This window comes from Homarus americanus, unplaced genomic scaffold (assembly GCF_018991925.1).
Source record: "Homarus americanus isolate GMGI-L3 unplaced genomic scaffold, GMGI_Hamer_2.0 scaffold23598, whole genome shotgun sequence".
NCBI lineage: Eukaryota > Metazoa > Arthropoda > Malacostraca > Decapoda > Nephropidae > Homarus > Homarus americanus.
Window position 1 is genome coordinate 3,311,861 of NW_024731054.1, and position 69,657 is coordinate 3,381,517.

Consider the following 69,657-nt stretch of genomic DNA (forward strand, 5'->3'; position numbering starts at 1 on the left):
CTTCACTCTTGTTGTCACTCCCTCACTGCTGTCACTCCTTCCACTGTTGTCACTTCTCACTGCTGTCACTCCCTCACTGCTGTCACTCCACTTTGCTGTCACTCCCTCACTGCTGTCACTCCTTCACTGTTGTCACTCCTTCACTCTTTCTGCTGTCACCCTTCCACTGCTGTCATCCTTCACTCTTGTTGTCACCCCTCACTGCTGTCACTCCTCACTGCTGTCACCCTTCACTGCTGTCACCTCTCTTCCCACTGCTGTCATCTTCACTCTTGTTGTCACCCTTCCGTCATCCTTCACTGCTGTCATTCTTCCACTCTTTGTTGTCACCTTGTCCTTCACTCTTGTTGTCACCCCTCACTGCTGTCACTCCTCACTGCTGTCATTCTTCCACTGCTGTCACTCCTTCACCTTGTTGTCACCCCACTGCTGTCACTCCTTCACTGCTGTCACCTTCACTCTTGTTGTCACCCCTCACTGCTGTCACTCCCTCACTGCTGTCATCCCCTCACTGCTGTCACCTCTCACTCTTGCTGTCACCCCCTCACTGCTGTCACCCTTCACTGCTGTCACTCCTTCACTCTTGTTGTCACTCCTCACTGCTGTCACTCTTCCACTGTCACCTTCACTCTTGTTGTCACTCCCTCACTGCTGTCACTCCTTCACTGCTGTCACCCTCTCACTGCTGTCACTCCTTCACCTTGCTGTCACCCCTCACTGCTGTCACTTCTCACTGCTGTCACCCTTCTCATTGCTGTCACTCCCCTCACTGCTGTCACTCTTCACTGCTGTCACCCTTCACTCTTGTTGTCACTCCCTCACTGCTGTCACTCCCCTTCCACTGCTGTCACTCCTTCCACTCTTGTTGTCACTCCTTCACTGCTGTCACTCCTTCACTGCTGTCACTCTTCACTCTTGTTGTCACTTCACTGCTGTCACTCCTTCACTGTCACCCTTCACTCTTGTTGTCACTCCTCACTGCTTCCTCACTGCTGTCAATTCTTCACTCTTGTTGTCACCCCCTTCCTGCTGTCACTCCTCACTGCTGTCACTCTTCCACTGCTGTCACTCCTTCACTCTTGTTGTCACCCTCACTGCTGTCACCTTCACTGCTGTCACCCCTCACTGCTGTCACCTCTACTTGTTGTCACCCTTCCACTGCTGTCACTCCTTCACCTTTGTTGTCACTCCTCACTGCTGTCACTCCTCTCACTGCTGTCACTCCTTCACTCTTGTTGTCACCCTTCACTTGCTGTCACCCCTTCTCTTGTTGTCACTCCCTCACTGCTGTCATCCTCACTGCTGTCACTCCTTCACTCTGTTGTCACTCCCTCACTGCTGTCACTCCTTCACTCTTGTTGTCACTCCTTCCACTGCTGTCACTCCTTCACTGCTGTCACTCCTTCACTGCTGTCATCTCCTTCACTCTTGTTGTCACCCCCTCCTGCTGTCACTCTCACTGCTGTCACTCCTTCACTCTTGTTGTCACCCCTCACTCTGTCACTCCTTCCTGCTGTCACTCCTTCCTCTTGTTGTACCCCTCCTCTTCATCCTGCTGTCACTCCTTCACTCTTGTTGTCTCCTCCTCCTGCTGTCACTCCTTGCTGCTCCTCCTTCACCCTCCTTCCTGCTGTACTCCTTCACTCTTGTTGTCACCCCCTCCTGCTGTCACTCCTTCACTGCTGTCCTCCTTCACTCTTGTCACCCCCCTCTGCTGTCCTCCTTCTGTTGTTTCTCCTCACTGCTGTCCTCCTTCACCTTGTCTCCTTCACTGCTGTCCCCTCACTGCTGTCCTCCTTCACTCTTGTTGTCACCTCCTCTGTCACTCTCCTTCACTCTTGTTGTCACTCCCTCCTGCTGTCCTCCTTCACTGCATTTCTTGTTGTCCCCCTTTCTGTCACTCCTTCCTGCTGTCACTCCTTCACTCTTGTTTCCCCTCTGCTGTCTCCTTCCTGCTGTCCTCCTTCACTCTGTCCTCCTGCTGTCACTCCTTCACTCTTGTTTGTTCCTGCTGTCCTCCTTCACTCTTGTTGTCCCTCCTGCTGTCACTCCTTCACTGCTGTCTCCTTCTCTTGTTGTCACCCCTCCTGCTGTCACTCCTTCTCTCTTCTGTTGTCACCCCCTCCTGTCACTCCTTCACTGCTGTCACTCCTCACTGCTGTCCTCCTTCACTCTTGTTGTCACCTTCTGTCCTCCTTCACTCCTGTCACTCCTTCACTCTTGTTGTCACTCCTCCTGCTGTCACTCCTTCACTGCTGTCACTCCTTCACTCTTGTTGTCCTCCTTCACTCTCACTCCTTCTACTCCCTCCTGCTGTCACTCCTTCACTGTTGTCACCCTCCTGCTGTCCTCCTTCCTGCTGTCACTCCTTCACTCTTGTTGTCACCCCCTCCTGCTGTCACTCCTCACTGCTGTCCTCCTTCCTCTTGTTGTCACTCCCCTCTTCTGTCACTCCTTCACTGCTGTCACTCCTTCCTGCTGTCACTCCTTCACTCTTGTTGTCACCCTCCCTCCTTCACTGCTGTCACTCCTTCATTCTGTCCTCCTTCACTGCTGTCACTCCTTCACTTTGTCACCTCCTGCTGTCCCTCCTTCACTGCTGTCCTCCTTCACTCTTGTTGTCACCCCCTCCTGCTGTCCTCCTTCACTGCTGTCACCCCTCACTGCTGTCACTCCTTCACCTGCTGTCACTCCTTCACTGCTGTCACTCCTTCACTCTTGTTGTCACCCCCTCACTGCTGTCCTCCTTCGTTCACTCCTCACTGCTGTCCTCCTTCACTCTTGTTGTCACTCCTCACTGCTGTCACTCCTTCCTGCTGTCCTCCTTCACTCTTGTTGTCCCCCTCCTGCTGTCCTCCTCACTGCTGTCCTCCTTCCTCTTGTTGTCACTCCCTCCTGCTGTCCTCCTTCACTGCTGTCCTCCTTCCTTCTGTCCTCCTTCTCTTGTTGTCCCCCCTCACTGCTGTCCTCCTTCCTGCTGTCTCTTCACTCCCTTCACTGCTGTCACTCCTTCACTCTTGTTGTCACCCCCTCACTGCTGTCACTCTACTGCTGTCCTCCTTCACTCTTGTTGTCACCCCTTCCTGCTGTCACTCCTTCACTCTGTCACTCCCTCACTGCTGTCTCCTTCACTGCTGTCACTCCTTCCTCTTGTGTCACCCCTCACTGCTGCTGTCCTTCCTCTTGTTGTCACCCTCACGTTCCTTCACTGCTGTCACTCCTTCACTCTTGTTGTCACTCCCTCCTGCTGTCACTCCTTCACTGCTGTCCTCCTTCCTGCTGTCCTCCTTCACTCTTGTTGTCACTCCTCTGTCCTCCTTCACTGCTGTCACTCCTTCACTGTTGTCACTCCTACACACACACACACACACACACACACACACACACACACACACACACACACACACACACACACACACACACACACACACACACACACACACACACACACACACACACACACACACACACACACACACACACACACACACACACTACAGTTGAAGGTTCTTATTAAAAAACCTGATTATAAAGTTATTTCATCTACATTGTCTTTGTTGTGGTAGATAATTTAATAGACAGGATAGGTTAGGTTAGGTTAGGTTAGGTTAGGTTAGGTTAGGTTAGGTTAGGTTAGGTTAGGTTAGGTTAGGTTAAAAGACCTTGGGTTAGTATAGGGTAGGGTAGTCTAGGTATGGTTAGGTTAGGTTAAGTTTGGCTAGAGGTTGGGATAGGTTTGGGTAGGTTAACTCAAGTTAGATTAGGATAGGGTAGTGACACCGGCCGAGGTGGGAGGAAGAGGAGGAGGTAGGGAGGAAGAGGAGGAGGTAGGGAGGAAAAAAGGAGAGATAGGGAGGAAGAGGAGGAGGAGTAGGGAGGAAGAAGAGGAGAGATGGGAGGAAGGAGGAGTAGGGAGGAAAAGAGGAGGAGGAGGGGGGTAGGGAGGAAGAAGAGGAGGAGGAGGGGGTAGGGAGGAAGAGGTGGAGGAGGTGCTTGTTGTTGATGTGGAGGAGTAACGGGGTCACCTGAGCTAACACCTGGTAGGAAATGGTCTCACACCTGGCCACTTGGCAAGCCCTCACCACACCTGGGTAGCCCTCACACCCTCACCACACCTGCCCAGCCCTCATCACACCTGGTAGGTTAGGGTGTTTAATCATCAGGTAAAACAAGCTGGAGGTGGAGGAGGGGGGGGGCTAATCTTCACGTGATCCGTAGACTGAACCGTGTGGTAACTGTGGCTGACCAGCATGTACCCTCACCTGTTGACGTGTATACACCTGAGAGATGGCATTTCTCTTGGTAATTAAGACGGTAATTAATTCTCTCTTACCTGTCATCAACTTAAATACTTTCGTCAGATTATATTCGGTTAGGTTAGGAAAAGAATTAAACAATAGAGAGAGAGAGAGAGAGAGAGAGAGAGAGAGAGAGAGAGAGAGAGAGAGAGAGTAAACTAGATACAAAAAAGAGAAAGAAAGAAAACCAACGTAAAAGGCAGATTGAAAGAAAACAAACAAACAAGAGAGAGAGAGAGAGAGAGAGAGAGATTGTTTACCCTGGCTCCCCTTTGTCTGAACTCTCTTGTTTACATTAGATCAGTTCGGTCGGGTAGGAAGCAAACACTCCTTAGCGTATCATTGTTTACAGGGTGTGTTTGTTGCTCCGTTTTCAATTAAATTTTTTTCTACATCTTATTACGTTCAATTATTTTTTTTTATCCCTTTCTCTTATTAATTAATTTATCTCTCCTGTTGTCTCTGTTTTTAGTTAGGTTAGGGTTAGGTTAGGTTAGGTCTGGTAAGGTTAGGGTTAGGTTAGGTTGGGTCTGGTAGGTTAGGGTTAGGTTAGGTTGGGTCTGGTAAGGTTAGGGTTAGGTTAGGTTGGGTCTGTGGGTTAGGGTTAAGGTTAGGTTAGGTCTGGTAAGGTTAGGGTTAGGTTAGGTTGGGTCTGGTAAGGTTAGGGTTAGGTTAGGTTGGGTCTGGTAAGGTTAGGGTTAGGTTAGGTTAGGTCTGGTAAGGTTAGGGTTAGGTTAGGTTAGGTTAGGTCTGGTAAGGTTGGTTAGGTATATAGTTTACGTTTTTCTACAGTTACTTTTAATTTTATACACCATAATATTTTTCTTCACGTCCGAAAGCATTCCTCTTCCCGTTTGTTTACTTTCCGCGTTTGTTTGTTTGTTGTTTGTTTGTTTGTTTAACCATCCTGTCTGCCGCTTGCTCACTCATTAACTATCTCGTTGATTGAAGGGACTGGAGTGGATGGATGAAAGAGAAGTAGTAGTAGTAGTGGTGGTAGATTGTGGTAGAAGATGGTAGTGGTGGTAGATTGTGGTAGAAGATGGTAGTGGTGGTACATTGTGGTAGAAGATGGTAGTGGTGGTAGATTGTGGTTGAAGATGGTGGTGGTGGTAGATTGTGGTAGAAGATGGTAGATTGTGGTAGAAGATGGTAGATTGTGGTAGAAGATGGTAGTGTGGTAGATTGTGGTTGAAGATGGTAGTGGTGGTAGATTGTGGTAGAAGATGGTAGTGGTGGTAGAAGATGGTAGTGGTGGTACATTGTGGTAGAAGATGGTAGTGGTGGTTTTGGTGATGGTAGTGGTGGTAGATTGTGGTAGAAGATGGTAATGTGGTAGATTGTGGTAGTGGTAGATGAGGAGGATGGTATGATGATTTATGGTGGTAGTAGGTAGCATGGTGATATAGAGTAGTAGTGGTGATAGTGGTGGTAGATTGTAGTGATGGTGATTGATGGTGGTGGATTGTAGTGATGGTGATTGATGGTGGTGATGGGATTGAGTGGGTCCGTGGTGTATAATGTAGCAGGTATAGTGTTGATGTTTGCTGTCTGCTACAACATTCTGTGACGAGCGAGGTAAACATGTGTCTAATGTGACGGATTAACACACCTGCTAACACCTGTGGATCCGTGTGAGATGCGCCCGTACACACACACACACACACTACTACTGTGTGATTGAGATTGTCTGAATTGTTATCATCGCCCCCCTCTGAAAATCCTTTCCTAGATCCCCCCTCGTCAAAGCTTCCCAGAATAATCCCTCGTACGTCCTCCCCACCTCCCCCATCTCCCCACCTCCCTCGTCACCTGGACCTCGTAATCCCCCTAGCACAGTACATCCTCCATGGCGTCATCCACACTAAGCGACGGCTTGTACTACCTCCCCTTCAGGATAAACAGACGACCTCACACACACACACACACACCCGCTAAGTAGTCCACCACTCATACCTCCCTTGTCTCCTGCGTCGTCACGCCCACCACCTTACGCCCGTTCCTTTCTCCCGACCTCACGGCCTCCTCACCCACCTTACGCACCCTTCACCCACCTTACGGCCCCCTTCACCCACCGTACGCCTCTCACCCACCTTACGCCCTTTGGCCCACCTCACGCCCCTTCGGTGGTGAAGATTTCAATTCAATTTGCCCCCCCCGCAGCGCCGGGTGGGTGGGGTGCAGTCTCTGGGGGTCAAGACTGTTGGGGGGGGGGAGACGAGCACTGACACTGAGTCCTTGTAAGTCTTTATCTGCTCCAGGATGACCCCAGGTCCTTGACGTAGTAGCAGAGGGGTCAAGTAGGTCGTTATAGACTATTGGCTGTAGTTAATAATGGCAAAGAGGGAGAGTGAGTGAGAGTCTGTACCAACACTAAGGTGAGAGGTGAGCGTCGGTCATTGTGTGAGTGAGTGTGTGTGTGTGTAGAGGTACTGGTGCTTCTGTGGTTCCTCGTTCACTCGGTGGGTTAATTCATACCTGGTGGAAGGGATCAAGTTGACTCACCAAACAGCCACTTTACCTTAGATTATAACTGGCCTTTCACCGCTGCTAACGTCCACCACTTGACGCTAAGAAGAGGCATCCAATACGCTTCTCTTGTTCACCCATTATAATAAGAGTTGTATTAGTTACCCCTTAAACGTAATTACTTTTAGATATTTTCACTACATTAATAAAATCCAAACACAACTTTAGACCATTCTTATTATTTATAAAACATTACCATAAACCATTAGTCTCATATAGTAACCATTACCATTGTTACCATTACCCTACCATTGATTGCCCCGTCGTTACTCAGGTAATTGCCATAGATACCTAATTAGTGGTATCCAGGTGGGTGCTGGCGAGGAGGGAGAGAGGGGTGAAGGGGGAGGATGGGGTTAGGGTGAGGGGAGTTCTTGCACTTTCACTACGTTTCACTCCTACTGCCCTTCCCCTCACCCCACCGCACCAACACCCATACTGTCACACACCAACCACTATTTGCCCAACTGCGACCTCCTGCCACCACCCAGCACCACCACCACCCACCTGTTTTACTACTACCACCACCACTACCATCTACCATCGTCGTCTTTGCTACCACAATCCATCTACTAACATCGCTTGTATCATCCACCTATAACCACCACAACCCCCTTTACCAACATTCTTTTTTCTCCTACACCACAACCACCATCCACAATCATCCACACCCTCTCCCTTACACCACACTACCCACTTACCACACAATCACCAGACTCATCCACTCACCCTCCCTTACACCACACTAAGTCGCTTTATCACACAAACACCTGCTATTTACTTCCCATAAATAGCACATAACAATAACCTTCCCCGTCCATTATCAGCATCACAGGAATCACACACACTGACCCACAATTTGAAAGTGTAATAAAACGAAGGAGAGACGAAGATGGTGAGATAGTAGATGGATGCTGACGGAGGGGGGTGAGAGGTGGGGGAAGGAGGAGAGAGAGTGGGAGTGTCTGTGTGTGTAAGAGAGAGAGAGAGAGGGAGACAAAGAGAGTTAGAGAGAGGGAGACAAAGAGAGAGGAAGAGAGAGATTCGCCATATCATTATATTTTCTTCCTCCTCTCCTTTCTCCTCTTCTTTTAACCCTCCTTCTCCTTTCCCTTCCTCTCCTCTCCTCCTCCTCCTCTCCCCCTTCCCACCCCCCCTTCCTCCTATACCAGCAGGTCCCTTAGCAGTTGATGCAGTGGAAAATTTATTAACACGCTTTAAGACACCAGTGATAATCCCCAGGTAAAGTGTGCGTGTGTGTGTGTGTGTGTGTGTGTGTGTGTGTGTGTGTGTGTGTGTGTGTGTGTGTGTGTGCTCTCGCTACAGTCACCATCACCGCCATTTATCACCTGGATTTAAGAAAAAATTTGGGGGGCCAAATTAACTTACGGTATAGATTAACTTTGCTGTTTCTGAAGATTATTTGTGATTTTTATTGTTTTTGTTGTTTGAAAAAAATAGAGACGACGGTTTTGGAATTACCTATCTATCAATTCTATCGATCTATCTATGTAGAGAAATGTTACGCTATTGTGTTGAAAATAAACATTACTATTAGCCCAACACATAGAAAAACATCAATACAAACACACAGGTGCATTAATAAGTTACTAATCTTCGTACCTGTCGCTTGAACACCTGTGGCCTGAACACCTGTGGCCTGAACACCTGTGGCCTGAACACCTGTCCTGAACACCTGTGGCCTGAACACCTGTGGCCTGAACACCTGTGGCCTGAACACCTGTCGCTTGAACACCTGTGGCCTGAACACCTGTGGCCTGAACACCTGTGGCCTGAACACCTGGCCTGAACACCTGTGACTGTCGCCTGGCTGAACACCTGCCTGAACACCTGGCTGAACACCTGTCCTTGACACTGTGGCTACACTGTGGCTGACCTGTGGCCTGAACACCTGTGGCTGAACCTGTCGCTGAACACCTGTGGCCTGACACCTGTGGCCTGAACACCTGTGGCCTGAACACCTGTCTGACACCTGTGGCCTGAACACCTGTGGCCTGAACATTTGTCAAGATAGTGTACGGCCTCCTCAGCAGGTGTTTTCTGGCCGGAGGATAGCTTTTGGGTAATTAAAGTAGCGGACAGGTGAGACACACGACAGAGGACTTGCCCAGGTGTTACGATTACGACAGGTAAGCGATGCCAGCCAGCCAGGTGGTCATTACTCTCTCTCTCACGTGCCTCCATTAAGGTCGCTTCTTGTAGGTAATTAAGGCAAGATTCTCACCACCTCAGGCTCAGTTGTGGGGTTTGGCACTATTTTGACCTGGCTCTAGCGAAAGGGCTTAAAAGACGTTCACCTTTCAATTGTTTTTTCTGAGATTGTGTAAAGCATTTCCGTACCGAGAGAAGAATATAGCGATTGTCTTTTGTTTATATATAAGGACTTGAACATCGTGTTGAAGAAGGTGTTTCGATCCTCTCTTTCCTTATTTAAAACACGCTTGGATTCTTAAAGACATTCCAACAGTTAGCATAGTAATTCATAAACTCATAAATATTCCATTAAAAATACTTTAAATGCTCCATATATAATTTCTAATTTTTGTTTCATGTATAAGAACTTTGAAATCGTATTGAAAGCGACTCGATCCTTTTTGGTTTCCTTATTTAAAACACCGTTAGATCCCATAAAAGGTATTCGAGCCACATTATAATTCCGATAAAGAGATTCACATATATTTTTTTACCGACTACAAATTGGCTTCGTTAAAGATTCCGGAGTTGATAAAAGACCTCGACGCAGTTTGCTGTAAAGTAGTGTGTGTGTGTGTGTGTGTGTGTGTGTGTGTGTGTGTGTGTGTGTGTGTGTGTGTGTGTGTGTGTGTGTGTGTGTGTGTGTGTGTGTGTGTGTGTGTGTGTGTGTGTGTGTGTGTGTGTGTGTGTGTGTGTGTGTGTGTGTGTGTGTGTGTGTGTGTGTGTGTGTGATAATAATTAACGGTTTATTGAAAGAGCTTGGCAGCCAGAAGGCTGAAATATACAGTTACATATTTGGGGAATGGGTTACGAATTACAAATAATATACAAGTAACATAAGTGACACAAATAAGACATATAATAACTAGATGGGGAAAAGCTCAAACTACAGTTCATTTCAACATAGTGACAGTGCAAGGAGTAGTGTTTACTGGGAGTGAATACACTGATTTATTACAAGTTATTGATATTTTACAATGGTTGGGACTGGGCTGTTCTTATAGCGATCAGTTCGTGCACGTATGGGCTGGATGCGGTTGTGGTGTCGAAAAGCAATTCTCGGACTAGGGATCTCAGGTGGTAGTAGGAGCCGGTGTCGGGGATGGTGTAGAAGCTTCTTACCAAATTGCAGATGAGGTCGTGGTGATGGTCAGTGAGTGGAAGGGTCAGTGTGTTGAGCGCTTCTTGATATGTGGAGTAGGAAGGGGAGAGAATAATCTTGCATGCCCTCTTTTGCACTTTTTCTAGGTGTTTACGTTGTGTGGCATTTAGGGAGGAAGACCAGGTGGGGGAGGCATAGGTGAGCTTGGGAAGTATGAATGTTGTGTGTGTTGTGTGTGTGTGTGTGTGTGTTTTAAGTTAGGTCAGGTCATTAAGCAAGGTTAGGTTACGTTTTGGTTAATTTAGTTTGAGTTGGATTAGGTCAGGTCAGTTCAAGTCAGGTTCAAGTTAATCAAGGTTAAATCAGGTTGGGTTAGATTAAGTTATCTTCTACTAAAAGCATTAAATAATAAACACAAAACCTCACTCCCCTGCAACTTTCAACACCTCATTTGCATACAGGACAAACTTGACCAATTTTTTTTTCATTATAAAATATTGAGAATAAACTGGTTATTTGTGTTTTTCAGGGGAGTTTACCTGAAGGCGGGTAGCAACACACACACACACACACACAGACAGCCTTAAATTAACACGGTACACTAACCTTGGTGTGATGGGGGGAGGGAGGTAGGGAAAAGGTGGGAGGACTTGATGTTTTCATTAATCATACCTGGGTAGAAGCTCTCTCTCTCTCTCTCTCTCTCTCTCTCTCTCTCTCTCTCTCTCTCTCTCTCCTTGTGATGTTGGTAGTGCTATGCTGGCTCACTCGCCATTGGCTGGTAGTGTCATGACGTCACTTCCTGTTATGGCACTGAATTGACTTTTCCAGCTATAGAAATGTGCTGCCAGTGCCTCGTTGTGTTTTAGATATTGCTGTGAACTCACTCACTCTCTCACTCTTGCTCACTCACTCTCTCTCGCTCACTCACTCTCTCTCACCACTCACTCACTCTTGCTCACCCTCTCTCACTCACTCACTCCTCCTCTCTTGCTCACTCTCTCTCACTCTCTCACTCACTCCTCTTGCTCACTCACTCCTCCTCACTCACTCACTCTTGCTCACTCACTCACTCCTCTCACTCACTCACTCCACATACATATACGGCTGCAACCTTGTGTGTGTGTGTGTGTGTGTGTGTGTGTGTGTGTGTGTGTGTGTTAATTGCTTGAAATCATACACCAACGGGTTTCTTGTGCTGTGGCTTGCGTGTTACCGCATACACTGTCACCCATGCTGACGAAATGCACTGTAAGCGTCTCTCTCTCTCTCTCTCTCTCTCTCTCTCTCTCTCTCTCTCTCTCAGCCTCTGAAAGATGGTTTATACGAAGCGTCAGCAGATGTTCCTGATTGGTGATAGTCTGGAGGTGTGGGTATAGTCTGGAGGTGTGGGTGTAGTCTGGAGGTGTGTGGGTATAGTCTGGAGGTGTGGGTATAGTCTGGAGGTGTGGGTGTAGTCTGGAGGTGTGGATAGTCTGGAGGTGTGGGTATAGTCTGGAGGTGTGGGTATAGTCTGGAGGTGTGGGTATAGTCTGGAGGTGTGGGTGTAGTCTGGAGGTGTGGGTATAGTCTGGAGGTGCGGGTATAGTCTGGAGGTGTGGGTATAGTCTGGAGGTGTGGGTATAGTCTGGAGGTGTGGGTATAGTCTGGAGGTGCGGGTATAGTCTGGAGGTGCGGGTATAGTCTGGAGGTGTGGGTATAGTCTGGATGTGCGGGTATAGTCTGGAGGTGTGGATATAGTCTGGAGGTGTGGGTATAGTCTGGAGGTGCGAGTATAGTCTGGAGGTGTGGGTATAGTCTGGAGGTGTGGGTATAGTCTGGAGGGTGGGTATAGTCTGGAGGTGTGGGTATAGTCTGGAGGTGTGGGTATAGTCTGGAGGTGTGGGTATAGTCGTTGTGTGGGTATAGTCTGGAGGTGTGTGGGTATAGTCTGGAGGTGTGTGGGTATAGTCTGGAGGTGTGGGTATAGTCTGGAGGTGTGGGTATAGTCTGGAGGTGTTGGTATAGTCTGGAGGTGTGGGTATAGTCTGGAGGTGTGGGTATAGTCTGGAGGGTGGGTATAGTCTGGAGGTGTGGGTATAGTCTGGAGGTGTGGGGTATAGTCTGGAGGTGTGTGGGTATAGTCTGGAGGTGTGTGGGTATAGTCTGGAGGTGTGGGTATAGTCTGGGGTGTGGGTATAGTCTGGAGGTGCGGGTATAGTCTGGAGGTGTGGGTATAGTCTGGAGGTGTGGGTATAGTCTGGAGGTGTGGGTATAGTCTGGAGGTGTGGGTATAGTCTGGAGGTGTGTGGGTATAGTCTGGAGGTGTGTGGGTATAGTCTGGTGTGGGTATAGTCTGGAGGTGTGTGGGTATAGTCTGGAGGTGTGGGTATAGTCTGGAGGTGCGGGTATAGTCTGGAGGTGCGGGTAACTGTAGTATTGCTTTCTTGTGATAGTGGGAAAAACCCGCCTTCAGAAAGTGGGTTTACAGAGAGAGAGAGAGAGAGAGAGAGAGAGAGAGAGAGAGAGGATTCGTTCGTTCGTTCGTGAGTCCGTTCATCCGTGAGTGAGTGAGTTTTGGAGGGAAATTTCGTAACCCGGTTTTAACACTAAAGGAATATATATATAACTGTGAGTTCTTGTTGTTGGTTACTACTTGTATTCTTGCTTGCTTGCTTGGTCAGTTCCTTGCTTGGTTGATTGGTAGGTTGGTTGGTTGCTTACATGCTTTCTTACGTATGAGGTTGGTTGGTTGTTTATTTGCTTGCATTTATACAACACCCAATCCTTGACAAAATTTGGCACCGACTTTAAAAATGTGAAGGTTGTAGTAGTGGTGGTGGTGGTGGTAATGGTGGTAGGAGTGATATTGATGGTGGTAGATAGTGGTGATGTTAGTAGTGGTGATAGTAAGAATGTGTTGATGGTGGTGGTTGATAGTGGTAGTGAAGGTAGTTGACAGTAGTGATGGTGGTTGGAGTAATACTTATGATTGTAGTGATGATGATGGTGGTAGTAGTGGTAGGAAGAATGTAGAGGTCAAGTCTAATATTGGTGCCGTTAAGAATGTGGTGAATGTGTAGTATGTATGAGGTACTTTTAAAGATACAGGAATCACATTACCCACAACACCAAGACGTATATTAAGTTAAAATTATATAAATGGAAAGTTTAGATTGAGAAACTTTGGTGTGTCGTGGATATTTTTTTTCTCTCTCTCTCACTGTGGATTTAATCAATATCCACACCAATGACGGGAAATATTGAGTCTCTAGATGTGGATTCGAACCAACATCTTCATATATCCACACACACACACACACACACCAACGAGAGATTTCAAGTCTGGGTGTGGATAAAAGCAACATCCACACATCACACACACCAACGAGAGATTTCAAGTCTGGGTGTGGATAAAAGCAACATCCACACACACATCCACACCCAGTACCGTACTCGTTACACAAGAACCAGCTTCAGTGATGAACAATTCGTCAAGAGCAGCTGTTAGTATTAGACTCTTTTAAAACATAGTGAGGAAATAATTGAGACTTTGTGATGCTCTCTCTCTCTCTCTCTCTCTCTCTCTCTCTCTCTCTCTCTCTCTCATTTCCTTCCCCTTCCCCTCCATACCCTCCTTCATTTCCTTCCCTGCCTTCCCTTCTCCTCCAACCCCCCCTCCTCCCCTCCCTGTACTGACTGATGCTGACGCCAGAGTAACGCTGACACTACCTTGCTGACATTATTTGGCTGACTGATTAATATTGACTGACAGCCTGGTACTTCTTGACTAACTGACAATCCTAGGTTAACAGACATAGGCAAACAAACACACAGACAGAGACAAAGACAGGCCAAATAAGGTCAGGTAAGGTCAGGGAGAGCCACTGGTGATAGGTAATGATAGACAGGTAAGCCATATAACATCCACACCTTGATTATTGTTCATTTAATTAGAGATTGTATTGTGAAGGAGGCCAGTGATTGTTCTCTCTCTCTCTCTCTCTCTCTCTCTCTCTCTCTCTCTCTCGTTCTCTCGTGCTTTTGTTATTATTATTATTATTATTTGTTGTTGTTTTGTTTATTTATTTATTTATTATTATTTATTATTTTCTTTACAGGTAAGTCACTCAGCGTCTCCTGGCAACCGGAAGTTATTTTAGTAGTCAAGGTTAGTAGACTCTACCTGTTTCCTCGCGTCTACCTGAGGAGTTCACTTTATTCAACCTTATTTTACTTCTCTTTCTACTCATTATTCTTTTTCTCTTTCCTTCTCGTCTTGAAGTGAGAGGAAGGAGAGGAGTAGAGAGAGAAGAATAGGGGAGAAGCTGGGAAATAGAGCGAGGTCAGAGGAGAAGCAAAGAGTAGAGGGAATGAGATCAGGTCAGAGGAGAGAGAGAGAGAGAGAGAGAGAGAGAGAGGAGAGAGAGGAGAGAGAGAGGGGGGGGGGGGGGGGGGGGGGAGAGAGAGGCAGGTGATTTAATAACCTTAACAGAAAAGGCAACAGATAACAGCACCAAGCAAAGGTAGCAACAGCAAAAAACAGCAACATACAGGAACAATTTCTCTAGCACCCAGCACCACCCTCCCACCCCCCCCTCCCCCTCCACCCCTCACCCCCTCCCTCTCACCCCTCACCCCCTCCCCCTCTCACCCTCCTCTCACACCCCATCCACCCTCCTCGTTCTCTCAGTGTTGATGATCATATTGTACAAAGTTGTTGCCTTGACATTTTCGTGTGCACAATATTGCTTGAGTCTGTCTTGAGGGTGTGGGGAAGGTGTTTGGTTGTTGCTGTGGTGGTTGGTTGTTGTGGTAGTTGGTTTGGTTGGTTGGTTATTGACGTTAGTGATTGATTAATGTTGTGATGATAGTCTAAATTACATTGTTTGTAAGTATTGCAGTTTAAGGTGAAAAGAAAACACACACACACACACACACACACACACACACACACACACACACGTAAGAAACACACCTATGTATACCAAAACCACAGGTGTACACATATATGAGTGACTTTGAAAACGTAAGTATCAATGTATTAATTCATGTATACCAGGTGTCTCTTGGTGATACATGCACGTCTTATGTATGAATGTCAGCTTATGTATCCTGTGTAGTAAGGGTGTCAGTCAGGCGTGGCGTGAGTGAGAGCCGTGGTTCAAGTTTCTGAAGCTTTTAATAGACGTGTAGCCGTGTTGTGTCTTGTGGTCCCTCTGTGTGTTACTTTAGACTGCTTTAATTGTTTTGTTTTACCTTAAGATAAGCCCTCCTTCAAATTATATCACCTGATGACTTTACACCTTAAACTAACCTAATCCAACCTAACCTAAGCTAACCTAATCCAATCTAATCTAACCTAACCTAAGTTAACCTAACATTGCCTTACCTAACCTTGCCTTTACCTAACCTTGCCTTTACCTAACCTAATCTTACCTAACTCTACCTAACCTAATCTAATCTAATCTAACCCAACCTTAACCTAACTCTAATCTAATCTAATCTAATCTAACCTAACCCAAGCTAACCTAACATTGCCTTACTCAACCTTGCCTTACCTAACCTAATCTAACCCAACTCAACCTAACCTAATCTAATTACCAACCTAACCCAACCAACCTAACCTAATAATCTAATCTAACCTAACCTAAGCTAACCTAACATTGCCTTACCTAACCTTGCCTTACCTAACCTAATCTAACCTAACCTAACCTAATCTAATCTAACCAACCTAACCTAACCTAACTACCTAACCTAATCTAGCTACCTAACCTTGCCTTACCTAACCTAACCTAACCTAACCTAATCTAATCTAATCTAACCTAACCTAACCTAACCTAACATTGCCTTACCTAACCTTGCCTTACCTAACCTAACCTAATCTAATCTAACCTAACCTAACCTAACCCAAAACCCCCCAAAGGTAACGTTAGGGTGTTCAATCAGGTCTAATAAGCTAGGGTGTCTAATCTTCAGGACATTCCAATACTTATATAAGTTTGGGTGGAGACAAACGTAAGAACGAGTCACTGGGCGCTAAACTGTCCATAAGTCCTCGATAAGTGGAGGATTTTGCCTCGTGTTGACCGCCATCCTCATCAACAAGGTGACCTGCTAAGACTTCTCCTATTGACTTTTCCTTCTTTCTCTCTCCTTCTTCTCTCCTCCTTCTCCCGTGGACTCATGTCAAATCTCACACCACTTTCACCCTAATGAGAAGTAATCATAAGGATGAGAATGGTGATGTACTGTTAAACTGTGCCGAGTTAAATCTTATACCATTTACACCCTAATGAGTAGTGGCTATAAGGATAAAAATGTAATGCAATGATAAACAAACGCTGTAGGTACAATTACCAGGTAGGACGCTTGTGTAGGTGTTTAGGCCAGATAATACGAGAACAGGCCGGATAATACAACAGGCCGGATAACACATTCGACACCCACTCCTATTTGCAGCTGAAAGGCATAACTAAGCTCTAAGACTGACATACTAACAGACATCTTCTAACCTCGTGTTCTTGTTCACGTTTCTGGGATTAATTCTGATTTGTCTGACGTCAAGGATGAGTTTGAATGTTGTTCGGATTTTGTTCTATACCCTCTTGTGTCAGGTTGGTTATGTGGGTCGAGCTTTATAGAGATTAGGGAAAGAGAAGGCGATTATAGTCTCTCAGGGTGAGGTTAGGGTGAGAAAGGGGTAGTGTGAGAAAGGGGTAGGGTGAGAAAGGGGTAGTTGTGAGAAAGGGGTAGTTGTGAGAAAGGGGTAGGGTGAGAAAGGGGTAGGGTGAGAAAGGGGTAGTTGTGAGAAACGGGTAGTATGAACCAGGTGTCATTGATATTCTTACATAACAGATGAATGAAAAATTATTACGTGTATACTAAAGAATTCACTATAAAATTATGTATAGTAATTTAAATCAGTAAAATACAAGATATACATAATATACTCGATGTATTATGTATCCGGAGGTGATTTGGTTCATGTATAAGGGCTTCCATTGACAGACAGACAGAGGTGAGTTGGGGGGGATGTTGTCTGAATACTGTCCGTGTTGTCATAATAGCAGCTACTTGACGTCTGCCACACACTTAACCTCTAACACTACCACGTCTGCCTTGAGAATAACATAAACAAACGTAGCTGGAGAGGTGAGGGAGGTGGGGGAGAGGTGAGGGAGGTAGAGGGGGAGAGGTGAGGGAGGTGGAGGTAGAGTTGAAAGGAGGTAAGGAGAAGGATAAAGCCAGGAGGAGGAAGATGGAGACAAGGCGTGGGAGGGAGGAGGAGGAGGAGGAGGAGGAGGAGAACGAGGGCGTGAAGGAGAGAGGAGAGAGACAGGTGAGGTGAGGGCGTGAAGGAGAGAGACAGGTGAGGTGAGGGCGTGAAGGGGGCGTTGCGGTTGGTTAATTGTACTGTCACTGGAGGAAAAGAGAGAGGTATATGCTTATCTCTTGAAAGGTCTATTGATATCCCAGCCGATACTGTTGCCCCTCTCCCCTCCTCCCCCTCCTCCTCCTCCCCCACAACACGTAAACAGAGGTGTCTTCTGCCCGGTACTGTTAGAGTAGGCCGTTGTGGTGGTGAAGGAAGCCACTTTTTCTTTGGTACTAACTATGGAAAGATGGCATTTTAAAAGTAGTTATTTTTACAAGATCTTTTCAGTGGGTATTAATTAATCTTTTGCTTCTCTTATACGTGGATCTGTTAATAATTTCGATAAATGAAAGTGTATGTTTAATTATTTACTGTTAATTGGAAAACGTTTTGGGCAGTCGTTTCACTTGGTCAAACTATAACCAGGTGAAAGAGTTGTTCGTTTTAATGGTAACGGTACAGAGCATCTCGAGTTTGAACTGACATTTTCTTCACAATAAGATGAAAGGACCAGTGATTTATGTCAGCTGTCATGGGGAGACGAACTCGCGAATCGCCCGAGGTAGTTACGCTTGGTCTCGTCCCCAGCCAATATCTGTGACTCCAGGATAAGTTGTTAAAGGTCTCTGGATTTCTTTATTTAGAGCAAATTTCTCTTGTTACGTAAAAGATTCGTCTAAATATATTTGTAGTTAAAGGCAAGCGTGCAGGCAACAAAAAGATTGTGTAAGTTAGTGTTGTGGGTAGCTGAAAATAATGACAAATAATACTACATGCTAACTCAGCACAAGATGTTATGTTTCAACGTAAATTGTTTGGTAAACGTGACAATTTGTATGATTATATGATTGGGATGGATAGTAATTATTTCAAACTGATATATCGTTGTTTTAAATTTATCTCTGTTGGTTTAGATTTGCTTAAAAAATATAAGGTTAAATTGGGAACTCGACAACAAGGGAGAGCAGACGTGTGTGTGCCGTGGGACGAGACTAACTTGCCCAGTGTGTGTTTGACCTCCAGACGATGAGGAAGGTGTTGTGATAAAATTTTGAGGTGATTTAAAAGACAATTAGTTAAAGACATCACGTAGATATGAACTTTTAAACACAGATATTACAAATGAAGTGTCAATTACAGTGCTGAGTGTTGTATTGTTGGCGTAAACTACACAAGTCATTGCAGCCGGTAGTGAGTGGTGATTGCAACAGTGAATGTGATCATGTGCGTTTGTTTACTCCCTGACGGAGTTGAAATTACCCGTTATTAAGTGTGACAGCGAAACTGGCTTTTATATTCGTCTGTTTGGGTTCTGTCTCGTGTCCTGGTCTTAATGCTGGTGTCCGGCAGCGACTGATTAATGTAGAAATGTAATTCCTGTAAGTGGTGGTGTGTAGATCAAGCGAGGTATTGTGGCAGTAGTAATTAAACAGATAACAGAAGAGGTTTGGGTGGAGTGAAGTGTCCAGCCAGTTAACGGGTGGCAGGCGACATTTATAGGACGATAGATCCACTCACCCCTGTGTTTACCTTAATATTGTTAAAGTTTGTGGACGCGTCAAAACTAAATTTATGTTCGGTGATAAGAACTAAGTGTGGCCACAAAAAATATGGATTTAAGAAGAGTAGCGAAGAATATGATTTTTTTTTCTTCTCTTTTCTCACCAAGTGCAGGGCCCCTCTACCCCCCCTACACACACACACACACACACACACACGTACGTATTCACACAAAACGCCAACATACATGCACCTACACAAAACAAGCACATATATACCTACACAAACCCTCCCCACACACACACACACACACACACACACGTGGATGCACAAAACATGAACCTACACACTCGCCTCGCTCTTGGGTCTTGTCTTGTTGTGTGTTTATCACAGTTCAAACTCTGGTAAACCTCGCCAGTGTAAACTATATCCAGTTGATAACCAGTTAACCTTCGCTGGCCGTCAGCCCTAACACACGGCTTCACACTAACACCAGATACAAAAAAAAATTTTCAGAAAGTTAGACAGCGTTTGTGTTGTCATTTAACCCAGTTTAACGTTGGGAGTATTAGTATAATTTAACCTAATTTGATGTCTACTCCACATATTTCCGAGAATTGGGCAGTATTTATGTTGACATTTAACCTAGTTTTATGTTCTCTTAAAAATATATTAAGTCGGCATATTAGTGTTCTCGTGTAACCCAATTTCACGGTTAACTAATATATCTAAGAAGGCAGGTTGTGACCTAGTTTTATGGATGCCAAATTTAAGGTTTTCGTTGTATGTTGTAATTAAAGTAACCTAGTTTTTACGTATTCAAAAATATTTACCATGGTAGGATTTGCTTTCATTTATTCTAATTTAACCCAGAAATATTCCAGAGAGTTTGAAACTATTTTTACAATATATGCTTTCAAGATTTAATTTATACACTAAAATTTCATTAAAATGTGTCGGAAAGTCGGGTCGTTTAAAGAAATGGAATGGTGTCACGCAACCTAATTTTTACCCTTATGGTTAAAGAATATTTCAGCCTGAATGTAATTAGTTCTGTTATGTGATTTTAATTTTGCATCTCAAAAATAATTCGAAAGTATAAGTAATAATATAGTTTGAGTTATAAAGCTTAATTTTACGTTTCATTAATTTTTCGGAAACTTTCGTTGGTGAATTTTGAGTTATTCTGATTTTACGTTTCTGGAACACATCCACGAGTTGGGGCGCATATGAGATTCGAGTCATTGCAGCCTAATTTTATTTTTCCGTAACGTTATCAGATGAACCTTGAAGGAAGTAATAATTTCCTTTTGTGTATGGTTGGAAATTTTCAATAGTGTTGCTTTAGGAAGGTTAGGTGGTCGGGTAACAGGTTGGCAATACTGTAGTTTGAAAATGTCACAATTCTCGCTTAGTTTTTATTTTATTTATTTTTTTGCGCAACAGTGACACGCTATTTTTCAAGTATTGGGAGGTATTGGGATATTAAATTTTAATGTCTAAACGTAGAGAAAAGTGATGAAGCTAAGAGAAAATACAGACAAGAGGGTGTGAAGAATGTATAATTTTCGAAGGCTAGAATCCTAAATTAACTTACAACATTTATTTTGCCCTCGGTATATTTTTATCTTTATTTTTCTTTTCTTCTCGGGGTTTTAAGAACATGGAATTATCCTTTGTTCTGGCTGTTCATTGGTCACAGCATTAGGTATGGTTTGATTTGTTGGCCAATGAGAACTGCCGCCACGACGATATTGGGTTTGTTTTGGGCGCGTCGGTCCAGTGGTAACGACTTTATTTAATGGTTGGGGGAAGGACAAGTGAAATTTTCTTCTGTCCGCCATAATTACGGAAACACTGAATTTGGGATAATGATGGGCAAGTGGAGTGTCATTCCGGCGTTGGAGGAAGAGGATGTTCTAGAACCATCTTGAGATTGGCAGTGTGTTTAATTCACCTCTAGTACAGTACCAAGCCTATCATAATGTAGTTCTGATTATTTCCTGTGTGAGGCCAATTTGTAAAATCTTATTGTGGTGATGTTCAATTGAATTCAGCTTGACGAGGCTTAATTCCGAGGTTGAAGCTTGTGTTAGCATAGTTTTAACAATTCCGATGATCGTCTTGATGCAGAGGAGTATGATTTACCTTGAGGGTCGCCAATACCACATTATATAATACGAAATAATTGTACAAAATTGTGTGAAAAGGATGGTTTGTTTAACGCAGTGACGGTCCCAGCCTTTGTGGTATGGGAGGGGGGGTTGTTTTTGTCGATATTACGGAGCTACAGTATATATTTTTCATTGACCTACACACGTAGTTGAGATGTTTTTTTTTTTTTTCATATTGTTTGGAATTTCTGTCTGTGAATGGTTTTCGATAGTGTTCAGATTCAGGCAAGTTTGGTAGGAAGGTTTATTTGTATACCTGACAAATTGTTGTATGCTGATTTGTGTTGTAACCGATTTCTAATGTTGTAAGGAGGACGATGAATTTTTTCACCTTGGTATTATCCACAGTGGTGATCTTCCATGAACACACATTGTGACTTAACAGTATAAGTTGTTCTTTATCGTAGTAACCTGAATATAAGAACCCTAATAATCTTGATGGGGTTAGCGCACGGCCCATTATCCGAGTGATCAGTAGCACGAGGGACAGTTTAGGCAATTGAGAATTCATTTTCGGATCAAAAACCCCATGAAATTTGAACCCATGTATGACACTTCACTTCTGCAGTAGTGTTAGGGAGGAGGTGGTGTTCACGTAGTAGCAGCAACAGTGGTAGTGTGGTGGTGTTCCGGTAGCAGCAACAGTGGTAGTGTGGTGGTGTTCCGGTAGCAGCAACAGTGGTGGTGTGGTGATTACGTGCAGCAGCATCGAACTGTGGTAGTGTGGTTGGGTTGACGTGGAAGTAGCAACAAGTGTCCCTCCCGCGCTGTCTGGCTGCCATAGGGAGGGAGGGGGAGCGCGGGGTGAGTGTGCTGGGGCCGCGCACTCGGTGTCATAAGGGTCAATGTCATACTCGCCTATTATGTATTCTCGACCTTGACGAGACACACACACACACTCCTATCCCGTCGTTTTCTATGGTGGGGTCACAGATGTGTTCGCCGGTGTTTTTCTGTAGTTTTTGTTTAGTGAAAGTTAAAAGAGTATCAAGTGTTTGTACCTCACCGTAAGGAATCCATTAATCTTGGTGTAAATTAAGCGTAATTGTTAACGATATTCATAACACTTGATGTATTAAACCGTCTTGGGAAATTTGTTACTAATGTTTTCTTATGTTTAACAAGGACTGTAGTCTACTGTAATGTCTTAATTCGTTTGTGAGTTATGATATAGAGACTTTTTTAATATTCATGTGATTGTGACTCAGTTTGGTGTGTACTGTAGGTGGTGTAGGTGCGAGACAACTGCAGGCGGTCAAGTCAGTCTGTGTGGGAACGTCGCTTTTTAGTCCGTTTTTTTGTTTGTTGAGGCGGCTAGTGTCGTTTCCTTGGTAATTGACGGAGGTCTCGTGTTTTGGGAGAGGGTTAGTTTGGTTCGTTATCCATTTCTGTGTGGTAGAACGGTAACAGTAATGGTGGAGGAAATATTTTTCTTACTAAACTCGAAAGGTCCCACATAGATGAGCTTTTATTACGTGTTAGACTGAACAGCCAGGTTTGTAACAACGTCAGATGTGCTGTGAGTTTATTGGCTAATGAAATATAATTAGTTCAGTGTTAATGGCACGAAAGTAAACCTGGTAAGCTGATTTTGTAAGCGTTGGCAACAGGATGGAGGAGGTGAGGCAGGCAGGAGGGTTGGCCATCTCTTGAGACGCCACGCACGCATCTTGATCTTCTCCCTTATTATCCTCTTGAGGCTTGGGGCCCACTGCGTAACATTAGGGACATTCGCATGCCAGTTTTAGTGGGCAGGGCATGGACTTAGAAGTTTTAGTAGGAAGGGCTGTTGGTGAGGATGTTGACGCGGACACCGTGTTAGGAGGATATGGTTATTTGGAGATGTCGTGTCAAGTGTGTTAGAGGTGAAAGGGGTCTGTGATAGGGACATGGCCGTTTGTACTGAAGTAGGGGCGGCGGTGAAGGCGACATGGGTATATTTAGGGAAGTAGGGGAGCCCAGTGGTATAGGGGACATGGATATATTTAGTGAAGTAGGAAGGGAGAGTCGTGGTGCTGGGAACATGACCACGTCTACTGAAGTAGGGAGGATGGTGGTAGACCTGGTAGGGGACATGGCCGTGTCAGGTGCAGCAGGAAAGGTGGTGTCGGGAATATGACCGTGTCGGGACTGAGATCTGGTGGGTGGTAGTAGGCCTGGTCGTGTCAGGTGCAGTGGGGAGGAGGAGGAGGGTGGTGATGGTGGTAGTGGGGGACATGACGGCCAAGTCAGGACGATAAATGGACAAAGGACTGTCGAGGTTGGGTTTCTGAACCACACTGTCGCCCTGTAACAAGATCCCCTTGACTGCCATCACCACCTTCTGTTTTGGGCCCCTGTCTCTGCTGTTAAAGGAGGGGGGCAACTCTTGAAGGTGGGAGAAGATGAATAGTGACGGAGACAAACGGAAGTCAACAGTACGAAAGAATACCATAAACAAACGGGTATACGGTAAGGAAGAGACGCCAGATTGAGTTTCTGCCCTCGGCTTGGACCTGAAATGTGATCCTTGAGGCCCCCGACACGAGGTCCTGCGGCTGCTGGGAAGAAGAACAGTTGTGTGGGGGAGGAACAGCAGGGGCGGGGTCAGAAGGAAGAAGCGGAAAGTGACAATAACAACAGATAAATGGGGCGAGGAGGAGTTGAGGTCAAGCCGAAGGAAGAGTGAAAGGTTATTGATGGAGGACGTAACGTGACCCGGGTGATGGGTGTCGTGGACTGGGGTCAGGGTACAAGACACTTAGAAGCTGCACCGTGTGAGGGAGTAAATTATTCCCGGTACGATACAGGAACTCGTATTCTCCATTGGTTAACAGTTATATAAAAAGTCACGCCATAATCTAGGAACATTATACCTATTAAATATAAAGAATGTTGTACGGGGTTCCCAGGCCACCGGAAAAACGAAATAAAACATGATATTTGAGCTTTGTTTTTCCTGGGCGTCGGGAAGAGACATTGAAATCTTGTGAGAGTTGGGAAATTTACATTATTCTTAACGGTGCAACAGATGTACAGTAGGCTATTGTAATTAACCTATGTTTTCTACGGGAATTCATCATTATAAGCTAAAGGGTAATTATGACTAGTCTTTAATCTTCAAACCTATCCTGAGGAAATAGAATTAAATTTTTCATCAAGTGTGGGAACTCTGTAACGATGACGTGTGATGGGCTAAAACCACACATACACCAGCACAGTCCTAGTACGGATTTGTCTTACTATTATCCTATTTCCTTTTGCTGAATCACTTTTGGACTGAGAGTATTCGAGTTGGTGATATCTTGCTGCCTGTATGTAGCTGTGTCGTGTTACATCGAGTCCTTTGTGTTAGTTCGGGTTGTGAACGGAACTTTCAAAACCGAACCGGAAAAAAAAAGCATTAATTTCTCCCTCGTAACCTTCTTTAGTTTCCCATATATATATTTTTTTCATACTTTTTTGTTTATTTAAGTACCCAAGTTGTCTGTTTTGGGGACCTTTTCTTATTTTTATCATAGATGGTTTAATTTATTTTTTTACATTAGGCTGGTGTGAGTTATTATTGTACCTGTGTTGACACCCATTGGATAGCCTAGCATATACAGTAGAACCATACGCTAATCATATCCATATCTTCATCTATTACTAAGTACGTGGTAGTCTTTCCTCGTGTCACGCCTTGCATGTGGGATTTTGAATATAACTATCTTAGGCAAGTGTTAATGTGGTGTTTACATCCTGGGGAACAAAAAACCAAGTATAATGACTCCATTTACATAGCAGCTGTCTAAACACCCAGAACTCTTTATGCTTGGTTTAAAAATCGCAAATGCTGTAGTGTGTAAGTTGCATGTGTTTCTACGTAAGTTTGAGTTGCGTAAGAATAATGTGTTGGGGCCTAGTGTAAATAAATATCTTGTAAACAGCGTAATGTTGTGTAGATATTATGTGTTGCATCCTAAAATAGTGTTGTGTTATGATTCTTGTGTAGATTTCTTTTAATGCTGTTGTGTAAATTTCAATGCGTTTTGTACGAAGTTAATGAGTTGGTCCACTAAATGAGCACTTGTGTTTACGCTATTAACAAAGTTCTTCGCGTGGGAAACAAGATAGCGTGACTTACAACTTACTGAAACACACTAGATATCTCCATAATTCTAGTTCCAGTTTGTGCTTCAGGTCCAGTATGTGAATGTTGATATTATAATGAATTACTTACACTTCGGTAACTCAGGGTCTTAGGCGTATTTTAGATTGGTCAATACGATAGTTACAAACAGTTGAATATTAACATGCGCACGAGTTATCCAAGATATTGTTTATAGACACAAGTTTTATATAATTTATTGTATTTATAGTTTTACGTTACGAGGGTACTTGAAATTTATAGTATTCAAGGTATTTATGATTCATGCTGTTTATATTTTTCAAGTTAGTTAATAATAGTATAAAAGTTAGCAAGAGTAAACAGTTTATACGTAAGGGGTTCACGTCATTGTCAGCTGGGATGGATAGTGAATGCGGATTCTCTAACGTCATCCACTGTCTGACTGGCTAACAAACAGCTATTAAAATGGTAAATAACTCGAGGGGAATAATAAATGAATAGAAAAATGGTACGATAAATAATTGAGGAAATAGTAAAAAAAAAACCTGACAAATGTTAAACGGAGAAATAGTAAAATAAACTTGGAAAATGATAAACAAACGTGAGAAAACAGTAATCAAACAAATAGACACAACTTAAAACATCTGGAAATATATAAACTGCACTGAGAAAATGGTAAACAGCTCTGGGAAACGGGGGGTGAGGAGGAACCGGGAGGAAACAGGGGGTGAAGAGGAGGAGGAACGGGGTGGGAAACAGGGGGGTGAAGAGGAGGAGGAACGGGTTGGGGGAGGGGGGAGGAGGAGGTACGGGGTGGAAAACAGGGGGGGGGGTGGATGGAAATGGCACAAGAAACTGCCATAGAGTGACACGGTACAGTAACGCAGGATGTTGTAAAGAGTAAAGTGAAGCTTGGTGAGGGACGGTTTGGTGTTTGTTCCCTGTTGCTGCTCCTCCTCCTCCTCCTACTCGTGGGGCCTCGTAAAAAGTGTCGAGGAGGAGGTGTCGAAATACTAGCTGCGCCTCGCCATGTGTTGGAGGAAGAAGGGGGTCATGTGTTGGGTGAAGCTGTGTGTTGGAGGAAGAAGGGGGAGGGGAAGTGTTGGAGGTAGAGGAGGTATTTGTTGGAGAATTAAATGTGTTGGAGGAAGAATGGTGTGCTGGTGGTAGAGGAACTGTGTTGGAGGGAGGAAAATCAGGTGTTGGAGATGTGTTTTTGAGAGAGGGAGGAAGAGGAACCGTATGTAAACACAAGTAATAATATATTGCAGGGAGAACATTTTACTGAATAAGAAAGAGGAGAAGAAGATAATGAGGAAGAGAAGGAGGACAATAATGAGGAAGAGAAGGAGGAGATAATGAGGAAGAGAAGGAGAAGAAGATAATGAGGAAGAGAAGGAGGAAGAGATATCGGTATGTTTACAAACACTACTTGACAACCGACACACACACACCCACCCATTTTGGAGCTATTTAGCTTTAAAGTTCCTCATGCGTTCATCAGTTCATCTTGACAACACGTGGCCCTGTGTACACCCAGCTCCATGTGTACACCCAACCCCATGTGTACACCCAGCCCCATGTGTACACCCAACCCCATGTGTACACCCAGCCCAATGTGTACACCCAGCCCCATCTTGACACTGCACCCACGAGCACTTGAGAACAGAACACACTGGTATCTGTTCTACCTTGAGAGACAAACTTACCAGGGGTCGTTCTTTCAGGTCGAGTCGTCAGTATAAACGCAATGTTATTTACTGAGGGGTCGTGGTGGATGATGGGAAGTGAGGGAACGATAAATGGAAATGTCGTGTCTTTAGGGAAGGGGAATAGGGAAGGGAGGGATAGATGGAGTGATTGGTTGGATTGGTTAGTTGCTTTAGGAGAATGCTGTGATTGGTTGGTTACGTATTGGAGGGGGGGCTGTGATTGGTTGGTTACTCGAAGGAAAATCCCATGATTGGTTACTTACTCGAAGGAAAATGGTGGGATTGGCTGGTCACTCACCCTTGTTACAGCCCTGTCAGGAGCCCCCGGGATAACGAGGCCTAAATCCTGGCAGGACTTGGGCAATTATACGACATTTGTGAAGGGCCTCAACTGACGCCAACGGCTGGCTCTCTCTCTCTCTCTCTCTCTCTCTCTCAACGTCACCTGTATCTCTGTCCCTTACACCCTGTGCGTCCCCCTTCCCTCCCTTTTCTCTTCCCTTCTCTCTCTTTCCCTACACTGTTCTCCCCTTGTTCGCCCCCCCCCTCTCTCTCTCTTCTCTCCCCTTCTCCCTTTTATTTCCCCCTTCTCTCTTTTCTCTCCCCTTTCTCTTTTCTCCCCTCTCTCCTCTCAACGATCTTACCATCCTCTCTCTCTACATCCTTTCTCCCTGACACCATTCCTTCATCATCTTCTTCACAAATACACTCTGTCAGCCGTCAGCCTCTTCCCGGATCTTCACCATGGGAAACTTTAGTAGCTTTTGCACGCACACACACACACACACTCACACACACACACACACACTCACTCACACACTCACACACACACACACACACACACACACACACACACACACACACACACACCACACACACACACACACACACACACCTCACACACACACACACACACACACACACTCACACACGCACACTCACACACGCACACACACACACACATATGATGATGATAACCTCCCGTATGTCACCAGGAAGAGTCTTGTTTTGGCTGCAATTATTTACATTAATATTTACCTTCGTGGTGGGAAAATATCTGTTGTTTACTTGTTTTGTTATTCACTTGTTTGGTTTATCTTTTTTGGTTTTGTTTCGTTTGTTTTTTTTTGCTTGTGTTTTTTTAATTCATTAGTTTATGTTGAACTCGATTCTTCTTTGGTTTACAGCTATTGAACGCTACTTTTTACTGGTTTACAGCTATTAAACGCTACTTTTTTACTGGTTTACAGCTATTGAACGCTACTTTTTACTGGTTTACAGCTATTGAACGCTACTTTTCACTGGTTTACAGCTATTAAACGCTACTTTTTTACTGGTTTACAGCTATTGAACGCTACTTTTTACTGGTTTACAGCTATTGAACGCTACTTTTCACTGGTTTACAGCTATTAAACGCTACTTTTCATTATACATTACACCCAAACAACAACACTAAGAACATCATCACAAACACACAGACGAATTTATGAGTAAATAGCAACAATTCCACTGCCACTCTTTTACCCACTTGACTCTCGGTAAGATGATGTCAGGTATTTGCCGAAAGTGGTCAGGTGATTCTGTCCTCAATTGGTACCTGAGATTGGCGGTGCTGCAAGTGAACATTTAGGTTAGGTCTTGGTTGGGTTAGGTTGGGTTTTGGTTTAGAAACAGCCTGAAGTTAGGTTAGGTCAGGTTTGATTAGGTTAGGTTGGGTTTTGGTTTAGAAACAGCCTGAAGTTAGGTTAGGACAGGTTTGATTAGGTTAGGTTGGGTTTTGGTTTAGAAACAGGCTGAAGTTAGGTTAGGTCAGGTTTGATTAGGTTAGGTTGGGTTTTGGTTTAGAAACAGGCTGAAGTTAGGTTAGGTCAGGTTTGATTAGGTTAGGTTGGGTTTTGGTTTAGAAACAGCCTGAAGTTAGGTTAGGACAGGTTCGATTAGGTTTTGGTTTAGGACAGGGTTAGGTTAGGTCAGGTCAGGTTTGATTAGGTTAAGGTAGGTTTTGGTTAGGTTAGGAGACATTTGCCAATCTGTAACTGTGATGCAAGAGTTCTGAATGAGGCCAAGAGTTGTTATTGAATTGATTCTGGGAGGAGCGTGTCATCATCTAATCATCATGGACACCTATTCCCCCCTCCCCTCCCCCCCTCCTCTCCCCTTCTCCCCAATCGTCCCTCTCACTCCCCTCTCTTCATCGTCCTCCATCACCTCAACTCCTCACTCCACTCCCCATTACCCATCACCCAACTCTCACTCTCCATCACCCACCCCTGTCACCCACTCACCCACCCCTCTCTCTTCACCCCACTCAACCCCCCACTCACCCAACCCTCCCCCTCCCCAACCTCCCCCCATTCAACCAACCCTCCCCACTCACCCCAACCCCTCCCCCCACTCACCACATAACAGCCACGAAAGGATAATAGGCTGTGTGATTGAGGTGTAGTTAAGGGTCGGTTGGTCCTAGTTGTCGTCGTAATGGCTATGGGCTGCGTCGAGGTGTTTGTTATTAGGGAAGGGCAAGGCGAGGCGACGGGGTTTCTGTCAACTTTTATGAGGGACAAATGAGGTGGCAAGGAGTGAGAGCTGGTCCTCAGACGGTAATGTATCATAATGGGTGGAGTTGGACCTTGAAATTTGTAAGGCTAGAGTGAAAGTTTGTGAAAGGAATAGAATATTTTGATTTTTTTTTCCGGTATTCAATTGGAAGTTGTGTACGGTATATGGAGGTTTTCTCATGGGTGTTTTAGTGGACCTCGCGTAAATAAAGTGATTGAAAAATGGACCTGATAGTTATTTAAAGGGTGATTACATACTCTGGTCTAATTCATTATACACGAAGGTTTTAAAATTCTGACCCTCTACAAAAAAAAAAACATTACTGATATGCTTATTAAACTTCATACGATAAAAACTACGTAATTTATGTAAAAAAATTAAACACAGGGAAATGAAAACAGACAACTGAAGGTCTCGGTTGCCAGTTTATATTTTTATACGTGATATAAAAACAATGCGTGGGGGTATATTCGTTTGGAAGTCTGTAATTGTCTTTTTTTAGACCATATGGTGATATTTTTAGTGAAATTTTGGTCTGAATATCATCACTACTTGGAATATCTAACACTCGACTCTAGTTTGTCAAAGGTTAGGCTATATCTTAGGTCACAGCTGTTGGGTCAAAGGTCATATTTACCAACTGGTTTATTAAGCACCGCGGGTCTCTTCTTGTTCTTCATTTTGTACTATTCATATTGTAAACACGACTGAATACATAACAGCTGTGCTCTGTGTGTGTGTGTGTGTGTGTGTGTGTGTGTGTGTGTGTGTGTGTGTGTGTGTGTCATTTCTCGGCACACAACTGTATTCCTCTCTGTAACTGAAACTTGCAATAGGAACTTTAAAAAAAAAACTCGTCGCTGTTGTTAACTTTCACTCGTAGGTTTTTAAGTTACAGCTGACATAGTGAAGAATACAGTCAGTTGTAGGTAATTTTTGGAGTGTTTACCGACATGTAAACTCCAAGGGAGACTATAAACTCATTGTAAAGTTTGAAGGATATTTTTTTTACATTATTGATTTTTTTTTAATTTACATTGAAAATTAAGTCAAAATAAACTTACTCCTAGCAAAATAAATATATAATTACCACAGGACAAGTATAAATAGTAACTAGTTCAGATAGTAATTTACTAATAGATCCGTCTGTATTTTCACTTCATTTCTCTAATATCCGTTAATTTTCCAACGTGTGGTAAAGTGGTCAGTTTTCGTAGCCTATAAATTCTGAATATCAACCTGGGTAAGTATTGGACAGGTATATATGTAAAGTCTACAATTACCTAGCCCTGAATAGAGGCATTTGGCTAGGCTCTATTCTGGACGACGACCCAACTCCCCCCCCCCTCCTTATTTATTCACTCGCTTGATTTAGTACCAATTATTGTCAGTGTGATGGATGGAGATTTGAACAAATAAGTACATTAAGTAGTAAGGAACAGGGTGTAAGTAGAAGTGTTTTATCCACCACCCTGTCTGCTGGCTTTGCTACCCCCACCACACCGTAACATCAACAAACCCCATGTCCATCACACACACACACACGAGAGAGAGAGAGAGAGAGAGAGAGAGAGAGAGAGAGAGAGAGAGAGAGAGAGAGCTACCCCCTCCCCCCCCACACCCGTCTCAGCTGATCTTAACCCAACAAAAATCACCGCATTACTTCTCATATTTTATTAATTGTGTAGTGTACATGAAGGCATCTCTTTCCGATTTTACAACACACGTCAATTTGGTCGTTGTTTGACGCCTATCTGTGCATTGATTGATGGTGATGTGTCTAGTGTAGCTGGTCGGTTGGGTTACGGTGTCAACATTTACATTTTCCGTGATGAGACGCTAAAAATATCCACCCGGTTTTATCCATTAATGCTCTAGTGGCTTTTCTTGGTTGGTTAAGCGTGAGGGAGAGTGTTTATCGTGGCTTAAGACCGGGGCCCAGTTTTATAACGTATCCTGTCTCGGGTGTGGGTGAGCGAGTGTGGAGTTTTCGCCCCATGAGTCATATTTCAGTACTTGTGGGAGTGTCTGTAATTAATTAATCTTTATAATTTGGGGCCTCATCATATATTACATCTTAAATAATTAATAATTATTGTATTTTCATGTTTGTTGGACAGCAGTGTACGGCAAGAGTGATTTTCGATGACAATAGCCTTGGGAGTTGTTAATTTTTTTACGCGTATAAATTACTAAAATAATTCGGTTAGGTTAGTTACTCATAGGACTTATTTAACTATACAGTGCTAGAAACCTGATAAACAAATGATTAGTAATATTATTAGAATTTAGTGTTGTGTAAGTAACGATTTGTTGACCTTGGGAGTTGGTGAACGAGTTGTGTGGAGCCTGAGGAGGTTTTAATTATCACCAGCTAACTCGACTTAATCAAGGGAGGGAGGGAGGGGAACAACAGTAACGGCGTAACAAGTGGACTGATGCAGTGTCACGACGCGCGGTGATTCATTTATATATACACTGCCCCACCACTAGTGTTTTGGTGATGCACAAATACTGTCCTCGTGATGATTCTCTCCCCTTTCATATATATCCATTAATTTCTTATATCTCTCCCTGTTTCATCTCTCCCATCCCCCACTCTATTTCTTGCCTCTCCCCTTCCCTCACCAGTCTTACAACACCTAAACCTAATACAGTATATACACAATAGTTGGTCTGGTTATACAAGCCTTGCAGAACGCATCACAGTGGCAGGTGTTCGCTTATGGCCACTTGCAGCCTCGTCGACTTGTGCGTCAGCTGGGGGTGTGGGGTCCAATTTCCAGAAGTTTCTACGATCAATATTACTTCGTAAATATAATAAATGTAATATGTAAAAAAAAGACACTTAACTGGTTAATAAAAAAGGTTCAAAGTGGCGTTGAAATTACACTCATAACTGTCTTAAATGAATATGGTCACGTAGTCCCTCGGGAAAAATTATCGTACAGTGGAGAATGTTTTGTAGCCTATACCAATTTTGTTCTATTACTTCAGGCGTACGTGTCTAGTTACGGTTATTTCATAGTGTAATGTTAATGTTTTATTTTTTTCAACATTATTTTTATGTTCTCGAGTTTAAATCAACCAGTTAAGTATTTTTTTCATCTTCACTTTACGAGGTACAGCCGTCATGTGAATCATTTTGAGAATTTGAACCCAGTACTGTTAAGGCTGCCGTTATTGTTCCCTTTATCGACTCCGAGGGTCTGTGTGTGTCACCACTTGATCGGTTGGTTGTGTCGTGTTGGATGTTGATATTTGAGTCTTTGTTCTGTTGTAATATAATCGTTTATATGGGACCTTCACCAACAAGGATGCGTGTACTGTATACATATTTACCTGATTGGGATTATTTATTAATTATTTACATTCATTTATTGATTTGTGTTTATTATCGTAATTAGGTAAAATTATTTGTCAGTATGTTATAAAATACAGGATATCCATAAATGATTACCATAAAAAACAATATGCTCTCATGTTTAATCAGGGTAATCATTTATGGACACCCTGTATTACTAATCTCGTTATAGCAAAACGAAATCAAAATAATATTGTCATCAACACAGCACAAGGATTAGTTATATGAGATATTAAGATAGGTGATGGTGGCAGATACGATACAGTCGAGGGATCAGTTGACACTCTTGCAAGCCCACCATCCCCCAATGGACTGCACGGTTGCCAGAACTAAGAGAAAACACTCATTTATTTTCTTCTGACAGTACAACCTTGGTCTTAGAAGGTCTTTGATGACACATAATAGGTTTTAAGACTCATTTGTGTGAAAAATAAGCAAGAGAGGGTTTTAATATAGTTTCGAAACCTCTTAAATACCTGTTCGGTAGATTTTAGATTGGCGTGTGACCGTGACAATGGATGCCTTGGGGGAATTGACAGCAGAAGGTTGGGGGGGGGGGGACTGATGAACTGCCCCCATGAAAGTTGAGACACCTCTCCTCCCTGCTGGGGGTGATGGTGGGTGCATGGGGGTTCCTGGGAAGGAAGACAGTGGCATAAACCAACGTTACGGGGGAATAGATAAGGTTGAATTTCTAGTGTTGTCGAGTTGTTGTCTTGGCCCTTGTGTGCTTGTATTAATTGTTGATTGTCTCATTAGACCCAGGATGAGGGAGTCGTGAGTGTCTTTCTGAACTGAGAGAGGGGGCGGGGGGTACTGGGGAGGGTCGTAACTGTTCTGATGAAACGCTGTTGTGTTGAAGGAGTCGTGTTGTTGATGGTGATAATATAAGAGTGTCTTTAGGCTAATAGTGAGTCTAGTGATGAGAAATATAGTGTTATGGGGTGTAGAAATATGTAGTGTTTTGATGGTGAAAATATATACCGGTACCTGATAGTGTTTTAGATTAATGGTGAGATTCTGGTGATGGTGACAACTTAGGTCTGTCTTCACTCCGCCAAGGACATTTCAATCTTGTGTTCTTTGTATTGGTTTGTTCTTTGCTCCGTTATTATATTTGTAGTTCAGAGTAGCGAGGTACAGTACAGTGGGCTGGCTATTCCCATTTTCTGTGTTGCTCCTCGCTAGATAATCTTTACCAGTGTTGTATATGATTAATTGTTGGGTCCGTCTCCTCCTGCCATTGGCCGCTCCTTGCTCCACACCCGCCATATTCTGCCTCGATTATGTAATTTTTTCTTCGCTGTAAAATATTGAATTTTAATGTGTGTGTTGTTTTAGGTGAAGAGAAACAGTTGTTAAATATATCTCGACTATTTTTGAGTACCGTACGTAAAGTGATGGAGTGTACATTGTCACTATGGTTAGTGGCATCATAAGAGACAATCACGAGGGAAGTGTCTGAATTGTCAACTACCTGAGTGTGAAATACAACAATGGGTGGAGCTAGTTGATGATAAGTGTGATAGATAGAATAAGAGACTAGGATGTAAAGAAGAAATGGATAATTCGAGGCCCAAGTCTTGTAACCCCGGTATCCAGGGGTAACGTCCCCACCCACCACCGCCCTGCCCGAGCTCCCACACCTCCCCCTTCCCCACCCTCCCCACACGTCCACCTTCAAGATGGTGACGCGGGCGGGGAAGCAGAGGGAACTTTCCTCCACCTACCAGAGTTTCGCAGACACGGGACCAACCTACTCCTATTTAGACCTGAGCCGCGCCCGGAGTGATGAGTCGCTGATGTGGGCGGCGGGGGAGGAGGCAGCCGCCCTGGTGGCAGAGCTGAGAGCCTCCTTGGCCGCGCCCCTCATGCGTCCTGAGGACGAAGAGGAGTATATGGAGGAAGAAGATCTGGACATCTCGGTGGCCCTGGGGAGGTCCACCATGGGGAGGGCGTCTCTGGACAGATCATCCCTGGGGAAGTCGTCCATCTACAGTGCTGGGGGTCGTTCCCTCTCCTTCACTGACCTCCACTCTGCCGCAACTTCAGCCGAGGACTTGCGAATTTTCTGCTTCCACCCGTCGCGCCTCCCCTGCAGCGCCCACTGCAGCCCCTCCCCACACTCCTCCTCCTCCTCCTCCTCCTCGGCGTCTTCTACTGCCTCCTCCCGCAGCGCCGCCTCCACCTGCAGCAGCGGCGCCAACATTATAGGGAGTGGAGGCATCAGACGGCCTAACATGCGCACCTTCGGCGGCAGCTGGCGCTCACTGCTCAAGTGTAAGTTGTATTATATTAATACAGTACAGTATCAGTTCCTTGTTGACACTAACTATTTTATCAATCATTTTATATTCTAGCCGTGTTCTTCCATCTATCAGTTTATCTCGCTGTGTATCTGTGTGTGTTGCCGTCAGCTTATTAACTTAGGATAAGTTGTTTACATCTGAGGCTGCAGAGTTCTCAACCTGTTTTACCATCATATAAAGACCCGTCGCCACAAATGGACGAGAAGGACCACGTAGGCGTCTTCACTCTCACTCACTATTCATAACCCAGGTTGTAATTGGCGGTTTGGCGGAGCATAACCAGTTTGTTGCCTGCCTTCGTACCTGGCCACCTCTGTCTTCATTAATCACAGGTATTAATTACTGTGTCGCTGGGGGCGGCAGGTCGTCACACACGCACCCTCACCCTCCTCTCGGGGTTCCTAAAGGCACCTATGGTAAAGATACTCCCTCAACTGGAGATATGATCACGCATCTACACTAAATAACTCACCAAAATTACAGACCACAAAATCACATCGAAATTGCACTTAAGGGAGGAAATTTAAGGTAGAAATGTCTAAGAATATCAACCTTGTATTAGTGTTTATCAATGTACATACAGCTTGACTTACCAACAAGTTTGAGTTGGTGCGCATGCGTGGGTCTCAGAACAATAACAACAGTAATTTATATTCGATGAACCACACACACACAGGTACAATGACAGGGGGAGGAGTGGTCAGGGGTACTCAGTATAGCAAATATTGACCCCTGGTACAACACGTCCATCAGTTCAGCTTCAATGGTTACTGTAGATACTAACACAGGGAAGTTCTGCTTGGGGCTCCTTAAGTCATCAGTTTATGGCACTTTTCCTCTACCTCTCTCGACCCTTCATTTCCTATCCCTTCCTTCTACCTACCTCTATTCTACCTCCCCCTTCCCTTCATTCTACCCCTTTCCATCCCTATATTCTACCTTCCTTCACCCCCCTTCCCCCCTCACAATCCTATCATCTCCCATCCTCCATCATAAAGTTCCTGTGTGTCAGCCAAAAGGTAATATTAACAGCACTCAGTGTACAGTAACCATCGCTAGGGACTGAGTGTGGTGGTAGGCCTACGAGTGTCCTTGATCTGGAAGGGCGTGGTAGTAGTGGTAGGGTTAGCTGTAGTGGTAGGGTTAGCTGTAGTGGTAGGGTTAGTGGTCGTGGTGATAGTGGTCGTAGGATATTATTAGCCTTGTCAGAGAGTCCTTCAGGTCACTACCGTTAATTGAACACAAAGGACGGTCAGACGGACTCGCCTCTGGGCTATAACTAGTGAATGACGCCCCCCAACCCCTCACCCCCTTCCCTCACCCCCATTCCCTCCTCTCACCTCACCACCTCCAGACCTCTCTAATGACGCGCCTCATTACTCTGGTGATCGTGGTAGAGCAGAGGGCAGCACCAGCAGGAGGAGGATGAGGCCCTCTTGAGTCACCTCCCAGTACAGGGTTGAAGGACACACACACACACACACACACACACACACACACACACACACACACTATCCAGGAAAATCTCTGGTGGTATTTCTCTTCCGGTGAGATCTTGGCCCTGTGCCCCCCATCCTAACTATGAACAATGAGGTGTGGGTTACCCTGGCGTCTCCTCTGTGGTCAGGCGGGGGTGTTAGGGGGTTGGTAGAAGGTTGGGTGGTGGTGGGGGGGGTGAGGATAGTGGCAGGCAGAGCTGGATCATAACATTGCTTGACCTTGGGATCCGGAGTCACGTTTGCTGCCACCTCACCAACGTTCTCTGCTTTGTCTTGACTCTCTCTCTCTCTCTCTCTCTCTCTCTCTCTCTCTCCCATTTCCTGGCTGTTTGTCCCTCCTCCCTCCTTCTTTTCCGTCCTTTCCTCCCTCCCTCCACTCCCTCCTTATACTCCACGAAGTCATAGTTTTGTCCATGTATGATCTAGTGAACCGTGGGTGTAATGTCTGCCGGGTGTAAATAAGCCGTCAGGGGGCATGTTTGTGACCTTTTATGGCTTGTTGTGCGGGGTGGGGTAGAGGGGCATTAGTCTGGGGTGAGGCATGGTACGGGGGTGATGAGGCGGGGTTGGTTGGTGAGGCTGGGCTGGGTGGGGTGGGCTGGAGAGGACGGACAGTAGCCGGAGCAAGGGAAGGGAACTGGGTGTGTATCTGTGGTTGAGTAGAACAGGGAGTGGGATTAATTACAACAGGGAGTGGGGTTAAGTAGAACAGGGAGTGGGGTTAAGTAAAACAGGGAGTGGGGTTAAGTAGAACAGGGAGTGGGGTTAAGTAGAACAGGGAGTGGGGTTAAGTAAAACAGGGAGTGGGGTTAAGTAGAACAGGGGTGGGGTTAAGTAAAACGGAGTGGGTTAAATAGAACAGGGAGTGGGGTTAAGTAAAACAGGGAGTGGGGTTAAATAGACAGGGAGTGGGGTTAAGTAAAACAGGAGTGGGGTTAAGTAGAACAGGGGAGTGGGATTAATTACAACAGGGGTGGGGTTAAGTGACAGGGAGTGGGGTTGAGGATGTCAGGATAGAAGAGAAAGACGGAACGGAAACTGTCCTTTGTGTGAGGGGAGGGATGGAAGGGGAAGAATGGTGGCCCCGTGGCACGTAATACCCAGCCCGTGCCTCAGGATGAAGCTTCAGGCGAGTTTTTTTTTTTTGTTCCCTGCCCCATCTAACCCCCCTCCTCTCCCCCCTCCATCTCCCTCCCCCATCTCCCTCCCCCATCTCCCCCCTGCCCCATCTCACCCCCTCCCCCAGAAACTTCACCTGACCGGGGGTGTCAAAGCATCCAATTACACACCTGACCAACCTCCACAAGCATGGGATTACCAAGTTGAGTTCAGGTGTAAGTGTGGCGTTCGGCCTGCACCTTATACCACAACCTGCACCTTATACCACAACCTGCGCTTTACACCACAACCTGCACCTTACACCACAACCTGCATCTTACACCACAACCTGCACTTTACACCACAACCTGCACTTTACACCACAATCTGCACTTTACACCACAATCTGCACTTTACACCACAATCTGCACTTTACACCACAATCTGCACTTTACACCACAACCTGCCTTACACCACAACCTGCACTCACCAACCTGCCACCACAACCTGCACCTTACACCACAACCTGCACTTTACACCACAATCTGCACTACACACAACCTGCACCTTACACCAAACCTGCACCTTATACCACATCCTGCACACACAACCTGCACCTTACACAACAATCTGCACCTTACACCACAATCTGCACCTTACACCACAATCTGCATCTTACACCACAACCTGCACCTTACACCCTGCACTACACCACCAACCTGCACCTTACCACAACCTGCATCTTACACCACAACCTGCACCTTACACCACAACCTGCACCTTACACAACAATCTGCACCTTACACCACAATCTGCATCTTACCACAATCTGCACCTTACACCACAACCTGCACTTTACACCAACCTGCACCTTACACAACAACCTGCACCTTACACCACACCTGAAGGCTACACAACAACCTGCACCTTACACCACACCTGAGGCTACACAACAACCTGCACCTTACACAACAACCTGCCCTTACACCACAACCTGCACCTTATACAACAACCTGCCTTACACAACAACCTGCATACACCACACCTGAAGGCTACACAACAACCTACACCTTACACAACAACCTGCACCTTACACCACAACCTGCACCTACACCATCCTGCACCTTGCACAACAACCTGCACCTTACACCACACCGAGGCTACACAACAACCTGCCTACACAACAACCTGCCTTACACAACAACCTGCACACAACCTGCACCTTACACCACAACCGCTACCCCACATCCTGCACCTTACACAACCTGCACCTTACACCACAACCTGCTACACCACAACCTGCCTTACACAACAACCTGCACCTTCACCACAACCTGCACCGTACCACCCTGCACCTTACACCACAACCTGCACCTTACACCACAACCTGCCATGCACCACACCTGCACCTTACACACAACCTGCACCTTACACCACAACCTGCACCTTACACAACAACCTGCACCTTACACCACACCTGAAGGCTACACCACAACCTGCACCACAACCTGCACCTTGCACCACAACCTGCACCTTACACCACAACCTGCACCGTACACAACAACCTGCACCTACACAACAACCTGCACTACACAACAACCTGCTACCTGCACCTTACACCACGCCTGCCTTACACAAGCCTGACACACAACCTGCCTTACACCACAACCTGCACTTACACCACAACCTGCCTTACACAACAACCTGCCTTACACCACAACCTGCACCTTACACCACAACCTGCACCTTACACCACAACCTGCACCTTACACCACAACCTGCACCTTACACCACATCCTGACCTTACACCACAACCTGCACCTTACACAACAACCTGCACCTTACACCACAACCTGCACCTTACACAACAACCTGCCTTACACCACAACCTGCACCTTACACAACAACCTGCACCTTACACCACAACCTGCCTTACACCACAACCTGCACCTTACACAACAACCTGCACCTCACACCACAACCTGCACCTTACACCACAACCTGCACCTTACACCACAACCTGCACCTTACACCACATCCTGCACCTTCAACAACCTGCACACCACAACCTGCACCTTACACAACAACCTGCACCTTACACCACAACCTGCACCTTACACCACAACCTGCACCTTACACCACAACCTGCCTTACACCACAACCTGCACCTTACACCACAACCTGCACCTTACACCACAACCTGCACCTTACACCACAACCTGCACCTTACACCACATCCTGCACCTTACACAACAACCTGCCTTACACCACAACCTGCACCTTACACCTCACCTGCACCTTACACCACAACCTGCACTTTACACCACAGCCTGCACCTTACACCACAACCTGCTTATACCACAACCTGCACCTTACACCACAACCTGCACCTTACACCTCCTGCACCTTACACCACAACCTGCACCTTACACCACCCTGAAGGCCACACACACATGTCCTTGAGGATACTTATACCGTTTCCCGTGTCAGATCTTATCCTGTTAGACATTACTGCAGGGTATTAGGGCATCCTCCTGATCCTCTTGTTAGCACCCTCTCTTCCGCGCCCTACTTACCCCCAGCCCCGCCCCGCCCCGCCCCCGTCCCCTCCTCTTGATGTAATTTGGTGACTTTCCACACAGTCTCCGTCACGCATAGATACAAGGCTGATATACGAGCTAGCAGAGTTTGGTGTTTGTGTGGGTGGGTGTTTGTGTGGTGGTGGGTGTTTTGTGGTGTGTTGTGTGTGTGTTTATGTGTGGTGTTTATGTGGTGGTGTTTGTGGTGGTGTTTGTGTGTGGTGGGCGTTTGCTGGGTGTTTGTGCTGTGGGTGTTGTGGTGGTAGTGTTTGTGTGGTGGTGGGTGTTTGTGGTGGTGGTGTTTGTGGTGGTGGGTGTTTGTGTGGTGGTGTTTTGTGGTAGTGTTTGTGGTGGTGGTTTGTGCTGGTGTGAGTTTTTGTGGTGGTGTGTTGTGTGGTGGTGTAGTGGTGGTGAGTGTTTTGTGGTGGTGGGTGTTGTGCTGGTGGGTGTTGTGGTGGTGAGTGTTTGTGTGGTGGTGGGTGTTTGTGGTGGTGGGTGTTTGTGGTGGTGGGTGTTTGTGTGTGGTGTGTTTGTGGTGGTGAGTGTTTGTGTGGTGGTGGTGTTTGTGCTGGTGGGTGTTGGTGGTAGTAGTGTTGTGTGGTGGTGGGTGTTGGTAGTGAGTGATGTGGTAGTGGGTGTTTGTGTGGTGAGTGTTTGTGCAGTGGGTGTTTGTGTGGTGGTGGGTGTTTGTGGTAGGTGTGTGTGTGGTGGCGTTGTGCTGGGTGTTTGCTGGTGGGTGTTTGTGTGGTGGTGAGTGTTGTGTGGTGGTGGTGTTGTGGTGGGTAGGATATTGGTGATTGGTCTATGGTCTTAGTCTTCTATGCCTTCCTCCCTCCTTCCATCCACTATCTTCCTCTATCCTTCCATCCCACTATTTACTCACCTCTCTCTTCCCTCCTTCCTCTCTTGTTCCCTTATTCATTCATTCCTCTCTCTCTCTCTCTCTCTCTCTCAATAATAGACTCATCGTACCCCCCTTCCCCCCTTACACTGATAGCCCGTCCTTACTTGGTACGCTAATTACCACCCTAGTCTTAATTACCCCGCGAATTAAGGCGTTGATTGGTCAAGCTGCAGAGTTAAGAGTTGTGTGTGTGGGTTGAGCAGTTAGTATTTTGTTGTGAGGGTTGACGACTTGAATGGTTATTGGCTTCTCTCTCTCTCTCTCTCTCTCTCTCTCTCTCTCTCTCTCTCTCATATTTAACCTTTTCCTCTTTCCCGTCTTTTCTTTTCCCTTTATCATCTTTTCATTCCCCTCCTCTTCTTTCTCCCACCTTTTCATTCCCCATTTCTGTCTTTAAATTTCCCATCTTCCTCTTTTCTTTCTTTTCACCTCTTCGTTTCCCCCATTTCTATATCCATATCCCTATTTACCGCCTCTTCCCTTCACCCTTTTGTTTTCCTTCTACCCTTATCCGTCTTATCGTTTTCCTCCTCCACTGTTCTGTTCTCTCTCCTACCACCTCACCCTCCCACCCCCATCTCACCCCTCCTACCCCCCCCACCTCCCCTCCTACCCCCACCTCACCCCTCCTACCCCCACCTCACCCACTCCCTCCCCCCACCTCACCCTCCTACCCCCCACCTCACCCTCCTACCCCCACCTCCCCCTCCCCTACCCCCCCACCTCACCCTCTACCCCCACCTCACCCACTCCCCCCCACCTCACCCTCCCTACCCCCACCTCACCCCTCCCCTCCCCCACCTCATCACTCCTCCCCCCCCACCTCACTCCTCCTCCCCCCCACCTCACCCCTCCCACCCCACCTCACCCCTCCCACCCCCCCACCTCCACCCTCCCACCCCCCACCTCACCCCCCCTCCCACCTCCTCCCCTCCTCACCCCCCACCTCACCCTCCTACCCCCCACCTCACCCTCCTACCCCCACCTCACCCACTCCTCCCCCACCTCACCCTCCCTACCCCCACCTCACCCCACTCCTACCCCCCCACCTCACCTCCTACCCCCACCTCACCCTCCCTACCCCCACCTCACCCTCCTACCCCCCACCTCACCCCTCCTACCCCCACCTCACCCACTCCTACCCCCCACCTCACCCCTCCCTACCCCCACCTCACCCTCCTACCCCCCACCTCACCCTCCCTCCCCCCACCTCACCCTCCTACCCCCCCCATCTCACCCCACTCCCTACCCCCACCTCACCCACTCCTACCCCCACCTCACCCACTCCTACCTTTCACCTTACTCTCCCAGTTAACACGTGGGAGAGATTCAGAGACTTTCATTCCAGTGTGTTTACCAACTAACACTTGACATTGGTACACTTGGACGAGTGGTACCGTACCTGGATAACTTGTCGACGTGAGAGTACATGACTCCATCTCATAACAAGTACCGTACACTACAGGTACAATAATAATGATGATGATAATAATAATAATAATAATAATAATAATAATAATAATAATAATAATAATAATAATAATAATAATTATGGTTGCCCCCTCGTGTAATGAGGATGGCCGGCCTAAGGGCCACCTAGGCGTGAATTTAATTAAGGTGTAGAAGCTGTCGCCAACACAACAACCACACCCTGAATTAACGAGCTGCATGACCCAGTGTCTAGGAATAGTCTGAGAAGACCAGACAACTGGCTAACCATTACCCTGGAATACGGTCCACAAATCGATTAACATCCATGTCCCCAATTACTACTGGGTAGACAGAGGCAAATGACGTAAAGAAACTTGTCCATAGTTTCACCATGCCTGGGATCGAATCCGGGTCCGCTCGCTTGCGAGGCGAGCATGCTGACCATTACACCATACGCTGGTATCTTTGTGTACACTGCCATGAGCACGCTGGCATCTATGTGTACACTGCCATGAACACGCTAGCATCTCTGTGTACACTTCCATGAACTCGCTAGCATCTGTCCTCATGACGGGTTATGTGAACTTGAAAGCAGCAGGTCGACGCCCGGGGAGGTTGGCAGGAGACCAAAAGCTGCCGGGGTAGAGAAGAGACCCCCGGAACCAGCTCTTGGTAGACACCTTCAAGTACCCGTCGCAGCTGAGTGATCACGGAGGGCAGGGCAACATTTACCCACCACCACCTCCTTTCTCTACCCCTCCCCCCACCCCCGCACTCTTAAGAGCTGCAGACGGTGTAGTGTGGTGATGCAGGAGGGCGGGCGGGGCAGGGCAGCGTTACCTCCTCCTCCTCCCCTTCCCCCACGCCTACACCCTTGAGGGCCCGTAAATGGGATAGGGTAGTCTGTCTGTCTGTCCGTCCGTCCGTCTGTATAGTGCCAGTGGGGACAAAATAGACAGCCAACCAGACCAACAGCTTCACCCACAATAACTAGCCCAATGCATAATATTACCACCACACTATTAACTTGGCTAGTCGGTAGAGAGCGAGGCTACGTCACCCACCAAAGCCTACAACGAGCAACAGCCTGGTGGATCAACTGGTCATCCGGGTAGGTTGGATTAGGTTAGGTTAGATTAGGTTTGGTGACCTCGTCGAGGGGGGGGTCGCTCCTGGGGGCTAGGTAGGAAGGTTGGTCTAGGCTGACTGCAGGGAGACTGGCATGAGAGGAGAGCCATAACGGTGTAACCATCACTGACCAACACGCCATTGTTCCCCACACTGTGATGATCAGGGCCGCACGTCTTACCGTTTCTGTTAACCTAACCTAATCTTTCCTTACCTAACCTTTCCTTACCTTACCTAACCTAACCTAACCTTACCTTACCTTACCTAACCTAACCTAACCTAATCTTACCTTACCTAACCTTTCCTTACCTAACCTAACCTAACCTAACCTAACTAGCCTTTACAATGTGTGTTTGTAAATAGAAAAAAAATAGTAATAACAACAACAATAAAATTAATAATAGCAACAACAACAACAACAATAATAATAATAATGCTACTAACAACATTGGCACATACAGAGGAATAATAAAACTGATGATATGTAAGAAATTCAGGACACAGGTATAGGCGAGGCTTTACATTATGTATGATGAGCAACCAGGTAGATGTGGCCTCTTACACCTGTTCATTAGCAGTAGTAGTAGTGTGAGCTAAGCACCTCTCTCCTTGCACACGTCCAGTTAGCCTCTTGGTCTCATCTTACCTGGACGACTATGGCAGGACACTGGTTGACAGATCTAATTGATGTGAATTTTTACCTCCACACTGTGCTGAGAGTGTTCTCTGTCCTCACTGACAAACAAACAGAGAAAGAGACACAGTTGGACAAGACGGGAGTGTTAAAGAAAGTGTGTTATGGTGATAACCCGTTGTTCAAGTCCAGTAGTGCAACAGTGAGGCGAACATGGCGTACAGGTAAGGACGTGGTGTACAGGTAAAGGGCGTTGGTGTATAGGTAAGGACGTGGTGTATAGGTAAGGACGTGGTGTACTGGTAAGGATGTGGTGTATAGTTAAGGACGTTGGTGTACAGGTAAGAACAGTTTTACCACTTAGGGCGCTTCGTTGAGCATGATTTGTTAGCTGAGCATTGGGGGTAAGGATGGCGGTGGGTGAAGGGGTGAGCAGGATGAGGGTGGATGAGAAACAAGAACATGAGTAGCCTGATACCTAACATTATGATGAAGGCGTAAGATAACAGGGATGCTCAGAGAGAGAGAGAGAGAGAGAGAGAGAGAGAGACCAGGTGGTGGTAGTGGTTCAGGGTGTTGGTGGGGAAAGTGCCTTGTAGGAGAGGTGTGTGGGAGGCTGGAGGTAAGGCAAGGCAAAACACACACACACACACACGAGAGAGAGAGAGAGACCAGCAGCAGCTCCTCACAACAGCATCAAGCGACTAAAACTATTGATTATTATATATATTATGTTAACCCCAAGATAGGAAAGAGGGTGGTAGTGGCGTTAGGTCTCATGTACGTATTAGATCTTGGTGATAATAAAATTGTATACATCTTCCCATGCAGTTTAGTTGCTCATGTGTGTGTTTTTTATACTTAATAATTATCTCTTCTTGCTTGTCTTAGGTGTTTGAATTATCGTATAGTTTGTGGTTTTAATATTTATGATGTTATTATGATCACCTGAAGATTAGACCCCCAGGTTATTATGATCACCTGAAGATTAGACCCCCAGGTTATTATGATCACCTGAAGATTAGACCCCCAGGTTATTATGCTCACCTGAAGATTAGACCCCCAGGTTATTATGCTCACCTGAAGATTAGACCCCCAGGTTATTTCACCATTGGATTAACCCATAATCTAGCTTAACCTAATCTCCCCAGGTAGCGTTAAGTTAGCAATCATCAGGTGAAATAAGCTGGGAGTAATCTTTCAGGTGATCAATCAGGACTGGTTCCATTTTCTCTCATCTAACACCTTGGGAGAGAGAGAGAGAGAGGTAACACCAGGTAAATATCACATGCAGTACCTAATTTCCACAATTCAGTCTTAATGGGTTAGATTGATTCAGACATAAGGAATTGGGAGCAGCAAGCCAGTGACCGTGTCTGTGTGTACATTACCATATTTACCACCATTCAGCCCCCACCCCTTTTCTCCCCGTCCCCTCCCTCGATATTTAACGCTGGTCACCCTCAGCATTTCCTCCCTCCTCCCTCCCTTCTTTCCCTTCCACGACTTTTTTTTCTTTCCCAGACCCTGCCTCTCCCTCATTTATTTCCCCTACACGTTTACTTCCTCTCCCTTCTTCCTTTCTTCGTAATTCTCTGTCCCTTTTATTCTTCCTTTACCCTTCCCATGTTTTCCTCATCTTTCTCTTCCAGATTTTATTTTACTTATCTTCTTCCTCTTTCCCTCCCTTTCTATCCCATTCCTTTCTTCTCCACGTGTATCTTTATATCTTCTACAGTTTTCTCTTCCTTTTGCTTTCTGCGTGTTCGGTTATTTGTCGTTTCCTTTGGGTCATTTTTGTGTATCCCAGACGATTCTGCTTCTGCCCTCTCAGTCTCTCACCTGTTGATACCTGTAAATTTACCTGAGTTATCGTGAGAAAATAAGGATTACCTGAAGAATCGTCCACCTACCTTATTTCACCTAGTCTAACCTAAGTGATCCAACGTAATCTAATACTAACCTAACCTAACCTAACCTAACCTAACCTAACCTAACCTAACCTCACCTCACCTCCCTTTTGATTAGTGAGTAAGGGGGGGGGGGAGGTGGCTAATCTTCACGTAATCCGTAAATAATAATTCTTGTGTAACTCTATTGCTAATTTGTCCGTCGTTTTCTCAAGGTTATATTTGGGATGCAGTGTCGTCATGGTAAGGAAGTATTTCGATTTGTATTCACTAAGTCACTCACTCGAGGTTAACACAGTGAAGTGGCTGGTTGGATTGAGTCTCTTGTTAGCTACCAGAGTTACTTGTTCGATAATCATTCTCTTTTTTGCTCAATTAGTTACTTTTTTGGGGATGTTTTGTTGATTTCGTGTGTTTCTGAGTTTGTTTTACGTTGTTGAGGATATTAGGGAATGGTTTTCTTAACACGTGTGTATGAGAGGGAGGGAGTGAGGATGGGTTTTAGGCGAGCCATAGTTGTTTGCCAGATTTCGGTTGTTCGCTAGAAACTTGTCGCGGTTTTGTATTCCTCCGTTTCCTCTGTTATTATTCCGTTTTCTATTGTGAAGTTATTAACCGGGGACTTGCTTTTCCGTTTGTGTTTTGTTTTTTTAAAGTTACATGATATTTAAGTTAGCGGTATTGCCAGAAAAGTGATGGTTTATTGGTAATTGGTAACGCGAATGGTGGTAGCAGGGACAGCCTTGGTGGAACAGCTGACTCGAGGTTGGTAGCCCTGGTAGTGATGGCGGGTATCTCAACTTTATTCATCTACTTACACTTTCTTTACGCACTTTACAATTAATACTTAAAGATACACGTAAATTTTGTAAACATACACACCAAGGAACTCTCTAAATACACACACTATGGGACTCTGTAATTCTTATGTTCATTTCACCCATCCACTCACCCACCCATTATTAAGTTCAAATTAACGTATGGCAAAGCTCTCCAATCCCTCTCAAAATTAGCTAAAGTGCACAAAATATTTACAGATGTTATGTTGACCCAAACATTCCATAAATGACCGACTATGTAAATTAATATGCAAATGAGTGACAAATTTTAGTGGTGATTGGGACCCAACTTTTGTCGCTCAGGAATTGGGTTTACCTTGAGTTTACCTGTACTGTATTTTTATCATTAGTTTACAAAAAAGTGTACCTGTAGTTTTGGCTCTAATTTACCGTTGAGTTTACCTGTAATTTTTGCTCTTGAGTTTACCTGTAAATTTGGCCCTAATTTACCTTGAATTTACCTGTAATTTTTGTTCTGGTTTACCTTGAGTTTACCTGTAAATGGTCTAATTTACCTTGAATTTACCTGTAATTTTTGTTCTGGTTTACCTTGAGTTTACCTGTAGTTTTGGCTCTAATTTAAATTGAGTTTACCTATAATTTGTCTGGTTTACCTTGAGTTTACCTGTAATTTGTCTAGTTTACCTGTAATTGTTATTAGTTTACATTGATTTTCCCTATAATTTGTCAAGTTTATCTATGGTTTACTTGCTATGTCCCTATATATTATGGTAAAGGCTAGATCACCTAAAATTTACGCCTCGTTCACCTGGAGAAGTTTACCATAAATTTACCTGAGAGTTCACCTGAGGTTTACCAAGGTTAATATGCCTCCTCACGTAGCACACTGCTGGAGCACACCGAGGCTTTGGGAGGTGGAGCTCCCCAGCCCACCTGTCCAACCCCCCCCCCCCACCCAACACCACCTCACCCTCCATAACCCCACCACCCTCCATAACCCCAACCCACCCACCCTAACACCACCTCACCCCTCCATAACCCCAACCCACCCTCCATAACCCCAACCCACCCTCCATAACCCCAACTCACCTCCATAACCCCAACCCACCTCCATAACCCCAACCCACCCTCCATAACCCCAACCCACCTCCATAACCTAACCCACCTCCATAACCCCAACCCACCCCATCTAACACCACCTCACCCTCCATAACCCCAACCCACCCTCCATAACCCCAACCCACCCCCAACCCCAACCCACCCCAACCCCACTACAGTACAGTTATATTGGCATTTAAGAGGATTTTTTTTATTCATGGGATTATAATTAATTTTGATGGATGGAGGTAAAGCGTGACCCAGGGAAGATATTACCTTACCTGGCTCACCTGGCTTGGCTCACCTGGCTTGGCTTACCTGGCCTGGCTCACCTGGTTGGAGGGATTAACGAAGATTCTTATTTTTTTACGTTTCTCTCTTAATTGATTTTGAGAGAAAGTATTTAAGTTAAGAGTCTTTGGTTAATTTTGATGTGTTGGGTGATGATGGTGATGATGATAATGATGAAACTGGTATTGGTGTGTGCAAAGAATGATGATAATTATTAAGCGAGTGTCAATATTAACGGATGATGATGATGATGATGATGATGATGATGATGATGAATAGAATGTTAGTGGCTAAGGGGGATGGCAGCGGCTGTGGGGGTGGGGGGAGATGACCCCTGTTGTGTTTGGTGGGTGTCATGACGTAATTAACATATCATTAAAGCTTTTACCTTCGTTAGGAAAGTCAGAGACGGCTTCAGCTAGTGAGAGAGAGCAGGGGTAATGGTTACAATGTCAGCTACATACCTCCTCCCTTCAACGTCCAGCCCCCCGCCCCTCCGTCAGCCCACACCATAGTAGTAGTTGGCTGGGTGTTTGTGGGGATGAGTTAGTGTTGACGCTGCTGTGCCTCCTGTCCTCACCCACTTAGAAGGGAGGTGGAGGATTAGGAAGAGAGAGAGAGAGAGAGAGAGAGAGAGAGAGAGAGAGAGAGAGAGAGAGAGTTAAATGTATCCAAACCCAACCCTATCCTATCCTACCCTACCAAGGATGTGGGTCCTGGGGTGTTGTCCGTTCCTCGCCGGCTGACATTTGTATGAGTCGTGGTTGCAGAAGGCCGTGTTGTCAGTTTGAGAGAGAGAGGGAGAGGAGATATAGAGGGAGGGGGAGGAAGGGAGGGGAGATGGAGGGAGGAGATATAGAGGAGGGGAGAGGAAGGAGGGGAGATTGACGTAGAAAGGGGTAAGGGAGGGAGGAAGGAAGGAATAGACCGATGGAGAGAAGCATAGAGGGAAAGGGGAGAGAGAAGAATGGATGGAAGGGTAGGAGCAGAAAGGGACAGGCAGGGAATGGACAGAGGAGAGAGAGAGAGAGATAGGAGAAGGAAGAAAGATGAAGAGGAAAATGATGCAACTTGACGGTGATTAAGCAGAACTGTGGGACAAAGCAGGAATAGGGGGAGATGGAGGAGGGGTAGGGGTAGAAGAGGAGGGAGGGAGATGTAGGGGGGTAGGAGGGTGGGGAGATGTGGAGGGTAGGGGAGATGTAGGAGGGGGAGAGGGGAGGGTAGAAGGGAGGGGAGTGGAGGCGGGAAATAAACACAATCTAGAACAGTTGTGAAAGAGGGTGTCTGAGGAGAAGGACTTAACTTACCGTTTGTTTGAGAGATGGAAGGGACTTGAGATTAACGTAGATTAAGTGGTGGTGATAGTGAAGGTGAACGAGAGAGAGAGAGAGAGAGAGAGAGAGAGAGAGAGAGAGAGAGAGAGAGAGAGAGATGTGTGTGATAAATGTTGTGAAATAGTGGACATAAAAACAGGAATAAAGACCAACAAAGACAATAGACAATACCAGTTGATCTTGGGTTACAAATGAGTCCTGAGAATCACCTTCAGACGAGACTCTTCTACGTAGAGGGGGGGGGAGGCGTATATATCTCAGGTGGAGGGTAGGAGAAGAGGGGTGAGGAGGGAAGGCAGACCCCAGGGGTGGAGGGTAGGGAAGGAGGGGGGGAGGAGGGAAGTATATATCTCAGGTGGAGGGTAGGAGAAGAGGGGGGGAGGAGGGAAGGCGTATATCTCAGGTGGAGGGTAGGAGAAGGAGGGGGGGTAATGGAGAGTCACTACTCACCACTCAGTTTTTCATTCATTATCTCTCTGGAGGTATTACTACTGGATAATGGTATAGTAATGTAATGGGAGGAGGAGGAAGGTGGGAGGATGTACTGGGAGGAGGAGGAAGGTGGGAGACAATGGGAGGAGGAGGAGGAAGGTGGGAGGCTTGAATGGAGGAGGAGGAAGGTGGGAGGCTGTACCGGGAGGAGGAGGAGAAGGTGTGGAGGATGTACTGAGGAGGAGAAGGTGGAGGATGTACCGGGGAGGAGGAGGAAGGTGGGAGGATGTGCCTGGAGGAGGAGGAAGGTGGAGGATGTACTGGAGGAGGAGGAAGGTGGGAGGATGTACTGGAGGAGGAGGAAGGTGGAGGATGTACTGGGAGGAGGAGGAAGGTGGGATGCACTGGAGGAGGAAGGTGGGAGGATGTACTGGAGGAGGAGGAAATATATCTAGATACACAAGAGGGAAAGCCCAGGGGTGGGGTGGCTGGCGGTCCGGTGGATGTCAAATGTCACTGTTCTGGACCGTATGAGGGGGGGGGGGTAGGGAGGTGTGGAGAGAGGATAGGGTGTGGTTAGGGTAGGGGGAGGGAGGATAGGTGGTTAGGGGTAGGGGGTGGTGAGGAGGAGGAGGAAAAGAGGGTCAGGATAAGAGGGGCTTTGAACCTAAGCTGATAAGAGACGATGAAGTGCTTGAAGAAGAGGAAGAAGAAGAAGAAGAAGAAGAAGAAGAAATAGTAATAAAGAAGATAATACCAAACTAGAAACAAAATTCGTTAATACCAGAGAAAACCTTCTATTTTTTTCTGCGTTAGTTAGCTCTATGAACGCCTTTCTTGACTTGAATGTGTGACTTAGAAAAAAAATATTCAGACCAACCCAACCCCAACCCGACCTCAAAAAAATATTCAGACCAACCCAACCCCACCCCCACCCCACCCCACCCCAACCCCACCCCAACCCAACCCAACCCCAATTAACCCCACCCACCCCAATTCCCCAACCCCTCACCCCACCCCACCTCAACCCCCACCTCACCTCAACCCCACCCCACCTCCCCAACCCAACCTCTACTCCCAACCCAACTCCACTCCCTACTCCCACCCCAACCCCACCCCACCCCACCCCACCCCAACCCAACCATACCATTAGGTGGAATAAACTGGGGGGTGTCTAATCTTCAGGTGATCCGCAAGATGACTGTAAGCAGACTGTAAGCTGAATATTTTATTAATGGGATGATTCACGTCCAACAGTGAGGCCTGTCTTAGGTGTGTGTGGTGGGGGATTACAGGAGGGAGGGAAGTGGGGGTTGGGGGAGGGAAGGAAGAAGGAGAGGAAGAAGGAGGGGAGGTAGGGATTACGGAGAGGGGAAGAGATGGTGAAGGGAAAGGGGGAGATGGGGAGTAGAGAAAGGACAAAGAGGAGGAGGAGATAAAGGAAAGATGGGATGGGGGAACAGGTAACACACACACACACACACACACACACACACAAACAAAGTTGTCAAAGAGAGAGGAAGGGGAGGGGGTGGGGGGGGGCTTCATCTGACCTTGGTATTCGCCCGGTAACAAGATTAAATAAACGCTTCCTTGTGATGTGGGTTAAAAAAAAATGCTTATATTTTAACCCCCCATGTTTACGTCCCAGGGTGCTGACTCCCCTGAGGTTATCCAGTGTGATGGATAATGGGTCAGGTTTGTTGTGGTGTTTACGCTAAGTGTGAGTGTGTGGTGAGGGTGTGGTGTAGTGTGTGGAGTGTGTGGTGAGTGTGGTGTAGTGTGTGGAGTGTGTGGTGTTGTAGTGTGTAAACTCTACCCCTAAGTAATGTGTTCCTTTGTGTTGTTTTAATAATGTGTTTCTTTGTGTTGCTTTGACCATCTTTGTGTTGTTATGCCCCGCCTCAGTGTGGTGTTTAATGACTGTTTATCTCTCTCTGTTTATACTCTGGTAACACTGCCTCAATAATATGTGTGTGTGTGTTCGTTCGTTCGTTCGTTCGTTCGTTCATACCTTTGAGATTATTGAAATAAAATGTCTTTTTTTTATTTTCCAGTGGGCGGGATGAGTGGGCGTGGTAAGCCGACGGCGGCGGTGAAGGTATCGCCTCCTACAGTGCCGGACTCTGCTGGGGGCGTCACTCACCGTCACTCAGGCTCCTCCTTCAGCTCTGGGGTCTACAGTGCCGGCGACCAGCGCTCCTCCTACTCCTCCTCCGTTAGTGATGACAACCCACCACCCTCCCCCCGCAGCCCCGCCAGGGGTACGTACCATACTATTATACCAGGTACGTACCATATTACCAATGTACCCCTCAAAAGGTACACATGCCATATTACTATTGTATCTTTGTCACGCCAGAGGTACGTACCGTGTTAGTACCGCATCACTATACAGGTTTAGCCTATAGACGAACGGTACATGAGTGTCTCCTGCGGTACACCGTGAGTTACATAAGAACATAAGAAAATAAGGAGTCTGCAATAGGCTGGTTGGCCTGTGCATGGCAGCCCCTGTCGAGAGTTACTACCACTCTCTATCATCCATGAATCTATCTAGCCTCCTTTTAAAGCTTTCCAGGGTTCCAGCACTTACTACATAGTTGCTAAGCTTGTTCCACTCGTCTACCACCCTATTTGTGAACCAGTTCCTTCCTATCTCCCTCCTAAACCTAAACTTATCCAACTTAAATCCGTTGCTACGAGTCCTATCCTGCTCGGATATCATAAGAACCTTATCTATATCCCCTTTATTGATTCCTTTCACCCACTTAAATACTTCTATCATATCTCCCCGCACTCTTCGGGCAGGTAACTCGAGACACACCTTTGTGTATGATCTGTGACCTATTACACACACACACACACACACACACACACACATATACACACACACACACACACACATATACACACACACACACACACATATACACACACACACACACACACACACACACACACACACACACACAGACACACACACACACACACACACACACACACACACCTCTCTCTCTCTCTCTTCCACAGACACAGCCACACCCAAAACGAAAGTAGTTTGTTTGTTCTCGGGATCGTGACGTAATAAACCCAATTCCCTTCCAACCAGAGACAAGGAAGCCTAAATGTGCAATTGTAATTGGTGGTTCCTTGTGTTGTTCCTTGCCCCGGGTCATTGCCCTTTCAACCCTATTTCCCCCTCTCCTCCCCCCTTTCTCCCTTTCCTTTTGTTCTTCCTTTCTTTTCCTCTTCCTTTCTTTTCCTCTTCCTTTTTCGTCCTCTTTCTCCTCTTCTCCCCTTTCTCCTCGTAGGTCTTCTCTTCCTTCCCTTTATTCTTCTCGCTCTTCATCTTCCTCCGTCTTTTGTCTCTTCCTCCTCTTACCCCTTCATCCTTGTCCTTTTCTTTACCCTTCCTCCTCTTTTTGCGTCTCTTCCTCCTTCCTCCTCGTCTCTCCTCCCCCTTCCCTCTCTTCCTCCTCCTCTCATGACTCTCCTCCTCCCTGTGGCATGGTTATATGGCACAGTAGGCGAGGAAGTGCCAGTGAGAGGGGTGAGAGGGAGGGTGAGAGGGAGGGAGGTGGTAGGGAAGTGGGGTAGGGTAAAAAAAAAAAGTTGTGTTCTGGTGTACGTGTAAATATAACCTGATTTTACACACACACACACACACACACACACACACACGCACACACACACACACAGAGAGGTTAATCACTTGACAACTTAAGAGTTAACCCCCGCTTCAGGAACCATCATTTATCAGATAGACTGAGACGAATCCGATTGATGGGCGGCCACCTGACGGCAGTTTTAGTTGTCACCTCGGCCGCCCGCTCACCTAGGTTATCTCACAGGTGGGTGGCAGGAGGAGGGTGGGTGGCAGGAGGAGGGTGGGTGGCAGGAGGGTGGGTGGGTGGTGGGTAGTGGCAGGAGGAGGGGGTGGGTGGGTGGTGTGGTACTGTGTTGTGTTTTGCATGGGAGGTGGCTGAGTGTTCTCTTGTGTAAATGAAGACATGGCCAATCTTCCCTGAGGCGCCTGGGAGGAGGAGGAGGAGGAGGAGGGGGAAGAGGATGGCAAGAGGTGGAGGAGTAGGATGGCAGGAGGAAGAAGTTGGGAGGACAAGAGTAGGAGTTAGAGGAAGAGGAGGATGGCAGGAGGAGGAGGGAATAGCAGGAGGAGGAGGAGGAGGATGAATAACAAGAAGGGAAAGAGAAATAGCATCGTTCTGTCACCTCATACATGATGTAGTTGGAAGGTGTGGCTGGGCGTGGTAACCTGTCTGCTGTCATCACGGTGCTGCTGCTGCTGTCAGTGTGTTGAGTGACTCTTTATCTTATAGTGCTGTGGGAATTTGAGACACTGTGGTGCATGATGGTGTTAGTGATGTGTTGTGGTGATGTAAGGGTTGTAGTGTGGTGGTGGAATCCTGTTGGTGGTGATGTGTAGTGGTGGTAGTGGAGTGTCACCGCCCGAAGCACCAGACAGACCCCCTCCCCTCCCCCCCCACACACACACACACTTAGGAATTCAGTGTATCCTTCGTCAGCCAGGTAGAGGTGACCTGCCCCGCTTATCCTTCTTTAGGCTATGCAGATTTTTATGTTCCCTCCGTAGGCCTGGGGCAGAGAGTTTGTCCCGTCCATCCCTCCAACGATTGAACCATTCTTTCTTTCTTTAAATCCATTCGCCCATCCGTCCACCAACCCACCCACCCACCCACCCACCCACTAACTCAGGGTACTCACCTCTTGAACTTCTCCACTCCACTTTTCCATCCATGAAAGATTTTGAAACTGGAGAGAAATATTTTGGGGTTGATGTTGTAAGTCATGTTGGATGGGTCTGTCTCTCTACCGTCTTGGGAACTTGGCGAGGATCAACACCTGTGATGTAGAAGCGTCATCAGGTCTTTCTAGTGGATTACCTGAAGATTAGACACCCCACTGGTTTATTTCACCTGTTAATTTAAACACCCTAACGCTAAAAAACTCTATTCTAACCTAACCAAGCTTACCTAACCTAACCAAACAGTCTAACTTAACCTAACCAAACAATCTAATCTAACCTAAGTGGTGTGGTTAATATTTCAGATGATTAACGTGTTTATGTTAAATTTATCACCAGTTCACAGTTAATTGAGTTAGTGTGTGTAGGTGTGGGTGGGTGGCGGGTGGCGAGTGTAGTGGGTGGCGAGTGTAGTGGGTGGTGGGTGTTGGCGAGTGTAGTGGGTGGCGGGTGTTGGCGAGTGTAGTGGGTGGCGGGTGTTGGCGAGTGTAGTGGGGCGGGTGTTGGCGAGTGTAGTGGGTGGTGGGGTGTTGGCGAGTGTAGTGGGTGGCAGTGTAGGTGTAAGTGGGTGTTGGCGAGTGTAGTGGTGGTGGTGTTATGAGTGTAGTGGGTGGTGGTGTTATGAGTGTAGTGTGGGTGGCGGGTGGCGAGTGTAGTGGGTGGCGAGTGTAGTGGGTGGTGGGTGTTGGCGAGTGTAGTGGGTGGCGGGTGTTGGCGAGTGTAGTGGGTGATAGTGTAAAGGAAAGTGAAGTGTAGGTCACTTACCTGGGCATCTACCTTCCCCCTATCTTATCTGGATCGTGGGGGTGAGGGAGGGAGGGGAGGTAGGAAGGGAGGAAGGAAGGAAGGAAGGAAGGAAGGAAGAAAGGAGGGAGAGGAGGGAGGGGAGGTAGGAAGGAAGGAAGGAAGGAGGTGTTTATATATACCCTCACACCACAAGGCTCTGTGTTCGCTACTCATTTGTCACTTCTTAAATGGTGTGTGTGTAATAATAATAATAATAATAATAATTAACGGTTTATTGAAAGAGCTTGGCAGCCAGAAGGGTGTGTGTGTGTGTGTGTGTGGTAAAATAATAATTGGATCACCTGAAGATTAGCCACCTCCATCTTATTTCACCTGATAATTTAACACCCTAACTCTACCTGGTGGATTAGGTCAGGTCAGGTCAGGTTAGGTTAGTTTGGCGTTAGCGTTAAGGTGTATTAATAATCAGATTAAATAAACTTGAAACTAATCTTATTCCGATCTAATTCGAGTCATTGCTATCACCAACAGAACACAACTTTATTTTATTATTATGTATATTTTTTAAGAGTGAACTAAGACTACCATTCTTAGGGACTCGAATTTGACCCACTTTTTAATTAGCGCTCTCGACCCGTGAGTGCGTTTGTCGAGAGTTCGCTTGGGGGAGGGGGGCCGAGAGCCCGGCTTAGAGGGGGGGGTACTGACGCGGTGAGTGCTACGTGCTTGGTAACCTGATTCTTATTAATATCGATCTGTTGTCCTTGTCTTGTTGGGAAGGCCTGACTGACAACTGTTGCCAGCCAGGGATGATGCTGTTGGCAGGTTAAGGTCAACACCCTTACGTTTTACCTTGTGGGGGGTGGGGGGGGTTGGTCTGTTTTGGTTAGGTTAGGATAGAATAGGTTAGAATAGCTTAGGTTAGTCTAGATTAGGTTAGGATAGTCGTAGGTTAGTTTAGAGGTAAGTTTGGCTAGAATTCAGCTACTAGGGGGGGTTAATCTTCATGTGATCCTTTGATTCTTAATAAAACCTTCCCGCGTCATTCTCATCTCCATGGCAACAAGAATATAGATACAGGTCAGTTCTTGTTCTTCTTGTTCTTCTTCCTCCTTCTTTCTTCTTCCTTCGCCCTCTTCTTCTTCTTCTTCCTTCCTTGTTCGAGTGGGTGAATGAATGGGTGAGATGAATGAATGAATGAATGAGTGGAATGAGTGGGTGAGGTGAGAGTGAAGTGAGTGAATGAGGGTAGAGGATGGGTGAGGTAAGGATGGGCGTCCTACTTGATGGGTGCAGTGTAGGCGTGGGAGTAACAAGGAACAAGTAACCACTCTGTTGGACGTATGTGTGTGTGTGTGTGTGCTTTGGGGGGGTTAAGTGTGTGTGTGTGTGTGTGTGTGTATGTGTACAAGGACCACTTTATAATGTGTTGTTCCTCGTGAAGGTGACCAGGAGGCCTGTCAGTTATCTTGTTGTTCACTCTTCTTCTGTTCTCTTTTCCTTCTTTTTCTTCCTTTTCTCTTCTTCCTTCTCTTTTCTTCTTTTTTCTCTTTCTTCCTTTTTCTCTTTTCTTCCTTCTTCCCTTTCTTCCTTCTCTTCCTTTTCCTTTTCTTTCTTTCTCTTTTCTCCCTTCTTCTCTTTTTCTTCCTTCTCTTCTTCTCACTTCTCTCACCCTCATTCACGTCTTTCTCTCAGTATCACGTTCTCCTTGTCCCCTTCTCCCCTCTTTCCTCACTTCTCCTTGCCTCCTCATGTCTCCCTCTTCCTCCACCTCTTCTTCTCCTTTTTGCCTCCTCTTGTCTCCATCTTCCTCCACCTCTTCTTCTCTTTGCTATCTGTTATTCCTTATTTGTCTTGCTTTCTCACTCATAAGGCTGTGATGTTGTTGTTGTGAGGTTAGGACACTACAGCGGTGTTGTTGTGAGGTTAGGACACTACAGCGGTGTTGTTGTGAGGTTAGGACACTACAGCATTGTTGTTGTGAGGTTAGGACACACTACACCGCCTTGGCCACACGTCACGGCCAGGTATATCTCAACCAATTAATATTTGTGTTGGTGGGCGAGCTGGCGAGCGTCTCCGGCCTCCTCCCTCCTGTAGGCGAGCATTGTTCGCCTCCACCTCTTGCTTCCCCCCCACCTTTTGCTTAACCTCCACCTTTTGCTTCACCCCCTTCTGCCTTTTGCTTCATCCCCTCCACCTCTTGCTTCACCCCTTCCACCTTGCTTCATCCTCCACCTTGCTTCACCCTCCCCACCTCTTGCTTCACCCTCCCCACCTCTTGCTTCACCCCCCCACCTCTTGCTTCATCCCCTAAACCTCTTACCTCACCCCTTATACCATTTGCCTCACCTCTTACCTCACCTCCTCCATCTCTTGCTTCATTTCTCAACGTCTTGCCTCATATTAATTTAAAATCTGATAGTTTAGAGGCGTATTCCAATGTTTCTTTGGTCGGGAATTTCAATGGAATGGTGGGAATGAGCCAGGAATGGTGTCTGGGAATAGTGGATTGTATATAAGCGTTGAGTAGCGGTGATCACGCCTGAGTCTGAAGTAAGAGAAGGTGGGGAGGGAGGAGGTGGGGAGAAGGTTAGGGGATGTTGAGGAGGGGTAGGTGGGGGGTAGGGGTGTAGAGGAGGGGATTAGGGGTGTTGGGGGAAGGAGGGAGGAGAATTAGGTAAGGGGGGGTAGGGAGGGAGAGGGGGGTAGGGGGCAGGGTGAAAATACAGGATGTTAACAGGAGCTTCGAGTCATCCTTGACGGTGGACGCAATAGTAAAGTCGGTCATCTCTCGGTGTTTGGGAGCAACAGACCGAGTATATCAATGACGTCACCTGAGGCAGAGTCTAGTGTGTGTGTGTGTGTACGCGCGCGCTTCTTGGAGGTTGTAGTGTATTGTGTGTGTGTAGAATGGTTGTAGTGTACGTGTTTGGGGGGAGGTATGTGTGTGTGTGTGTGTGTGTGTGGGAGAGGTGTGTGGGCTCGCAGGTGCATGAGGTGTGTCTGGAGAAGGTGAAATTCCAGGTAAGGATCATCAACGCCTTAGAACACAGGACCCGACTATGGTAGAGAGGGAGCACCTTAGTTCAGGTAAACTACAGGTAAAATAACTTACACGGTGTAGGTGGGAAAGTGGCAGACAAGACAGGTCTCAGTGGCCGGCCAGCAGACCACTGACAGGTTCGCCCAGTTTGGTGGCGAGTGGGCGAGCGAGCGGACTTAACCATTAATGAACCGCAGTTCGAACCTGAGGCGCGACCCTCTTGTGTTGCAGACGCTGGTGTGTTGACTTCACCATGACCATTCTCAAACGATCGTACGAGGAGTTAAGGGACTCCATCTGATTGGCTCACTCCAGTTTAGGCAAAATGACGCCAAAGTCTTAATGAAAAACAAAACGTAGTCACTAGACGCCTCCTCTTATCTCCAGTTAAAGGATCAGACCTACGACACTTTGAGAAACCTCACCCGGAGTGGGAATTTTCTCCCCCACCAGGTCAGGGGACTGAAGGCCCTGTACCCCGGGTTGGTAAGGGTCAGGTTGGCGTGTCTAGGGCTGGCTGAGGTGCTTGAGGGAGCACAAAAGGTTGAGGGTGGCGATGAGGGCAGTAAAATATGGCGGGTGGTGGCTGAGTGGCCCAAGGACTTTAAGGCCATAAGGGCTTAGGGCTGAGTTCTGGGGTACAAGGGTTTGGAGACTAGGGATGTAGGGCTTTGGGATTCACATCACTGGGATTAAGGTCTGGGTGGGGGATTATGGCTCTTGGTGTCGGGGCGCAGGGGTTTTGGCTAAGGGATCATGGACCCGTAGATTTTGGGCTAATGAACGGACTCCTTGATTTTGGACCCTGGTTTTCGGGGTCAACAGACAAAGAGGAGACCCTAACGTTCCTCTGCTAACAAGATGGTGTGTGCCTCTCCCTCACCACGACACACAACAATTAGAATCAAATGTACAGATCATTATCGTGGGAGTAGTGTGCAGTGATGTGTGACGGCTGTACAGTTGAGAGAAATGAAGATGGTCGAGTACAGTGCCGGCAAAACGCCCTCCTCGTAAACCTGAAGCTGAGTGAACAATATGTTGTATCCTTACTGTAGTGGACCTGTTACTGTAGTGGACCTGTTACTGTAGTGGACCTGTTACTGTAGTGGACCTGTTACTGTAGTGGACCTGTTACTGTAGTGGACCTGTTACTGTAGTGGACCTGTTACTGTAGTGGACCTGTTACTGTAGTGGACCTGTTACTGTAGGGGACCTGTTACTGTAGTGGACCTGTTACTGTAGGGGACCTGTTACTGTAGGGGACCTGTTACTGTAGGGGACCTGTTACTGTAGTGGACCTGTTACTGTGGGGGACCTGTTACTGTAAGGACCTGTACTGTAGGGGACCTGTTAATGTAGGGGACCTGTTACTGTAGGGGACCTGTTACTGTAGTGGACCTGTTACTGTAGGGGACCTGCATGTAGTGGACCTGTTACTGTAGTGGACCCACTGTAGGGGACCTGTTACTGTAGTGGACCTGTTACTGTGGACCTGTTACTGTAGTGGACCCGTTACTGTAGGGACCTGTTACTGTAGGGGACCTGTTACTGTAGTGGACCTGTTACTGTAGGGGACCTGTTACTGTAGGGGACCTGTTACTGTAGGGACCTGTTACTGTAGTGGACCTGTTACTGTAGTGGACCTGTTACTGTAGTGACCCGTTACTGTAGTGGACCCGTTACTGTGGGGGACCTGTTACTGTAGTGGACCTGTTACTGTAGTGGACCTGTTACTGTAGTGGACCTGTTACTGTAGGGGACCTGTTACTGTAGTGGACCTGTTACTGTAGGGGACCTGTTACTGTAGTGACCTGTTACTGTAGTGGACCTGGCAGTAGTGGACCTGTTACTGTAGGGGACCTGTTACTGTAGTGGACCTGTTACTGTAGTGGACCTGTTACTGTAGTGGACCTGTTACTGTAGGGGACCTGTTACTGTAGGGGGACTGTTACTGTAGTGGACCCGTTACTGTAGGGGGACCTGTTACTGTGGACCTGTTACTGTAGTGGACCTGTTACTGTAGTGGACCTGTTACTGTAGTGGACCCGTTACTGTAGGGGACCTGTTACTGTAGTGGACCTGTTACTGTAGTGGACCTGTACTGTAGTGGACCCGTTAGGGGACCTGTTACTGTAGGGGACCCGTTACTGTAGGGGACCCGTTACTGTAGGGGACCCGTTACTGTAGGGGACCTGTTACTGTAGTGGACCTGTTACTGTAGTGGACCTGTTACTGTAGTGGACCCGTTACTGTAGTGGACCTGTTACTGTAGTGGACCCGTTACTGTAGGGACCCATTGTAGTGACCTGTTACTGTAGTGGACCTGTTACTGTAGTGGACCTGTTACTAGGGGACCTGTTACTGTAGTGGACCCGTTACTGTAGGGGACCCGTTACTGTAGGGGACCCACTGTAGTGGACGTGTTACTGTAGTGGACCTGTTACTGTAGTGGACCTGTTACTGTAGGGGACCGTTACTGTAGTGGACCTGTTACTGTAGGGGACCCGTTACTGTAGGGACCTGTTACTGTAGTGGACCTGTTACTGTAGTGGACCTGTTACTGTAGTGGACCCGTTACTGTAGTGGACCCGTTACTGTAGGGGACCCACTGTAGTGGACCTGTTACTGTAGTGGGACCCGTTACTGTAGTGGACCTGTTACTGTAGTGGACCTGTTACTGTAGGGGACCCGTTGTAGTGGACCCGTTACTGTAGTGGACCTGTTACTGTAGGGGGACCCGTTACTGTAGTGGACCCGTTACTGTAGTGGACCTGTTACTGTAGTGGACCCGTTACTGTAGGGGGACCCGTTACTGTAGTGGACCCGTTACTGTAGTGGACCTGTTACTGTAGTGGACCTGTTACTGTAGGGGACCCGTTACTGTAGTGGACCCGTTACTGTAGTGGACCTGTTACTGTAGTGGACCTGTTACTGTAGATTCTGTAGTGACCCGTTACTGTAGGGGACCCGTTACTGTAGTGGACCCGTTACTGTAGTGGACCCGTTACTGTAGTGGACCCGTTACTGTAGGGGGACCCGTTACTGTAGTGGACCCGTTACTGTAGGGGACCCGTTACTGTAGTGGACATGTTTCTGTAGTCCTTGTCGTCGACGATTATACTATACTCGTACACTGATCGATAGATTGTATTATACATTTGTGTGAATATTTATATAATACAAATGGCGCTGTTACCAGATAGATAGATAGATATTCAGTAAAATCGTAAGGGGAGTCTACATGGGTTCAGTATATACATAGCCCAGGTACCCAAGCAAATATAAACAGTAAGTGAACTCGGCCAGAGAGGGGCGCTAAAAGCAAATCTCCATTAAGATAATTTATACTGATAGATACGAACTAATGAATCTTATGTTCCGTATCTCTGTCTTATACAACAGAGCGGGAAGCAACACACACACACACACACACACACACACACACACACACACACACACACACACACACAGAGGGTGACGTCAGAGGTGATGTCGATTTAAGAGGGGAGAGGAGACGTCGACAGCCGTAAAGATGGCGCTTCTCTCACAGGGAGGGAATGCAGTTGAGGAGAGAGAATAAAGTGGATACGTGGGAGGGAGAGGTGAGGGGAGGGAGGGTAGCGGTGTGGGAGGGAGGGAGGGAGGGTAGGAGAGGGTGGAGAGAGGGATAGGGTATTAAAAGATGAAGGGGAGGGAGAGATGATTGAGGGAATAACAAGGAGAAAAAAGTGAGGTGGGGGAGAAGGAGGGAGAGAGAGAAAGAGATGGTATGACAGAAAGAAGTGTTGAGCAACGGAGAAATAAAGAGAGACGAAGAAGAAAGAAGGAACAATAAAGAAAGAAGAAAAGAAGGAAGTGCTCTAATTCCTCTCCTCTCTCTCTCCCCCTCCTCAGTTTGTATTGTCTTCTCCTGCATCACCCACCACCCCCTTGTGTGCTCTTAACACTCATTGTATATACTAACATGTCCTAAAGACACTATATGGCTAAAAATCTCCCTTGTGTCTTAAAACATTAGTATGACCTAAAATATACTTGTGTCCTAAAACGTCTTGTATGCACCAAATCCACCCTCTGCCCCAAATCCCTGTTCATCACCTCTAATACCCTCTGCCCCAATCACCCCTGTACCCCAATCCACCTCTGTAAATCACCCTCTGTCCATCCCTCTGTCCCCATCCCCTCTGGCCTCAAATCACCTCTGTACCCCAAATCACCTGTCTATCCCCTCTGTACCCCAAATCCACCCTCTACCCCTAAATCCACCCTCTGTGCCCCAAATCCACCTCTGTACCCCAAATCCACCCTCTGTACCCTAATCACCTCTGTGCCCCTAATCACCCTCTGTAATCCTAATCACCCTCTGTCCCCCAAATCACCCTGTCCCCTCCCTGTCCCCAACCTCTCCACCCTCTGTGCCCCAAATCCACCTCTGTGCCCCCAAATCCACCCTCTGTACCCCCAAATCCAATCACCCTCTGTACCCCAAATTCACCCCTGTACCCCAATCCACCCTCTGCCCCAAATCACCTCTGTGCCAATCACCCCTGTCCAATCACCCTCTGTGCCCCAAATCCCTGTACCCCAAATCACCCTCTGTACCCCAATCCACCCCTGTCCCCAAATCACCTCTGTACCCCAAATCACCCTCTGTAAACCCTCACCCTGTAAATCCTTCCCTCCCAAATCACCCTCAATCCCCCCAAATCCTCTGCCCAAATCCACCCCTGTAAATCACCCCCTGTACCCTCAAATCCACCCTCTGTACCCCAAATCCACCCCCTGTACCACACGTCGTCTATAACTTAGTATTATAAAGAAATAGATTTAGTTGCCCTAAGGAGAGTGTTCTTGCATTAACCTGACAAGTTTGTTTTAACTCTCTCTCTCTCTCTCTCTCCCTCCTCTCTCTCGTTGTGTCTATAGTGTAATAGTAAATGTTGATAAGTTATAAGAAAGATAATAAATAAATAAATTAATTAATTAATACAAATTGAAATGGTAGAAAATGCCTTGTCGTTTGTTTGTTTTTTGCCCCGAATGTCTCGTTTGTTTTGGGGGGAGGGGGGGGGGTGGTGTAACCCATCCTCCTCCTCTCCCCCCCTTCTCCCTCTCCTTCCTCCCCTCCTCCCCCCCTTCGTGTCTCTGTAATGTTCGTAGGTATTGTGTTTTTTTTTTGTTTATGTGGATTCGTGGATTGGAACGACTGGTAGTGCATTGATTGGTACCATTGGACAGGTGGACCGGGGGCATTGGTAGTGCATTGATTGGTACCATTGGACAGGTGGACCGGGGGCATTGGAATGTTTGGTGGACCAGGTTGGATAATGAGTGTTGTTTAGGTCGGGGTGGGCAAATTACAGCGACCAATAGTTAGATTTTGGGAATTTTTCTTCTGTCGTTGTGTTTGTTCTGGTTTTTGTGCGTCTTCCTCCTCCTCCTCCTTATTCCTCCTCTCTCCCTCTCCTCCTCCTCTCCTCCTCCTCCTCCTCCTGACCGTCCCTGGAAGACACTAATGGTATCTCCTGAGGTATCTGATCCTCCTGCAGATGGGTCCTGTGAAGCCTGTAGTGTGTGTGTGTGTGTGTGTGTGTGTGTGTGTGTGTGTGTGTGTGTGTGTGTGTCATTCGTGTTATCAGTAAGTCTTATTGGCTAAAACATCAGTATCACCTAATACTTCAAACACATCTTAATACAGAGTTTTAATTGGTTGTAAAAATCACTCCTATATTCTCATTGGTTATTAATATTACCCAACTAAAACTCATTTCCAAATATAGAATATGATTGGCTGGGAAACTAATTATAAATCCTATTGGTAAAAATAAATTACGCATGATATCGAGTTTTAATTGGCTGAAAAAAAAAAATCTTGGCTTTAAAACTGATTTGTCATTGGTTAAAGCATTATTATTATTATTGTTATTATTGTTATTATTATTATTATTATTATTATTATTATTATTATTATTATTATTATTATTATTACTGAATATACTTACGTGTGTGTATTACTTGGAATATAGATATCAATAGAGTTAATTATTTTCAACTAAGGTTTTATTGACTACCTTTATATCAGTATTAGTGAAGGTAGCAATAACCTTAGCTAGCCGATTTGCCTCATACTTCCCGGAATATTTTGTCCCTCTCACTAGTTGCCTCATATCCTGCTGTACTAGTGTGGATGATGTCAGTGGGTGGTGTGTGGGTGGCAGTGGGTGGTGTCAGGTGGGGTTTGGTGGTGGCAGTGGGGTGGGGGGGGTGGTGGTGTCAGGTGGGGTGTGTGTGGCAGGTGGGGGTGGTGGCAGGTGGGGTGGTGGTGGAGGTGGGGGTGTGGGGTGGGTGGGGTGGTGGGTGGGTGGTGGGGGTGGGTGGGGTGGGCAGTGGGGGTGGTGGCGGTGGGGTGGTGGCAGGTGGGGGTGGTGGCAGGTGGTGTCAGGTGTGGGTGGTGGGGGGTGTGGGTGGTGGCAGGTGGGGTGGTGTCAGGTGGTGGTGGTGGCAGGTGGGGTGGTGGTGGCAGGTGGGGGGTGGTGTCAGGTGGGGTGGTGTCAGGTGGGGGTGGTGGCAGGTGGTGATGGCAGGTGGGGTGGTGACGGCAGGTGGGGTGTGGGTGGGCAGGTGGGGGTGGTGGCAGGTGGGGGTGGTAGGCGATGTCAGGTGTGAGTGATGTCAGATATTAGTGGTGTCAGGTGTTTGTGGGAATATTAGTGTGGATAGTCTAACACACACACACACACACACACACACACACACACCTAACCATCTTGCCACAACAAACAACAAATTGATGACAAAAAAAACATACAAATATAATTCGTTTTCTCTCTACGGACCTGACCTAAACTAGGGTCAAATTAAACAGCTTGTTAAACCAACGCCTCTCACACTCATAGTTTTCCACGACTTATTGTAAAACACTGTACGAATATATTGCTTGGTTACATTGAACGATAATGAATCATGTAGGGTATATAATTTTAAAAGTAGATCATGGAAAGTTTATAAATATCTTAAGTTAATTATATTTCTTGATTACTTATTGTTTATTTTGATTATCAGTCCTTGTTTTGATTCTGATTGACGACCCTTAACCACACCTGTCTGTACTCATCAGCGACCTAACTACTTCTTTCACTCAATTTCAGTCATCTTCATTTGCATATTGTACCTGTTTGCTTACGAAGGGGGTTAATTACTGCTTACCTGGAATACTTCTTCGTGTGTTGAATCTGCTGGGTGTTACTGCTGGTGTTACTGCTGGGTGTTACTGCTGGGTGGTACTGCTGGGTGTTACTGTTGGGTGTTACTGCTGGGTGCTGCTGGGTGGTACTGCTGGGTGGTACTGCTGGGTGTTACTGCTGGGTGGTACTGCTGGTGGTACTGCTGGGTGGTACTGCTGGGTGGTACTGCTGGGTGGTACTGCTGGTGTTACTGCTGGGTGTTACTGCTGGGTGGCCTGGGTGGTACTGCTGGGTGTTACTGCTGGGTGTTACTGCTGGGTGTTACTGCTGGGTGTTACTGCTGGGTGGTACTGCTGGGGTTGGTACTGCTGGGTGGTACTGCTGGTGGTACTGCTGGGTGTTACTGCTGGTGTTACTGCTGGGTGTGGTACTGCTGGGTGTTACTGCTGGGTGTTACTGCTGGGTGGTACTGCTGGGTGTTACTGCTGGGTGTTACTGCTGGGTGGTACTGCTGGGTGGTACTGCTGGGTGTTACTGCTGGGTGTTACTGCTGGTGTTACTGCTGGGTGGTACTGCTGGGTGTTACTGCTGGGTGTTACTGCTGGTGGTGGTACTGCTGGGTGTTACTGCTGGGTGTTACTGCTGGGTGTTACTGCTGGGTGTTACTGCTGGGTGGTACTGCTGGGTGTTACTGCTGGGTGTTACTGCTGGGTGTTACTGCTGGTGTGTTACTGCTGCGTTGTACTGCTGGGTGGTACTGCTGGGTGGTACTGCTGGGTGTTACTGCTGGGGTGTACTGCTGGGTGGTACTGCTGGGTGTTACTGCTGGGGTGTTACTGCTGGTGTTACTGCTGGGTGGTACTGCTGGTTGTTTTCACTGGGTGTGCTGGGGTGTTACTGCTGGGTGTTACTGCTGGGTGTTACTGCTGGGTGGTATTGCTGTTACTGCTGGGTGTTGCTGCTGGGTGGTACTGCTGGTGTTGCTTAATGGTACTTGGTGTTATGCTGGGTGGTGCTGGGTGGTGCTGGGTGGTACTGCTGGGTGGCACTGCTGGGTGGCACTGCTGGGTGGCACTGCTGGGTGGTACTGCTGGGTGGTACTGCTGGGTGTTACTGCTGGGTGTTACTGCTGGGTGTTACTGCTGGGTGGTACTGCTGGGTGTTACTGCTGGGTGTTACTGCTGGGTGTTACTGCTGGGTGTTACTTCTTGATTGGTGGGTACTGCTGGGTGGTGCTGGGTGTTACTGCTGGGTGGTACTGCTGGGTGGTACTGCTGGGTGTTGTTACTGCTGGGTGTTACTGCTGGGTGGTACTGCTGGGTGTTACTGCTGGGTGTTACTGCTGGGTGTTACTGCTGGGTGGTACTGCTGGGTGGTATCTGCTGGGTGGTACTGCTGGGTGTTACTGCTGGGTGTTACTGCTGGGTGGTACTGCTGGGTGGTACTGCTGGGTGGTACTGCTGGGTGGTACTGCTGGGTGTTACTGCTGGGTGGTACTGCTGGTGTTACTGCTGGGTGTTGTTTGGATTGTTTTTAATGCTTTCCTATCTCCTTCTCCCTCATCTTCTTTTCCTTCTCTTCCTCTCCCCTTCTTCTCTTCCTTCCATTCCTCCTTCCTTTCTATTCTCTTCCTTTCCCTCCTTCTCTCCTTCCTTCTTCTTCTTCTTTCTCCTTCTCCTCCTCTTTCTTCCCCCCTCCTCTCTCTCCTCCCCCTCCTCTCCCTCCCTCTCCCCCCTCTCCACAATTCACTCCTTCATCAAACTGTCATCATTCTTATCTGATCCACAAAACAGATACCACCGCCTAACTCAACCTAACCAACCAACCAACCAACGCGTAATACCAGCGGCAACCGATTTAACTGTGGCTAGATTGGGCGAGTAGTTATGGTTACTCCTGTAGGCGCTGGTGTCGTCATGGTAGTGGTATTTCCCCGGTGGTACCAGACATACCCATTACCCACCATCACTATGCGTGTCGTTGCAACCATCCCTCATAACCTGACCTTGGTAGAGAGATCCATCCCTGTTGAAAAGTGGAATAATAATTTTCATTGTGGTAAGGGAAGGTGTGTGTGTGTGTGTGTGTGTGTGTGTGTGTGTGTGTGTGTGTGTGTGTGTGTGTGTGTGTGTGTGTTGTAACCCGCCATGTGTAAGTATTATTCAGCACACACACTAAAAGACTGAATGGTGCCAACAGGATACATGCATACATACACATGCCAACTCTCCCTCCCCCCTCCTCCCGTCTGTGTCTCCTCTCCCTTTCTCTTCCACCCTCCTCTCCCTCTCTCTCCTCTCTCCATTTTAGCCCCAGATTATAAGTTGAGGACTTGCAAATAATGTGATTAAGGGTCATACATCACACTGGCTGGCGGGAGCGTTGAGGACATGTTTACTAGACTCTACCCGGCCTGTCTTACTCTGTGAGAGAGAGAGAGAGAGAGAGAGAGAGAGAGAGAGAGAGAGAGAGAGAGAGTCATTATCTTTCTGTCAGTCATTAAGGGGCGTGTCCGCGGGCAGTGATCATCGTGTACGCTCGTTCAGGTCCTACACAGTCACCAGTCACCTACAGAGTCACCCACACAGTCACCCAGGGAATGATAGGAGCATCAGCCCTAATAAGGAACTGCAGTATCGTCCCGTCAGACTGTTAGTTGTTACGACCTCGACGCTCCTGGAGGCTGTCTACCTGTGTGTACCTGGGGTGGTTGTCTACCTGTGTGTGTCCTGGGGTGGTTGTCTACCTGTTTGTGTGTACCTGGGGTGGTTGTCTACCTGTTTGTGTACCTGGGGTGGTTGTCTCCGTGTGTGTACCTGGGTTGTCTACCTGTGTGTACCTGGGGTGGTTGTCACCTGTTTGTGTACCTGGGGTGGTTGTCTACCTGTGTGTGTACCTGGGGTGGCTGTCTACCTGTGTGTACCTGGGGTGGCTGTCTACCTGTGTGTACCTGGGGTGGCTGTCACCTGTTTGTGTACCTGGGGTGGTTGTCTACCTGTGTGTGTCCTGGGGTGTGTGGGGGTGGTTGTTTGGTGTGTGGGGTGTTCACCTGTGTGTGTCTGGGGTGGTGTCTACCTGTGTGTACCTGGGGTGGTTGTCTCTGTGTGACCTGGGGTGGTTGTCACCTGTGTGTCCTGGGGTGGCTGTCTACCTGTTGTGTACCTGGGGTGGCTGTCTACCTGTGTGTGACCTGGGGTGGTTGTCTGTGTGTGTACCTGGGTGGTGTCCTGTGTGTACCTGTTGTTGTGTACCTGGGGTGGCTGTCTGTACCTGGGGTGGCTTTCTGTGTGTGTGACCTGGGGTGGTGTCTACCTGTGTGTACCTGGGGTGGTTGTCCACCTGTTTGTGCTGGGTGTGTCTACTGTTGTGTACCTGGGGTGGTTGTCTACCTGTGTGTGTATGGGTGGCTGTCTACCTGTGTGTGCACCTGGGGTGGCTGTTCACCTGTTGTGTCCTGGGGTGGTTGTACCTGTTGTGTGTACCTGGGGTGACTGTCTACCTGTGTGTACCTGGGGTGGCTGTCTACCTGTGTGTGTACCTGG

The 69,657-nt window shown here is 46.8% G+C and overlaps 2 protein-coding genes across 2 annotated transcripts in view; one reads left to right on the forward strand and one right to left on the reverse strand.

The window, feature by feature from the left end:
• The window catches only part of LOC121867430 (repetitive proline-rich cell wall protein-like), an 11,648-nt gene extending 2,798 nt beyond the window's left edge, over positions 1–8,850 (reverse strand). Inside the window, exon 1 of the mRNA XM_042367341.1 lies at positions 8,451–8,850. Coding sequence (XP_042223275.1) covers positions 8,451–8,850 — 400 coding nt within the window. The remainder of the gene's footprint in view (positions 1–8,450) is intronic.
• A 9,660-nt stretch (positions 8,851–18,510) lies between these two features.
• On the forward strand, positions 18,511–52,821 carry LOC121867520. Its single transcript, XM_042367500.1, has 3 exons — positions 18,511–18,556; positions 34,241–35,179; positions 52,407–52,821. The coding sequence occupies exons 2-3, from the start codon at positions 34,585–34,587 to the stop codon at positions 52,727–52,729; spliced, it is 918 nt and encodes a 305-aa protein (XP_042223434.1). The 5' UTR covers positions 18,511–18,556; positions 34,241–34,584; the 3' UTR covers positions 52,730–52,821.
• The last annotated feature ends 16,836 nt before the right edge of the window (positions 52,822–69,657 follow it).

Bases quoted from the DNA above. Each gene is read 5' to 3' on its own strand.
- LOC121867520 (XM_042367500.1), top strand. From the start codon at position 34,585: ATGGTGACGCGGGCGGGGAAGCAGAGGGAACTTTCCTCCACCTACCAG. The intron at 35,180-52,406 runs GTAAGTTGTATT...TTTATTTTCCAG, and splicing joins CTGGCGCTCACTGCTCAAGT to TGGGCGGGATGAGTGGGCGT.